The following is a 72089-nucleotide window of genomic DNA, read 5'->3' on the forward strand; positions in this document are numbered from 1 at the left end:
TCTGGAAAACCACATGGAAGGTTGTGAGAGGGTTCTGGATAGTGATGGGCATGAACCTCGCTTCACAAACCATGAATCAGGCCAAATTCATAATGAATTTAGGCTCATAGTTTAGGGCTGCCAACTCCCCCAGTAGGGCGGAAATCCCCCGCCCCGGAGGCCCCCGTTCCCAGATGCTGGGGAATCGGGGCCCGGGGGGATCCCCGCCCCGGCGTGCGCGTCACCGGAAGTGACGTCGCACGCTGGGGGTGGGGCCACGCCATTTGAGGGGAAAACAAAGAGTTTTCCCCTCAAATGGCAGCCTCCAGCCAGTCTCCAATCTTCCATTCTTGGGCAAGATGCTATAGGTTGCTTCTCATCTCCAGGGGTTCTTCGAAGAAACTGATTTTCTGGACCGATTTCAATCAGGATTTAGAACAGATTCTGCTTTGGTCACCTTGACTGATGACCTCTACCAAGAACTAGACAGGGGGGAGCATGAGCCTGCTAATTTTGCTGAATCAACAGCCTTCAATACCATCGACTATGGTATCTTACCAGGCTGCCTGTCAGCCCTGGGACTACTGGGCACTGTCATATGGTGATTTGAGTCGTAAATGGGAGGCTAGTCCCTGAAGTTGATGCTGGGGGATTCCTTCTGTGTCCCATGGCCGTTAGCCTGTGGAGTTCCACAGTGTTTGACCTGATCCCCCATGCTATTTCTTATCTACATGAAACCACTGGGAGAGATCATCAGGAGGTTAGGGTTGTGTTATGTTCACTATGCAGATATCCAGCTCTACCTTTCATTTCCACCTAATTCTGAGAAAGCTGTTGGTGTTGTAAACCAGTGCTTGGAGTCAGCAATGGGCCAGATGAGGGTGAACAAGATAAACCTTAATAGACAGAGGCTCCCTGGGTTAGTTGAATGGAAGACCCCCAGGGACTTGAGATCTCCCTTGTCTTGGATGGGTTTACACTCCACATGAAATGTCAGATTTGTAGCTTGGGTGTGCTGCTTGGCACCATGGTCACCTTAGAAAATAGGATGGCTACTGTGGTTTGGAGTGCTTTTGCCCAGCTATGGCTGATGTGCCAGCTAGGCCCATTCCTGGCTCAGTCTAATCTAGCCACAGGGATCCACACCTTAGTTGCATCTAGACTGGGTTGCTGCAATGTGCTATACTTGGGGCTACCCTTGAAAAGTGTTTGGAGGCTGCAGCTGGTGTAGATAGCAGTGGCTAGACTGCTGATCAGGGCCAGTCACAGGGATCATGAAACCCAAATCCTATAGCAATTTCACTGGCTTCTGATCTGCTCCCAAGCCCCCTTCATGGCTTGGGAACAAGGTATATGGAGACAAGGTCTTCTCCATACATTCCCCTCTGGGAACTAAAATCACAGGGAGAGACCCTCTTGACTGTCCCATCAACCAAAGAAGCTCGACTGGTGAGTACACGAAAGAGGGCTTTTTCTGTGACAGCCCCATGATTATGGAACAACCTCCCCAGGGTGGTGCACCTAGCCCCCTCACTCCTGCTCTTTAGGAGGTAGCTGAAGACAGTTTGATTCATAATGATGTTTGATTAGTTCGTCTGCCTACTAGAGGTTTTAAATTATTGATTCTAACTAATGATTTTAATGTATTTTAATGTGTTGTATTGTATTTTATTGGGATGTGGAATTATATAATATAACCTGGTTTTATCAGATCTTGGAAGCTAAGATGGGTTGTTACTTAGATGGGAGACCACTAAGGACACTTTGCAAAGGAAGGCAAAGGGAAACCACCACTATTTGATCACTTGCCTTGAAAACCCTATGGGGTCACCATAAGCCGGCGGCGACTTGATAGCACCTTACATACACATTGTATGTATTATTATTTACATTGTAAGCTGCCTTGGGTTCCTATAAGGTAGAAAGGTGTCTAATAAATGTTTTAAATAAATTAATAAACACCAGCGACAAAAATGGTAGAAAAATGGACAATGAAAATATATTCAAGTAGAAGCGAAGAAGCACTAATTTCCTACATCCCTACATTCCTTACACTGTAATGGATAGGCCCTACCTGGCAGCCAGAGGGGAATCCTGGGTCCTCATCAGGTTCTTCTGCCATGCGCGTGAAGTGTGTGCAGTGCAATGATATTACCTGGAAGTGATGTCATCATGTTGCTACCATCGGGGGTGACAATCTATTTTGGGGGCAAATCTCTATGGTTTGTAGCTGATTTTACCATAGAGTTTTGCCCAAAAACTAGAGCGTTGCCACATGATGTTGACCATGTGATGATGTCAATTTCAGGTAACGGCATCACATCACCTTTCGGGCCAGCTGAGGGCAGGATTTCCCCCCGCCAGCCAGATGGCCAGTAGTGGAGAAGTGCCCCAGAAAACTGGGGTTTCCCCCACCTATGCCAGGGGTCCGGCAACCCTATGTGCCTGTGTGCCATAAAACCTATTGCCAGGTACTGGAGATATTTTACCACTGACCATGACCCACACCCATCCTCAGCAGAGCTCAGGGCCAAACCACCCCTCTGTGTCCCTTATGGTTGCCAACTCTGGATTGGATAATTCCTGGAGATCTGGGGGGGTGCATTTGGGGAAGGGAGGGACTTCAGTAGGAGGTATTATACCCTAATATAGGTCTGTCCAGTCCACATTTGGACTGGTTTCCCCCCCCAGTTGCTTGCAGGCCAGATAAGTGCCCTGGACGGGCCAGTTCTGGCCTCCTGGTTGTATGTTTGACATGTCTGTCCTAGACTCTTCAGCCTTTTCTCATAGGTACTCCAACCCCCTAATCTTGGTTGCCTTCTATATTTTTTCCAGCTCTGCAATGTTGTTTTTGAGATACAGTGACTGGTAATATACACAGTATTCCAAATGAGGCCACACCATAGATCTGTACTGGGGCATTTATAATATTGGCTGCTTTATTTTCAATCCCTTTCCTAATAATCTACAGTGCAAAGCTTCCTTTTTCTCTGCTGCAGCACACTGGGTTGACACTTTAGTTGAGCTACCCACTTAAAGGTGTTTTTCCCTCTCTCCCTCTCTCTCCCTCTCCTCAGCCTGAGCAAAATAAGACTCATTCGTTTATACTTGAATTGGGGGGGGGGGGTGTTTGTTCCTCCTTGCCACATTGTTTCCCATTCACCCAGTTTGTGGAGATCCTCCTGGAGCTCTTCACAGCTATCATTGATTTTCACAATTCTGAATAATTTTGTGTCATGAGCAAACTAGAGTGGCGTAGTGGTTAAAGATCTGGGAGATGAAGGCCCCAATACTAATCCTTGTCGGATACAGCTGCTTATTTCCCTCTAGGAACTGTCCATTTATTTCTAGGCTTTGTTGTCTGCAGTGGTCATTTCGTAGAAAAAGAGGGGCAGGAGCTCATTAGCATAACTCATCAGCATAACTTATTTGCATATGCCCCACACCCTGACACACCGGAAGTGTGTCAGGAGGCAACACCCACCGCTCAGGCTCCACTGGACTGTTTTGGATTGCTAGCTAGTGTGTGGGGGGGGAACGTGCAGATCTGCCCTCGCAGTGGAGGGAGAGCTTGTACCTGAATAAAACTTGGTCTTAAAGGGGCCACTGGACTGTTTTGGACCGGGGGGGGGGTTGGGGGAGGAGCTCTGTAACTTACCTGGCTGCTTCTTGCTCTGACTGAGGGCTGCTGGGAGCAGGGGGTGGGGCTTGTTGCATGTGCCCGCCCCCTGGGCTCTTTACTGCCGGAGCTCCGCTCCTGTGCGCTCCTGCAGGAAATGACCCCTGGTTGTCTGTTATTTAACCTATTTTAGAAGAAGAAGAGGAGGAAGAGGAAGAGAAAGAGGAGGAGGAGGAGGGGAGATTGGATTTATACCCCACCCTTCACTTGGAGTCTCAGAGCGGCTTACAAACTCCTTTCCCTTCCCCTCCCCAGAACAGACACCCTGTGAGGTAGGTGGGGCTGACAGCGCTTTCAAGAACTGCCCTTTCAAGGACAGCTCTTGTCAGAACTATGGCTCGCCCAAGGTCATCCAGCAGCTGCAAGTGGAGGAGTGGAGAATCAAACCCAGTTCTCCCAGATTAGAGTCCGCACACTTAACCACTAGACATAACAGGACCCATCCTCTTATCCCATGACTGATAACCTTACTCCATAGTCTTTGCTAAGTATATAACCTCTACCAAGTCACCATGTACAGGATAGCCCACCCATGCCTGTCCAGGAATGGGAGGGAACCCTGTATAGGATAGCCCACCCACGCCTGTCCAGAAATGGGAGGGGACCCTGTACCTTTTACAGTACATTAAACAACAACCCACAGAGGTAGGCTACCCTCTCTGGATTCAGAACAATATGCCACCAAAACCTCTACAGTAGTCTATAATCCCCTCCAGCTCACAGCAGAGATTCAAATCTCTCAGCTGTCATCTGGGACTTAACACATTAGCAACTCTTCCCAGAGATGCACACTGAACGCTCTATGGTAGCTTGTGGTCAGTTAGGCACAGGAAATAGACTTGGAATCCCAGTTACAACATCAAAGACAGGTTATAAATAAGAATAAGTTTTTATTCAGTCCAGAGCATTGCAAGTAACCATAAAGATTTCAAAACAAGAAAGGCTAGGGCTGTTTGCCTTAACTACCAAGTTGAGGAATATCCAAACAGTCCAAGGGATTTTGAAGGCAAAATCCATCTTTGCTCAACCATGTGGTCCAATTCACAAAGCCAGTCCTTTGTCTCTTCAAAGGACAGCATTTCCAGGTGCAATAAACAAGCAGAGAGCAGGAACAGAACAGAGAGAGAGCAGAGAGAGGCTCTCTCATAGGGAATGACTAGTTATAGGCCAATTCCAGTCATAAATTAGCCCTGGCCAGGAGCCAATTGCGAGTGGGAATGGGGTGTGTCCATTGTTGGTTGCCATAGCTGCAACACAGGAATGGTTAGGAGTTTGGAGGCCCCTCCTGCAGTCAGGTGACCCCAAACTCCAGCTTCTCCATCGGCTACGTGACTTCTTGCATGTGGGCCTAGTGGGGTGCCTCACAGTCTAGCTTCTAGCATGGAAGTGTGAAGAATGTGGGTTTATGGCATGGCTATTGAGCCATGTGTCCCACCATTTGGCTGGTAACAGGAAATAAGGCACAGCCTGTTACCAGAAAGATATCCCAGGAGAAGGCATGGACTTTTAGAAATCAATATTTCTATACACACCATATCTACATGTTTGTTCACTATCTGTAAGAACTCCAAAAGGTTAGTGAGGCAGGGCTTCCCTTTGCAGAAACCATGCTGATTTTTCCTCAGCAGGCTTTGTTCCTCTTTGTACCGAATAATTTCATATTTGATTACAGTTTCTACTAATTTGCCTGAGACAGTAGGCTACCTGGCATGTAATTTACTGGTTCCCCTCTGGAGCCCTTTTAAAAAGTTGGTGTAATATTTGCTCCAGTCTACTGGAGTGACTGATTGTAGTAACAAATTACATATACCGGTTAATAGACTAACCATCTCACATTTATGTTCCCTAAGAATCTTCAGCTATATGCCATCAGGATCCCTAATAGGTCTAGAATTTCATCTCTTATCACCTCCAAGCTCAGTTGTCCTTTTCCCCCTACTATGGCTAATAAAGCCTAACTTTTTTTTAAATTTAGAAAACAGCATAATAGGTATGGTTAACTTTAAAAAAAAAACACCCTGCCACTCAGAGCTTTGTAAGACACATTAAAAAGTGTTGAGAGCTCTCATGTTCTCATAACTATTTTGTTGCATTTTGTCTGGTTCAGTAATGGTTTGTCTGGTAGTAATGGGTTGGCAGAGTCCTGAGGTGATAGAATGGACTATTCCACTTAAATCATGAAGGATTCCTCATGCTAAAAATGCCTAGCAAATAGAAAATTGGTTCCTCAGACAAAAAGAGGTAGTAGAATCATTTCCCCCATTGTGCTGGTTTTCTATTAACACACAGTTTTTAATTCAAAGGAGCATGCAGAACAGAAATCCACCAACTGCAGTCTCATATGGAGTTCATTCTACCAGTCTGGTTCTGCTCCTGCAGCATCAGAGGGAATACAATATTGTTCTGTTCTTGCACTCATCCATACAGACGTAATGAACTCTATACATACATGCTCTCCCTCCAGAGGTTAAGGTAAATGTAGAGAGGTTACAGGAGGGGTCAGTGGACATGATCCTATTTTCTTCCCTTCACATTTCTATCAAACATGTACAGACATGTGAATGGTGCTATTGTTAGCTTCCTTTGGAAGGGAGGGGGACTTGGAGACCTATCTTTCTATAATATCTGTTTGTTTACAAATCTACAAGATGAGCATGTAGAAAACATATAGCATAAAGTGCTAGTCCAAAGTAGTATCAACTCCCATATTCAACCATAGTGGCCTAAACTTCAAACTCTTAGGGCTGCTTCTCTCCATCTTCCTTCTTCCTTCCTTCTTTTCTAGTCTGGATAAACACAGTATCATGACTCTCTAGGACGGTATTTGGATTAAAAGCATTTAGATATGTGTTCTCTGTGTAAGTCATCCACATGAATCCACATGAATCCACATGAATCCACATGAATCCACATGAATCCAATAAGCCATCATTCAATGGCTTAGAACAATGTTTGAGTCCAGTGGCACCTTTAAGACCAACAAAATTTTATTCTGGGTATAAGCTTTTGTGTGCACGAACACTTCTTCAGATACCATGGCTAAGTTAAATTAATCTAGTATGGGTTTGTTGACCTTCTTGTTGCTGTGTTTTGCTAGTATAGACAGACAGACTGATAAGAGAAGCCATCTAATTTCCTGTTTCTGAGTATTTTAATGAAGGCCTGGTACTGTAATGATCATCCTTGGAGGGGAAACATGGAAGTGTCAGTGGTGCATTCCCAGCAGCTTCCTACAGGTTGGCTTCATCCATGCAAATGTCCTTATATCTACTTTCTTTTCCTGTATATTAAGGCTAAATCCTTTTCACCCCATTGGGTTGCGTATGAATGTATATTTTTATGTATTTGTCAGCCTGCATAGTAGGTTGTTAGATTATGAGTTATGTTTTGTAAATGTGTACACTTTGATTGTGCCTATATATGGAAATATATATTTTGATAACATTCTCATATGCCGTATGGCTGTCTGCTACATTGAGGTACCTGCTGCTTGTGGCGATGGATAGATAGACAGACAGACAGATATACACACACATAATTTCATCAATGTAATGTAAATGTACCCCTTTCTGTCTAAATGATACTTTTTTTGTTGTGTTCATGCATATATATGTACATGCAGACCTGTGTCTGTGTGCAGATACATGTACATGCAAGCAAAAGAACGGGTAACATATGGCATAAAAATCTGTGCTTAGTCGTTAGGCTAGTTCCCTCACACATGCTTCCTTCAACTGAACAATCCCTTTGTCTCCATGGAAACTGAATGAGAGGAGCATTGACGCTATATAACTGAAGCCTGCTGTGGTAACAAAAGGCAGCTCCCAGAGAAAAAGGAGGGCCAGAGGGCAATCTGGGCCAGAGCTCGCCAGAACTCAGGTTAGAATCTAGGTACATATAAGTGAAGAGAGATGAAAGTACCCCAAGCCACTGCATAATACTTTACAATCACCACTGAGTAGATGTAGCCTGTCCTCTCATATCAAGGATTTTAAGAAATGGCCCCCAGGTCAGAGTGTGTGGTTTTCAGACAGGCTCCTTTTTTTTTTTAGAAGTTCAGCACTGAAAAGCAGACAGCTCATACAGTCTGTTAAGGTGTACGTGAGTGCCAAGAGAGGCCATGTCAAAGGAGGAGTATTTTCACCACACAGTTTTTCAGGGAGTACCTTTGCAAGCTAGGAGATTCTTAAATCAGCTGTGGAAGCAAATGCAGGAGGCCTATGTTTGGAGAAGGCGAGAAGCTTCTCTGTTCCTAGGAAGAGAAGATGTGACCCTTAGTCTATTGGAATATTTTCTTAAGTGACATTATTTTAACATAAGAACGAAGTTTGAGTCCAGTGGCATTTTAAAGGTGCCACTAGACTCAAACATTGTTCTGCTGCTTCCGACCAACACGACTACTCACTTGAATTATTTTAACATGTAATTTTTTTAATGCATGCGATGTTGTTTAAGGTGGGATAAGAAGTAGAAGACTTAGGGTGAAACTGTATAGTGCATGTATGTATTTATGTGACACACACCCCGCCACCTCAGGAACTGTGCATAATGTAGTTGCTGGGGCTGTGATATGAAAGGGGAGAGGGTCTTTCTAACTCTTGCCCCTTGCACTATTTTCCATCACTGAACATTACTGTCCTGAAGCTGCTTTTATACACTATGGGAATCTCTGTACAATTTTTTCCCAAAAAGCACAGGGCTGCCAACTCTGGTTTGGGAAATTCCTGGAGATTGGGGGCGGGGAGTAGAGCCTAGGGGAGGTGGAATATGGGGGGAAGTGAGGGACCTCAGCAGGGTATAATACCATGAACTCCACCCCCCCAAAACAGCAATTTTCTCCAGGGGACCTGATCTCTGTAGTCTGGAAATGAGTCGTAATTCTGGGAGGTCTCCAGGACCCACCTGGAGATTGGCAACCCTAGGCTGCAGTGCCCCCCTCCAAAAATTGTCAGGGTCCTAGAGACTACACCACTCCTGTGCTCACCACACACAAATGTCTGCAGATCCTTCATTTGGTATTTCCACATGGTCCCAGCTGGGGTTTGAGCCTGCTGTAACCTCATATACTTCTGGAGGCCATTTTAGGGAAGTGGGTACCAGCTGTATGAATCAAGGACTCACCTTCAGGGAATCAGAGCAAGTAGGTGAATGGAGCCCACAGAAAAAAAAAAAAGGTGTTTGAGGAGGTTGCAAGTTGATACACGAGTTCTTTCTGATGTGTTTGATTTGGGTTCAAAACATGAAAATGATTTCAGGCTATATGCATACTTGTCAACCAAACCTAGAGCAAACTATGATTGTGATTCAGTGGGGTAAGTGCTGATCATGTACAGCCTATTCCCACTTCTGTCAGACTCTCTTCATCATCCTCCCTTCTTTCTGTAATTCTTACTCATTTTCCCTTGCATTTCTTTCTCCTTGTTTTCACACTTGCTTTTTAACTTACGGCGTCCACTTTCACTTTTTCCTCTATTAGCCAATAATTCCAGACTTGTTAATGACCCCAAGTGATCATGGAGATGGTGACCTGGAAATTGAGCATCCCGAAGACAGAGGGAATTGGACAGGCAAGCTGGATTTCCTTTTGTCCTGTATTGGATACTGTGTGGGACTGGGAAACGTCTGGAGGTTTCCATACCGAGCATATACAAATGGGGGAGGTAAGAATAGAAATATACTGTTTTCTCACTTGTCTGGGTTATGGCCATGTATGTGAAGACTTCGACTCCATACTGAAAGCTGACAAAAAGAAATGGGCAAATAGGGTATGTCTATCTTTTGCATTGGAGCATCATTAATATGGCGGGAAGAAGAATGGCAGGCATCATGTGTGCCCCGGGGGGGGGGGGGGATACTATTTCGAGTTGTACCACTTTCAGCAAACACACAAAATTACTGTCTGTTTGCCTGCCTCAGTTTTGTCTTGGAGCTCCAAAATGGTGAGTACATTCCCTCAGGATCAATGTGGATTTGCCCAAGAGAAATACCAATTGACATTCTTTCTCCAAATTGTATAGCTGTGGCAGACAGTGACACACACCTCATCCAAACTTTATGCACCTCTAAAACAATCAAATGGGAAGGAGAATGGAGTTTAGGAAGACTCTAGGGATAGACATGATGTTGAAGTGGTATCTAAACTATTTCCAGGATATGAGCCTGACTTCATAGCACTTCATTTCTCCAGCATTCTATTTTGGAAGCTCACAACAGAAACTGTCAATTATAAATTGCACACTTGAAAATGCAGCTTAAAAGTTTTGCTTTGGTTTTTCCTCCCCAGCTAAATTCAGGATGAAAAAAGCCCCCCTCCCCATGCTGTGCGTCATATTCTTGGGCCCACTCTTTTTTAACCCACTCTGCCAGCACACCCACCTGCTACCTGCATACTCTTCACAGGTTCTGCTCATCTCACACATTTCCCCAAAGGTGTCAACAAAACAAGGAGTGGGGATTTTTCTGTGCTAATTTTTGAAATGACAAGATAAATTGTCGGTTCCACACAGGCTTGTTTGGTGAAGAACACAAAATGGAAAAGAGAGGTCCCATTTCCCAATGACTTTACCAGCAATCTGTATGAGTTATTTACTCTTGAGCAGACTCTGGCATGATGCTAGATACTTCTGCCAAATGCCTTGTGAGTTCTGGAAAGCAGTGCTTGATGCATCAGTAGGAGGCATGCATCCTTCTGAGTCAGTGTATAATGCAGCTTGCATGATTACAGGATGTAAAAGGGCACTTCACTCCTGGAGATGCTGTCTTCTCCAATAGGACCCAAAAAAGGGATTTCAGGGTTTCATCATTCAGTGCACATCTTTGGGAATGCTTTTAAGTACTCAGTTAGGTATCAGCCCAGGGTACTGACAGAATTAAGAGAAACGATTCCACTTTGCTTCACTGAATTTTCTCATCATTTTATAAATCTGTTTTGACAGCTCTCTTTAAAAAAAAATTACATGTGTTGTTGGTGTTCTCTGGCAAGGTGGCTGACAGTGCAATTCTAAGCACAGTTACATCTGTCTAAACCCATTAACTTCAGCTGACCTAGAAAGGTATAACTCTGCTCGGGATTGCACTGTCAGTTTCACTGAAACAGAAATTGAACCTTTCATGATAACAGAAAATCTTGAGAAGTGCTTCGCATCTCCCAGAAAGGCACAGTTGTGAATGTGGGGAATGCAGGTCCCCTTTTGAGCATTTTGGTTACTAAGACAAGTTACGATGCTAATTTGGGACTGATGGTGTTCTTGGCTGAATCATAAGCTTTCCAGCTGATCTTCTCCAGTTATGCATTCAGTTTTCACACTGAGATCTTTATGTATATGTCAAGTACACAGCTGCTGCCAGAATAAGACCCTGTACTTGTTCTAGGTCTTAGGGCCTAATTATATGATAATACTTTCCCCAGGTCTTTGACTGGGTCTGATCAACAGATGTGGTCTGGGAATGAAATGCTTCCTAGGTGGGCCTGAATCAGATTGGGACCACGGCATGTGGAGAGAGGGAGAACTTTCACCTGTATAGGGTTCCCAACATTGGCTAGGCAAATGCTTAGAGATTTTTTTGGAGTGGGGGAGAGCTTGGAAACAGTAAAAATTGAGGAGGTTGTGATGTCACTTCTGAATGACCCTCCAGCAATTTCCCCTAATCCATATGACCAAAGCCATAGAGACTAGGAGAAATTCCCACTATAGAGGCCATTTTTTCCAACTGCTTTTCAAGTTCTCAAGGGTAGGAGATTGCTGGGCCTGGTTGTTTGGGAAGGCTATCCTTGCATCATTTCCCCAACGTGAAACAGCCCTGGTGTGCTGTGAGGGCTGCCAAGGCCATTCTAGGGGTGGGGATTACCTGCCCCTAGCTCCCCCTTCTGGTGGCAGGAAAATAATGCAAAAATGAAGGTGATACCAGTTCTGGGGAAAACCCTGAAAGTGATGTCAGTTGTCTCTAAGAGCCAGAAAGTTTCTATTGATTCTTAGAGAGATACAATGTCATTGCTGGGTTTTCCATGGAAGTGACATCACGTTGTCAGCCCAATGGCCTTTTTTGTATTATTTTCTCCTACTTCTGCTCTGAGAGGCAGCAGGAAATGGGAGCAGGGAATTCAGGTGGGGTAAATGGTATAGGGAGGGAGGCTGAAGCTTCTTCTCCCCATTTGCCATGGTCCTAAGTTGAATATGGCCTTTGTGTGCCTGTTAGGGTGGAGCCTGGAGGTATCCTGGCATTATAAATGATCTCTGAACTACAGATACAAGTTCAACTAGAGGAAATGGCAGCTTTGTAGGGCAGAATCTATGGCATCACATCGATGCTGAACTGCCTCTCCTTCCCAAACTCTGTCCTCTTGGGCATTGGCCTTTAAATCTTCAGGAATTTCCCAAGTCAGACCTGGTAACCCTATGGGAAGCATAGAACTCCCAGTCTACTCTGCTGATCCAACCCAGGAATATTATATATTACCCAATAAGGGTAATAACAACAGTTCCCACATTACAAGAGTATAAGAACATGGAGGTTGATGTGAGGTGGCTTGATGCTATTGTGGTAGATTTGACAAGATTTGACACAAAACGTGTGCATGGCAGTGTTCCCTCTAAGCTGAGTTAGTGTGAGCTAGCTCACAGTTTTTTAGCCTCCGGCTCACAGTATTTGTCTTAGCTCAAGAAGGAGGCCTCCAGAGCAAACTAATTTATGCAGTAGCCAAATCACTCGCTCACAACTTTAATGCCAGTAGCTCACAAAGTAGAATTTTTGCTCACAAGACTCCATAGCTTAGGGGGAACATTGGTGCATGATATGCTTAAAACCGCTGGCTAAGCAAGAGGCGAAGCAGCACACCTTCTGCCACTCTTCCTTTTTGAATTTTTTGTCTGCACTCTCCCCACCCCAATTTCTGCTCATTATAAGACAGGATGAGATCCCATGACAGGAATGGGGAAGGAATGTTTAAGAGACGCTATCCTGCTTCATCTTTTGCTGTGTTGGCAGTTTTAAAGATACAGCGCAAATCTCCACATTGCAACCTGTCAGCCTTAGTGATAAAGTTAATGAAGATTAGGCAAGTTAGGTATTGACTATAGTGGCCATTCACTGTGTTAATTTGCTAGCTGTGCCCCCAGATTTCCCAATAATGCCCAATAATGCCCACTATTTGTGTATTTAGAAAATGTGTGTGCCAGGGATGCACTCAACCACTTTGCTTTGGGTAATGTTATTTTTTTTACAGGAGCATTCCTTGTTCCTTATTTCATCATGCTGGCAATATGTGGGATTCCCATCTTCTTCATGGAGCTGTCACTGGGCCAGTTCTCAAGCCTGGGGCCTCTTGCTGTTTGGAAGATAAGTCCACTGTTTAAAGGTGTGTAATGCAGGGCTCATCCTCCTCTGACAACTCCAGTGCCATTAGAAGACCAAAGAGCCTTGTGGTATTTTAAATCTTAACAAATTGATTGCAGCATAAATTTTCATAGTGCATGGGCTTTTAAATTAATTGTCAACAAAATTCTCTTAAAATATTGCCTAATAAAAGAGTTAAAAGAAAAGAGTTCAGAGAAAAAAGTGACTGATGGCCAATCTAGACATGGCAGCATCCACAGGTCTGACCTGCCACCATTTTAAAGCCTAGTGATACGATTTTATAATGCTGTGAGGGCCTGATCCTAATTCGCCTGACAGCATGGCAGGATGAAGCACTCTTGCCCTCCCACCAAGCCCCGTGCCCAAATGGCCACACGACACCCCAACAGCTGCTTTGACACTTGAAAAGACATGTGAGTGGTGGAAATCAGAGCTCCCCACTCCAGCAAGCTGCAGGCCTGATCAGGATTGCTCCTTGTGGCATTTTTAAATCACCTCATTAGGCTTTAAAATGGCATTGTTGCCCACAGGTCAGACTTGTGAATGCCATCATGTTTAGTTGGGCCTGAGGGACCACACATTGAATAGATTGGCCATCAGTAACATGTTTGTGTGTGTTCTTCTCCAGAGGTCAGCTATCTAGCTATGGCTGCATCTTATTTGCTGGCAGTGAAATGTTTATCATGAACGGAGCAACAGACTAGTGGACTAGCTCCCCTGCGTGATGTCTAACATTGTCATTCCCTTGATCTCTCTTTATGATTTCTGCTCCTTTTTAGGTATTGGCATGGCTACAATCCTGATTGTCTCTTTGGTGGCCATTTACTATAACATGATCATTGCCTATGTTCTCTTCTACCTCTTTGCCTCACTGACAAAAAACTTGCCCTGGCAGTACTGCGGAAACTGGTGGAACACAGACCTATGCCTGGACCACCACATCATGCAGAAAGGGAATGGTGCTGTCCCGTTCAACATCTCTAACACTGTCAGCCCGAGCGAGGAATATTGGAGGTAAGAAGGCTAGGCAATATACATGTTTAAAAACGTTTCCTCTCACTTTCATCTCAAGGTACTTTCAGCAAGACACCCAAAATGACACAGACAGAACAGGGCAAGAACAGTTGCATAGTTTGTAGTAAACGGGGGGGACAGAATAAAGCAATTATAGATGAAAAACAATCAATCTATGATGACATTAATGTTGCCCATAATAGACTTAATACATAGCTGCAGACAAGATGGGAGAACAGGTGGCTTCATGGAACAATGACTGCTGGTTCTGTAGTACAATAGTACACGCAATGAAACATTCTATGGACTGAATGTTCGATGGCAGATGCTTAAGTCTTCTGGTCATATTTAGCAAATTACTATATGTATAGGTTGTTTTTCTCTCTTCCCTGTTCATCCTAATTATGAGAATTATGGATTAGCAGAGTAAGGATGAATAGGTTTATAAACACAGTTAACACTTTAAAATGCAAAGTCATATGAGTAGAGAATGGGGCATTGTTATCAGCATACTGAAGTGAGAACAATATCTATTTTCTTCAAAATATATCCTATGGGGAGGTCACAAAATTAAAAACTGTTGGTGTGTTTTCAGAGTTACTTTGGGCTGAAAATTTAAAGCCTGCTTTTCACAAAATGGGTGTACTACATCTGGTTTTTTGGCATACATTGGTTTGCACCAGCAAATGTGATGGGCCTGCTTGTGTCTGTTGCAATGCATGCAGTTGGAAGCCACAATTTCTAATTTTTCCCCTGTAGTGAACTTTTTTTTTTTGCCATCAAGTCACAGCCAACTTATGGTGACCCTGTAGGATTTTCAAGGCAAGAGACATTCAGATGTGGTTTGCCATTGCCTGCCTCTATGTAGCGACCCTGGTATCCCTTGATGGTCTCCCATCCGAATACTAGCCAAAGTCGATCCTCCTTAGCTTCTGAGATCTGAAGAGATCAGGCTAGCCTGGGCTAGCCAAGTCAGGAGTGGTGAACATACACATGCCAAAAATAGATATATCTTTATTATATGGGTAAGGAAATGTATGTTCTGTGAAGCAGCCATTAGAGCTGCTATACATGTTACAAACTCCCTACAGGAAAAGTATTTCTGGCAAAAAAAATATCAGCCATACATGTAGATTCACACATGTGATCATCAGACATGCACCTATTACACTGCAGGCACACATCCTGGGGAACAATAGCTGGCAACTGCTTCCTAAAATGTGTGCGCAGTATGTACACACAGTGAAAATTATTCTTTCCTTGAAACAGAGAACTGCAAAATGTGACAACCTGTGCACAGTACTGATGCTTTGTGGTAGAACAGCTCTCAACATTCAATGTCATCCATAATGACTTGGGAAGGAAAGTCTGGCCTCATTTGTATTGACAGTAAGTGAATTAATGGCTTTTCTTTTTTTCTTTCTTTTTTTGGCCCCAGTCGTTATGTCCTGCATATCCAAGAGAGCTCAGGGATTGGGGATCCTGGGAGAATTCGTTGGAATCTGTGCCTATGCCTCCTCCTTGCCTGGGTCATTGTGTACCTGTGTATCCTAAAGGGAGTCAAATCCTCTGGCAAGGTAGGTACCAATTAATGCCCAGTGTATGGGAAGCTGCATGAATTTAATTTGGTAACCATGAGCTAGACCAGGGGTGTCAAACATATGGCTCACCGGCCAAAACCGGCCCATCCAGGGCTCTTATCCGGCCCCCGAGCAACTGGCCATTACCTTTACAGGCAGATGACAGAGGCTGTGCATTATGTCCCAGTGCTAATGAGTAATGGGCAGTGGAAGTGGGAGGGTGGGCATCAGGGAGATACTGTAAGGAAATACTGTAAGAGTATCGATGTTTTAAGCATGTTTGCTTTTTGAGTAATATTGTTAATTGGGTTTGCCAGTGTCCTTTATAAAGTTTGTATCTCCGGTACCTGGCATTACATTTTATGGCACACAGGGCCTGGCCTGACACAGAGACATTTGTGTCAGATCCAGCCCTCATAACAAACGAGTTCAATACTTCTGAGCTAGACTCACTTGTCCTCTGTTAAATAATATAACTAGGATAAGAACAATGTTGTAAATACAAACACAAATTCCATTTTTAAATCCCAGGACAAGACAGAAATGCTAAGACCATCCTGTATATTGTTTATTCACTTCTCCCAACAGGGGCTCAAGTGAGCTTACATTGTTCCCCTCTCATCCATTTTATCCTCAGGAGATTTGAAGCTGGGTCCTCCAGATCCTAGTCAAACACTCCAGCCAGCCACTATAAGACACTGGCTCTGACCCTTTCCAAACTGCTTTTGTGTTCCATTTTAGTAACTGGTTGCTAGTGGGTTTTCCCTGTCATTTCAGACAGACTCATTTTAGTAACCAGCTGCTAGTGGAATTTATTTACCTGTTCATACAAACTCACTTGGGTTAGCAAAGTGTTGTTGAGCTGCTTTTGAGGGAAACTGCTCTATTCTGTTTTCTACTCCTTCATTGCACTTCTGAATTGCTGTGCTGTTTAAAATGTCCATAGCACTTCCTATAGTGCTGCTTCCCCTCGCCATTTTTTGCCAGATGATCTTCCTCAGACTTTTTAAAAATGTTCTAAGGTGAGCGCCATAGTGCTAAACCAATATAGCATTTCAGTGCTATAGCAGTTTAGCGCTATAACACTCTCCATAGAATGTTTTTTAAAAGTCTGAGGAAGATCATGCTGCATAAAAGGGGGGGGGGAAGTGGCACTGTTTGAAATAACCATGGCACTTCAGAGATAGCTCATTAATAGAAGGAAATTTGCTGTATGAAACCCCAATCCCTGTATCAGTTTACTCAAAATTGGGCCAGCAAACAGAGCCAGTTTGGTATAGTGATTAGGAGTACAGACTCTAATCTGGGAGAACCAGGCTTGATTCTCCACTTCTCCACATGCAGCTGTTGGTGTGACCTTGGGTCAGTCATAAGTTCTTTCAAAGCTGTTCTCTCATGAGCAGTTCTCAAAAGAGCTTTCTCAATCTCACCTATCTCACAGGCAATGCTCCCTCTAAGCTATGGAGTCTTGTGAGCAAAAATTCTACTTTCACTCAGATGTGCACACATGAACTTGGCCCTATGCTCCATTATGCTTCCTGGATACATGACAATGACCAATGTAGCTATGCTCTGCATAGTCCATATCACCATTCAGGTCAACATGAGCTAATTATTTCAGTGCCATAGAAGATGCCCTGGAACAGGAGAGTTTTAGGTTGTTCTACAGATAGTATATTGTCATGAAGAAAGGAGCTCATTGCTGCAAATTCATGCAAGTGCCCCTTCTCCTCTTGCAGGTTGTGTATTTCACTGCCACGTTTCCTTACCTCATCTTGATCATGCTCCTGATTCGTGGTGTAACACTGGAAGGAGCCTGGTTAGGAATTAAGTTCTATCTCACACCCCAGTTCCATTACCTGCTGTCTTCCAAGGTGAGATCTCTGTTGTGTAATTTCACTCAGGAGCGGAGCTTAATTACACGGCTCTGCCCTTTTGCCTGCCACATACCAAGGACCACCTTATTCAAAGCAGAAGTGCACAGCAGGGTCTGGCAGATACAGGAGAAAAAGAACGTCATTTTACAAGAAGGCTTGTAGCTCACGGAGGTCAATGAGGTTTAACTGGCGCTCACTGGGGTTCTTACCAGCAGAGCTGCACTCTCAAAAATGCAGATGGAGTCTCCAAATTTGTTTAAGAAAAGCAAGGAGGTGTTTTGTAGGTGATAGTTCTAACATATACAACATTGAGATTAGAACTACACATTATATTAAATGCAAGACTGCTGCCATAAGCAGCATCCACATGTCTAATCCCCCTTCTCTTCTATAATACTTAGCTTAAACTGTTCCAGATTAGTAAAGCCTGTTACTAAAAATATAATTATTAAGCATGTTAAAGAACAAAGCCTGACTTCTGAAAAGGGAAGTCATGCCTCGCCAGACTTTTGGAGGTCTTTGAGCATGTTAACAAGTATGTGGATAAGGATGATAAGGCAGACAATGTATACCTGGACTTCTCAAAGGCTTTTGACAAGATACCTCATCGAAGACTCCTGAGTAAGCTTAGCAGTCATGTAATAAGAGGATGTGGCTCCTTATGGATTAAAAACTGGTTAAATGGCAAGAAGTAGGGGGTAAGAATAAATTGACAGTTCTCGGAATGAAGGAAAGTAAGTGGTGAGGTCCCACAAGGACTGGCATTGAGGACAGTGCTATTTAATTTATTCATAAATGATTTGGAATTGGGGATGAGCAGCATAGCAGCCAAGTTTGTGCATTATACCATACTATTCAGCCTGGTGAAAACAAGGCAGATTGTGCAGAGGTACAGGAGGATCTTTCTAAATTTGGTTATGGGGCAATGAAGCTCATTGTAAGTATAAGGTGATGCACACTGGGGGGAAAATCCTAACATTAAATATACGGTGATGGTTCTGAACTGGCTGAGAATGAAGGTGAAAGAGATTGTTGGGTTGTGGTGAAAAGTTCAATGAAAATGTCAACTCAGTGTGTGGCAGCGGTGAAAAAGGCAAGCACCATGCTGGAACTAAAAGGGCCAATATTGTAATGCATATGTGTAGATCTAGGGTGCAGGTTCATTTGAAATACTCCATGCATTTCTGTTCACTGTATCTCAAAAAGAATATTGCAGAGTTGAAAAATTACAGAAGAGGGCAATCAAGATGATTATGGGGTTGGAGAGTCTGGGACTTTTTGTCTAGAAAAAATACAGTTAAGGTGGGATAAGAGAGGTTTATAAAATCATGCATGGGATGGAGAAGGTGGAGAGAGCAAGCTTCCCCCACCCTTTGCCATAATGCCCAAACTTATGGACAGCCAATTAAGCTGATGGGCAATAAGTTCCAGGTGGATGAAAGGGAATACTTCTTTACTCAATCAGTAACTGAACTGTGAAATTCACTGCCACTGGACATATTATTATTACTATTATTATGTGAATTGTCACAGTCATATATTTGACTGGTAGATGGTGTACTGTAATTTAAGGTCTAGCCAAATTCTTGGTAATTGCAGAGGTATCTTTGCAGGATTCTTCCTGTTCCAAGCAGCACTGTCTTCTGGAGCTCAGCTGGCGTTATTTGCTCAGTGCCCAGAATGTCCAGGTGCTTCTTGAGACTTCTAGGCACTGCCCCAATGACAACTGGCATGATGGTAACCTTCTTCTCCCAAAGGCACTCTAATGCTATTCATAGGTCTTGGTGTTTCATGATCTTCTCCTGTTCTTTCATTTCTATCCTGCTGTCTCCTGGGATTGCTACGTCAATGATCCAAACCATATTTCTCATTTTTCTACAATTGTGTCATGGGCTGGGCTGGGTCAGGAGTCAGGAATGGTCAGGGGGTCATAGCCAGAAGAGACAAAACAGGAGCCAAGTTGAGAGTCAAAGAGAATAGCAAGCAGGAGGTCAGGAATCCAGGAATCCAAGCAGGAGTGAGGTTGGAAGACAGGAACTGGAGGTGGGTGCAAGGTTGGCATGGTTGCAACTTGTTGCTTCCACAGAAAGCCCAACCCTGAGCAGGAGCTATATGGGCCTCCGGCACCACCCTTTGCTCAGTGCCCACCTCCCCCGCAAGCGTGCATCTTGGTGGTGGGCTGCTAAGTCCCTGTGGAGCTGCTCCCCCAGCCGAGCCACCCGCAGAGGTGAATCAGGTGGGCTTTCTGCTTGCACCTGCAACTCGTCAGCTGCTGCTGGACCAGATGAGGGGTTTGCTGGCTTGGGCACCAGTGGCGGCAAGCTGTCAACTCCTGAGGAGTCTGAGGGGCTGGCTTCCACCTCTGGTGAAGCCAGCGACTCCGGCTGCGCTGCCAACTTGGGCAGGGGCCCGGCGCTGCCGTTGTTGCCCATGACAAATTGTGATATCAGGGGTGTTATGTTTCAGGTGTTTGTCTGTTTGTAATCAAAAATCCCAAAGAATCTTTGTTTCATCATTCTCCATGATGTTGTCTGATTTGTGCTCCCATGAATTTCTGGCTGATGATAAGCCATACTTCTTGCAAGATTCCAGGGCAACATAGCTGCAACCCTATCATGATGTTCTTTATAGTCAGGCTGAGCAATTTTACTGCAGGCATTGATCATGTGGTCAACTGTTTCATCTTTTGTCTTGCAAAGTCAACATTTGCTGTCATCACTGCTCTTCTAAATCTTGGCTTTCATACTATTCATTTTGAGTGCCTGCCCTTGTGCAGTTAGAATGAGTCCTTCCGCTTATTTCTTCAAGTGCCCATTTTGGAGCCACTTCAGGTGTTTTTGTTATCAACTTTGTTCTCTATGTCTTTCAAATATTGCCAATGCAAGTATGATTATGATTATTTACAAAATTTACATCCTGCCTCTCCACCCTTACAAGGGCTGCCAAAGTGGCTAGCAATTTAAAAGATGCATAATATAGTTATATTATAAAACAATTATAATTAAGAAATAAAAACATACATCATTAAAACCACTTTAAAAGTGTTACAACAGAGTTAAAATACCTACGAAACAGTTAAAATACATACAAAACTGTTTTCTACTGCCCCCAGCAGAATATTGTTGGATCCCCAAGCATCGAGAATAAATCCACGTTTTCAAGAAAAGCAAAATTTATTTCAAAGCGTTGAAGACATACTCAAACACGTTCTTTGTTAGAACTGGGGATACACAGTTAGGGCGAGCATAATAAAGGAAATTCAAACAGATACATATCCAATGAATAATATTCCCGCTGGCGGGCTAATGAAACGGTTGCGCGCCCAGTCCATGGGAACCAGGCAGAACATCAGACAAAACACAGGTGCAGTTCTCATGAGATAGCAATAGGCAAGCATTACAGCATCTTCTCCCCCACACATCCACCAGTAGTTATCTTATGCATTCCAGCACAGAAGCAGGATAGTATAAACAAGCCGGGTGCAACAGGGTAAGGATATGTACACAGAGGTCACAGAAAACAGAATGGCAGCTTGCTGACAAATATGTAGCTAGCAGATTGCTTTAGAGTACGGAAATGAGCCCTTTAAGACATGGCACCAAGGGAAATATAGTTTAAAACTCTTTAGGTCATATGATCTAAAATAGTTTATTGTAGGGTTGCCAGCCTCCAGGTCCAGGTGGGAACCCCCAGGCCTCACCCCCAAGAGCAATCACCCACCCAGCCACCCCTCTCCCCCCTCCCTTCCTGCCTGGTTTAAAGGGCTTCATCTGATCGGTGGGGACCACGTAGCCCGCTGACCAGCTGGAGGGCCCTTTAAATCTAGCAGGATAGAGGGAGGGGCCGGTCGCAGGCTGCATGCATGGATCACAAAAAGACTCTTTAAAGAGTCTTTTTGTGAGTGGGGTGGGGGCCATGGCATGCAGCCTACCCCCAGAACACCCCCCATCCCCCCACCAGAGCAGTGAGGGGACCTGGCAAACTTACTCTATTGGCTCACGTTTAGAAGCATGAAAAGGGTTTATTATAGGCTAGAAATAAGGCCCATTGCCGGAATAAATACAATGAGCTCTAGAAAGAGGTTCTGGGTGAGTGTTCCAGCCTTGGGCACTCAACGTTAATTTGCTGTGGCAACCTCAGCAGGATATAATGACACAGAGTCCACTGTTTTCTCCAGGGGAACTGATCTCTGCCATCTGAACTCCAGACAACAAATCTCTCTTTCCCCCCCTGGAGAAAATAACTGCTTTGGAGGGTGGACTCAATGGCATTATGTTCAGCTGAGGCCCCTCTCCTCCCCAAACTCTGGCTTCCGTAGACTCAACCATAGATTCTCCAGGAATTTCCCAACTTGGAGCTGGTAACCAATGCTCCCTCTAAGCTGTGGAGTCTTGTGAGCAAAAATTCTACTTTGTGAGTTATCAGCATTAAAGTTGTGAGCAAGCAATTTGGTCACTGTATAAATTATTTTGCTCTGGAGTCATCCTTCCTGAACTAAGACAAAAATCTGTGACCTGGAGGCTAAAAAAGTGTGAGCTAGCTCACCTTAACTCAGCTTAGAGGGAACACTGCTGACAACCCTAGTCTAGACTGGCCCCAATGAGTTCCCCACAAAGGCCAAAGTAGACCTGGAATGAACCTCCTGCCTTTGCCTTTTTACTGACAGAACCAAGCTTGGTTGCCTAGCAACAGCCACTGAGGGGAAAGTTAGCCCCACAACAGAAGGAGAAGATAATGGTTTGATGACCGCTGGCCCATTTCAGTAGCCAGCCAGCCAGCCATGGAGGAGCCAAGCAGGAGAAGCGACTTTGTCAGGAGAGACAACCCTCTTGGCAGTTTATTCTGACAGGAACAGTGGCCAGGCTCGCAGTGAGCAGGAGAGAGGAGTAGACCCAGCACCCACCACCCAGCCAATGGTATGCAAGTACTCTTGAGAGACGGTTGATGGCCCAATGGCCAATGGAGCGCACAGCACAGCCAATGGGAGAGCTGGAAAGTTCTAATATGCCACGGCTTTTATATACATCAGATGTTAAAGAGCATAGGGGACAAGATGGAACCTTGTGGGACCCTATAGGCCAAAGGCCAAGGGGCTGAACAGCAGTCCCCCAGCACCACCTTCTAAAACCTATCATCCAGGTTAGAGGGCCACAAGCATGTAGTAATGGTCACAAGCATAGACCACTTTAAAAGGGGGTTAGACAGATTCATGGAGGATAATTCCAACTATGTCTACTAGCCATGGGGTATAAAGAGAACCTTTATATATAAAGAGACAACTAACTCTGAATACCAGTGCTGGAAGATAGCATCATGGAAAGACCTTAACCTCTATAGTTTGTTGGCCTGCCAAACTGTTTGACTCATTTGTGAAACAGGATGCTGGACCACTGGCCTGATCAAGCAGGTCTCTTCTGTGTTCTTATCTTCTGATGTTCAACTTATCATGTTCTGAGACATCATGGCATTGTGTTTTTCCTCCCTTCATCCTAGTGGCAGATGGGATGGTGGGCATGGGTAGATTGTCCTAGTCATTGTAGAACAGGGAACTAAACTGCTAGTAAAAATGTCAATTGCATGCTTAATGGAACATGTGTGCTGGATTGCACAACATGGGAACAAACATAAATGTTTCCACAGCTGGAAAAAGTCCAAGTCATGGACAAAATAGGGATGTGCAAATTGATTTTTTTTCCAGTTTTATTTCCAAAGGAATGTTAGTTTTCATTAAATAAATTTATTATTTCAATTTGTTTCCATTATTACATTCATTTTCCTTTGGTGTCAACAGGAAACATGTCTGGCTTTACCTTCTTTGTTTTGTGTCCAATTTGGATGATGTTTGTAGGGGCTGTACTACTCATTCAAGGGATCGTTTCCAATTTTAAGAACTATGGGAGAAAATGTCCCAGTTTCATAGGCAATTAAACGCAAAACACATTTATGCTTGTCACCTCTTCCTTTTCCTTACAGTTTGGATGAAATTCTTAGAGGGTGCATGTCTTTCAGAAGTGATAATCTCTGCCAAATTTCAAACAGATGGGAGAAATGTTCCCTTTTATGGGCAATTAGAAGCAGTATACCAGGAAATGAATGAAATAAATGACATTTGCACATTCATTGTTATTTCCATACATTTTCATTACATAAGTGAATCTACAGAATTAATTAGGTTCATTTTGTCCTTAGTGTAGAAATGAATGCACAGCGCTAAAAGAAAGCCCAGACTTGCAGTGCCATCCTAAGCAAGGTTACACCCATGTAAGACCATTGATGTTCTTAGGACGTGTAGCTCTGCTTGGGATTGCAGAGTTAGCAAGGAACTGTTCTATTCCCCCCACACACACCTAAGTTAGTGGACACTGGGAGAAGAAGATTGTGAAGAAGAAGATTGTAAAGACTATACAGAAGATGAAGAAGTGGATTTATACCCCACCCTTCACTTGGAATCCCCTTCGCTTCCCGCTCCCCACAGCAGACACCCTGTGAGGTAGGTGGAGCTGAGAGAGCTCTGAGAGAATTGCTCTTCAGAGAACAGCTCTGAGAGAACTTATGACTGACCCAAGGTCACCCAGCTGACTTCATGTGGAGAAGTGGGTAATCAAACCTGGTTCTCCCAGATTAGAGTTCCCCGCTCTTAATCACTACACCATAGCTGGCTCTGTTATTATTGTTATTATTGGCTGGTAGAGTGTCAATGGACCATTCCTAAGGGATTCAGTTTTACCCTTTTTCACATTGGGCACTTTCAGAGTGAACCAGAATCACTTAATTTCAGGAGAGGGAATTTAAAGAGAATAACCAGTGTGATGCTTTGGCAATGTTCTCCTTTCTAATCAAAAGTTAGGAACAGAGCATTGTCTGCAAGGGAAGCCACCGTTAGGAGCTAGGAGCTGCCATTGGTGCTGCTAACCTGGATCCTGAAGAAATCCAGTCTGATTATTATGAAGAGCTCTTTGAGTTTGGTCTGTTGTTAGCCCAGCTATGATGGACAAAAAGAGTATTTTGTAAGCAGGAGCAGCCTAACCATGTGACATCAGGAGCTTGGAGATCTCGCCATCTGACAATGATAATTCAAGTTTATTTAATGAGAAGACAGATATATCATGTTTTTGCTGTATAACTGATAAAAAAAGTTGAAGAGCAGCAGAGATGATTGTATGGTAAACCAAATAGCCTTGTGAGCTGTGATGAAGACATGGTGGGCAATTATGAGGGTTCATTTGATGAGACTGTAATGGACATGGAAAGGGGTTTTCTTGGAAGACACCAGTCACATTCATCACTGAGAAGAAAATAATTGGATAATGCATTTTGACAAGCAGAGAAATTTTGTCACATCTCCTAAGAACGGAAGTGAACAGGGCTGTGAAAGACCAGGTAGGACATGCCATAGACAGGTTTTCTTCTCTTAAGATCTCAGACCTTATTTTATCTTCCACCAAGTCCTGATTTTCCTTTCCCCCCCTTTATTTTCCTGCTGCTTTTTATCACCCTATTTATTTTATTTATTTACGTTATTTATAATCTTCCTTTCTCACTGAGACTCATTGCCCTTTACCCAATGTAAATCAATGCAATCAAAAGGATGATACATCCACCAAGCAATACTATAGGCCTAGGAATTGCAGAAATTTGAAATGGATCTGTCATCTGAACACAGCATAAATATTAAACACAGCAATTTAAACAATACAGACCATAGTATTACATCAGTAGAAACACAGTGCATTTTTCTGGCCCAGTCTGTTATGATGTAGCCCCATTTTCTTTATAAAAATGCCCTCTTGAACAATTCTGTTCTACAAGGTTTTCAAAATGCCAGGAAGGTGGAAGCCTTTCTGACCTCCTCAGGCAGGCCATTTCACAGGGTGGGGGCCATTAAAGGCAAGGCGTGTGCATGGGCAGTTGTTGTATCTTGCCCATCTGCAAGATGGCACCTGTCGAAGGCTCTGCTCAAAGATATGCAAAGTTGTAATGGTGGGGTATAGGTGGAGAGGCAGTCATGTAGATATTAGGGTCTAAGGCCATGGAGAGCTTTGTACATGATATCTAATACTTGAATTGAGTTTGGTAACTGATAGGCAGTCAATTGAGTGATTGCAGAACTCGTGTAATAATGCATGCTCTGCCTAGCTCTTGATAATAACCAAGCTGTAGCTTTCTGCACCCAATGGATTATCCCAGTTAATTTTGAGAGGAGACCTATGTAAAGCACATTACAATAGCCTAGCCTTGAAGTTACAATAGCATGGATCCAGCTGGCCTGGTCAACCAAGTCAAGGTAGGGGGCCATCTAAGTTGGAAAAAGCACTTTTGGGTGGCTGCATCAACTTGCTTCTCCAGTAGGAATGCTGGATGTATAACTCCTAGGCTCTTAACTGAGTGAGCAAGGGTCAGTGAGCCCCATCAAAACTGGGAAGCACTGCAATAGCAAGAATTTCCATAGTGCAAAATTGGAAGGATAAGAAAAGCCCAACAATCTCACTATGGCAAAATAAGTTATGGGAACATTTTGTTTATAGTCGTATTACAGCCAACTCTATGAGAACTAATTCTGAGAATTATCACAAGACATTTCAAGCGGTATGGTTCCCTGTAGTGAAATACTTAGCAGAGGGTGGCATAGTTCCCAACAACTCATATTACCAGAATCTGCTGTGCATTTAACTAACTAGAGTCTCCATCCTGATTGTACTCATCAAAACACTTTCCTTCTGCGATAAGTTCGAATAATAATACTTTGTTACACATATGTTATACTGACTGTAATTGTAATCATTGAACCACTTTGTTATTGGAATGTTATTATTTAATAAAATTTAAACTTAAAAAACTGGGAAGCACAACATTCTTCAAGACCTCAGGCTTCCCAACCAGCATTCTGTCTTGTCTGGATTCAGTTGCAATTTGTTCATTTTCAGCCATTTAACCATAGCTGGCAGGCAGTAGCTCAAGACCTCTACTGTATTGCCAGGGGATTTGGATACACTATTTGGATTTGGATTTAGATACAGAGCTAGGTGTCATCAGCGTATTGATGACTTCCAGTTCCAAAGCTATGAATTATTTCTTCTAAAGGCTTGTACACAGAGGTTGAATAACATGGAGGATAAGATTGTGCTCCATAGACAACTCCCTACAGGATAGGGTTGCCAAATTGTTTTTGGACGGGAGCGGGGGGCTCCCGGCTGGCGTCCGGGGTGTGTGCGCGCACGCGCACACCGCGTGTGCGTCACCCGGATGTGACGTCGCACGCTGGGGGGAGGGGCCACGGCCATTTGAGGGGAAAACATAGAGTTTTCCCCTCAAATGGCTGTGGCCCCCCCCCCCCCGGCGCCGGCCCCAACCAGCGGGGGATTCCCCGCCCCCTGGCCCCATTTGGCAACCCTACAACAGGACAACTCCCACACAAAAGATAACTGGTCTCCAACAGCAACCCTTAGAGTCTTATCCATGAGGAACTATTTAAACCTTACTTCTGCGTCCAAACACCTCAACAGGATGGCATGATCTACTGTATCAAATTCAGTAGGAGCAACAAAGAATCATGGCCTTTGTCTACATTCAGACAGGGGTAATCAGCTAAAGCCACTGGGGCCATCTCTGCTTCTTTCTTTATTGCTTTGCTTCTTTATTTGTCTTCTTCATTCTCTTTATAAATGTGATTTTATTTCCCTTTTCCTCCTTGGTTTTCCTTTTGAGGGATTTTTTTGGAGGTTCTCCTGCTGGTGGGATTCTATCTAAGAACTATGGAAGATTAAAAGGTACCGGTAGCTATACAAACTGCTTTAGAATAAGATAGAAGTACACAGGGGCCCTGGTCACATGGGAGGTTTTGGCCCCCAAGAGGGATGGATCGGGGGCACAGCAAATGGGCGCGATCACACCGCAACATCTGGGAAGTGGCGCACACCTGTCCCCGATCCGTCCCTTCAGGCCGAAAACACGCATTAAAAAAACCCCTAGGAAATAGTAACACCAACCTGAAACACCGCAGCAAGTGCAGCCATGGGATTGCCGGCGCACCCGTCTTCAGGAGAATTCGAGGCTCCCGGCCGAACTGCGCATGCGCACACATGCGCAGCCAGCTGCCTCATCCTCCCTCCCGTGGCTCCCCCCCGGCATCTGATCATGCCGGGGAGTAACTGTGCGGCGGCTCAGGGGATCTGTCTGATCCCGCCGCCGCATGTCTCTTTTGGTGCGGTTCTAAAAAGCTGCACTTTGGCCGCGTCAATTTCCCCCATGTGACCGGGGCCAGGGTAAATTTGTCATAGTTTGCAACTAGATGGGCAGCACTGGAGGTGATTGGGAAGTTAGGTGCTTGCATGTCTTGTGGCTATGTAATCATTTCTTTTATTTACTTAATGACTTCATTTATCTATGTTTTTTAGTTGCATTGCCTAAAATGCACTATAAGTTTTTCTAGTTTCCCAAAGCACATGTTTTATGTACTTTTGTATCCTGTATTATGTTTTATTTGAAGAATTTATTGCTTTGGTATTATTTTACTTGCTGTTTTATGCACTGGGCCTAACAAATAATTTCCATTAATTTCAGTCCAATTATTGAGTCTCTCCGTGTTGCTTAGTAGTCAGGGATCATTCAGTGGTGCAAATTAGGGATCCAGATTTTCATCTGTGACAGCAGGAGCACAGTCTGGCATATGTGAACTAGAGAAGGTGCTTTGGGGCTTTTGGAGTTCTGGCCCTGCTGATGGATCTTCTGATGGCACCTGGGTTTTGGCCAGTGTGTGACACAGGGTACTGGACTGGATGAGACATTGGCCTGATCCAACATGGCTTCTCTTATGCTATTATGTTCTTAAGGCTACCTGTTACTTCCATCTTCACAGCAGAATCTTGAATTTCCCGAATGTCAGCAGACTTTCTTTCTACCTTTTTCTCAACTTCATTTCAGGTGTGGATTGAAGCAGCTTTGCAGATCTTCTACTCTCTTGGGGTGGGATTTGGGGGACTGCTTACCTTTGCTTCATATAACACCTTCCACCAGAATATTTACAGGTACATGTTTTCAGTATAACATTTTATGGATGTGGAACCCAGAGAGATGGTTACTGATCTGTGTTTTCGGTGATATTCCTTTTCCCCCAGAACAGAAGCTGCATAGTGCAGCAAAATGTAACAATATTTATTTTAAACAAGAGTTATGTATGTGTAGGAGGAGGAAGAAACAGACAAAGTGAAACTGTGAATAGGCAAATAAAAACGCAAATTTTGTAAAATGAATAAGAAGAGAAGAAGAAGAAGAAGAGATTGGATTTATACCCCGCCCTTCACTACCCAAGGGAGTCTCAGAGCGGCTTACAAACTCCTTTCCCTTCCCCTCCCCACAACAGACACCCTGTGAGGTACTTGGGGCTGAGAGGACTCTGACACAAACTACTCTTTCAAGAACAGCTGTGCCAGAGCTTGTGACTGACCCAAAATCACATCAGCAGGTGCAAGTGGAGGAGTGGGAATCAAACCTGGTTCTCCCAGATTAGAGTCCACACACTTAACCACTACACCAAACTGGAAGAGGAAAGACTAGAACAGAGACAATTATATATTCAGTAAAGAGGGACTTCTCTGGGTACATTCTTGCTTCCTCTAGCTCCACTTTCTCATGGCAATGTCTGTTGAGTAACAAATGGCCTTGGTGAGAAGACTGAATTTTGCCTAAATAACTAATAGTACCTATCAAATGCCAGTAACCAACATGTTAATGCTGAGCATGTTTCCTTTAAATGTAGAAATACTAGGAGTAAGGAATCTTAGCATTCGCCCCCCCAACTCAGAAAAACCTCTCACATATGCACACACCAGTTGAGTTGAAATCTGGCATTATTTTCACACTGATGGCTTCTCTCTATTCATGAATTCCCAGAAAATCATTCATCATGGGGCTTAGATCCAGCTAGTACATAGATGCCACATGAGATCTGTTTCCAATTCTCTTCATTCACCAAATTCACATTCCTGGTTCCTCTGTGGGCAGAAACTCTGTTAGGCATGAGCACGAATCAGGAAAATGGTGGTTCATAGTGGTTCATTTGATTACACGAACCATAAACTTTCATGAAATTTTCCCATTTCCTGAACCACTTCATGGTTCATTTGGTTCATGGGTTCAGGACAGGCAGTCTTCAGCACACTCTCCACTACCTGCCCTCCAAGTTTGGTAAGGATTGGATTTGGGATGTCTGAGTTATAACCCCCCAAAGCAGGTATTTATTTATTTATTTATTTATTTATTAGACTTTTACCCCGCCCTCCCGCCGAAACGGCTCCCCCATGAAAGTTCAGCTGTAGCCTCCTCTTAAATCAGCCATGCAGCAAGCAAGTCTTCCTAACTCCTCTCTCTTCCTGCTGCAAAGTGAAGGCAGCTGAGTCAGGGTGTGGTATATATATGTACAATCTGATCCCATAGAGCAGAATGGGAGCTCCATGGTTGGTTCCCAGAGCTATGAACAACTGCTATGGGTGTTTCTAGGGCTCTCCACAAGTCCATCCCCAGTGTTGCCTAAGGATAGATTGAATTGGTACCAGGCTGTCTGGAGAATGAACTGCTCTAATGAAACAAATGAACTTCCACAGGAAAAAAGACAATTCATTTTTGGATCCAGGAACAATGCAACCAAATGAACTCATTTGAAACGAACCACGAACTGGCCTGGTTCATGCTCAAACTGCAGTTTGTTTCTCGGTTCATGCCCATCCCTACTGTTGATATCTCTATCTAAGTCCAGCATAGCAGTCCAAGTTTAATTAGGGCAGGAATATTCACAAACAGTATAGATAGCTATCATGAAAACTATATAGACCATTTTGGTTCTGGACAGTCATTCTTTATTTCTGTATGCCTTTCTAGATGTTCTGTGGTACGTCAGAGTCTCATTGCCTTTTCACCATGCTGGAGATTAACAAATTCAGGTCCTGCATGTTTTATTCTACAGGGATACATTCATAGTCACCTTGGGCAATGCTATCACCAGTATCTTGGCTGGCTTTGCCATCTTCTCAGTTTTGGGCTATATGTCCCAAGAACTTGGTGTCCCTGTTGACAAAGTGGCCAAAGCAGGTAAGGCCTCCAAACACCTTCCTTCCCTCCTTTGTGTAACTGTATGTGCCATGTGTGTATTGCTTCACTCCTTCTTTATATTTCAGGCAGGTAATGTGCCTCTGTCCATCATCAGACCCACTACTGTATCTAGGGTTGCCAGTCCTGGATTTGGACAATACCTGGAGACTTTGGGGGTGGATCCAAGAGAGGGTGGGGTTCGGGGAGGAGAGGAACCTCAGCATGGCACAATGCCATAGAGTCCACCCTTCAAAGTAGCCATTTTCTCCGGGGGAGTTGATCTGTCAGCTGGAGATCAGTTGTAAAAGCGGGAGATCTCCAGGCCCCACCTGGAGGCTGGCAACCCTCTGTATCCTCCCTCCAATTATGCCTAAACCATTCTGTTCTGAAAGGATCTTTCTTCTTCTGAGCTTGCTCTTTTTCTAAACTGCTCCCAAGCTTCTGGTCCAATCTTGCATTGCCTCTCCTTGGCTGCAGCTGTTTACTCCCACTCCTCTTGATCTCCTTATTCTTTGCCTGTTTTCTAGGTCCAGGTTTGGCATTTGTGGTGTACCCACAGGCCATGACAATGCTTCCTCTTTCTCCTTTCTGGTCTTTCCTTTTTTTCTTCATGCTGTTAACTCTGGGCCTGGACAGCCAGGTAAGGATGTCATTTACTTTGAGGGATCACTTGAAATGTGTTACATCAAACCGGAGTGGCCAGCTCTGGGTTTTAATTCCTGGAGATTTGGGGAGGGTAGCATTTGGAGAGAGGAGGGGCATCAGTGTGGTATAATGCTACAGAGCCCACCCTCCAAAGCAACCATTTTAGTTTCCAAATCTATTGTAATTCTGGGATATCTCCCAGTCTCGCCCCGAGGTTCCCAACCCTACTTCAAATGAATGCCCCCTGTAACTTCTGTTATTATTTGCATGCAGTTTGCCTTTCTAGAGACCATTGTTACTGCCGTGACAGATGAATTCCCATATTATCTGCGACCAAAGAAGGCTTTTTTCTCAGCCATCATATGTGTTGTGATGTTCCTCATGGGACTCATTCTGACAACAGAGGTAAGCGGGAGGGCGTCATGGCAAAAAAGACCCAGAACAAACTGTTCCGGGTTTTCCCAGTCACACTGCACCGACTGATGCAGGAGCATACCGGGGAGGAGGCGCAAGGGAGCGTTCACACTGTTGGCCCGGAGGCGCGGCTGTAAGCGGCATAAGCGCATCCCTACCAGATCGCGGCTTTTCACGTTCACACTTCCAGGAAGTGGGATGGAGACAGGATAATAGCGCTTTCCAGGGTTTGATACCACTTTCACCTGGTATCTTTTAAACTCAGGAGGGAAACGTTACAAGACGGGTTGAGTATGGCTGGGGAACACCTGATAGATGTGCCTATGTGAACGGCCCCTTTAATCAGTTTGTGAAATGTTTCTGGCTCATGCCTATATTGGGGCAAACTGCCAGTCTGAACTTGGCCATTGTCTCTTCTCTCCAGGGTGGGATGTATTGGCTAGTTCTGCTGGATGACTACAGTGCTGGTTTTGGACTCATGGTTGTAGTCATTACTACCTGCTTGGCAGTTACGCGTGTCTATGGTAAGGCAAAAGATGTGGATTGTTGTATGTTGTGGTGCTGTGTCATTCTTAAAAGTGAGATGGAGGACCCAAAGAAGTACAGACTTACAGTGTCCATGATGTATTAAACTTTCTCAAGATGCACATGGGATTGGTTGAAACAGTATATTTTATTGCACCATCCATGTTTTTGTGCTATTCAAAGTGTTTCGGGGCTTTGTGTTTGTTCTACATCAGGTCAAAGTATCTGGAGAAAAAGTAAAGTTAGAAGGATTGTGTCTTTATGTTAAATGGATTGTGTCCCCTAGGTACAGTAAAAAGATGTTTTACACAGCCTTTGTATGCACTTAAACCCACCTCAGTTAATTTGCCATTGGCATGCTGAACTAATCCTCAATGAGGCAATAAATCTCTTCCTTAACTCTACCACTTTGGAGTGCAGGTGGGGGTTCACATGATGTACAGTTCTTCCTAAGGGGGAAAAAAAATTCTACACGTACTTTTAAAGATTGTTTAATCTGATAAACATATGTGCACTGTTTTTAAAAAAAAATGTAAAGGAAGACAGCCCACTTGAACTATCCGAAAGAGGCGAGACAGACTCAGCTCAGTGAATACAACTGTGTCGCAACTCATGCTTTGTTGGTGAGGTGGGATGGGGGTCACTAACACCTATATGCACCCTAAGAAACAAAAGCTTGTATTGAGCAGCTGATGTGCTGACCTATTTCTTACACATTGTTCTTTTTTCTGTAGGCATAAAGAGGTTTTGCCGGGATATTCACATGATGTTGGGCTTCAAACCTGGGATATATTTTAGAGGTTGCTGGTTGTTCCTGTCCCCAATAACAATGATGGTAGGTGTACATGTTTTTCTAAGTCGTTTTTCGGGTTCCACGTGTCTTTTTCCCATCTGATTCCTACAGTCTCATCTTACTTCCTGTAGGACGAAGGCTAAATCTGTAGGGCACAATCCCCTAGAGCTGACTGATCACAGTAGTATTAAACACAAAACAGAAAAGGGTGAAAGGGAAATGGTGCACATGTGCAAATGTGTTTTCTGCTCTTCTTTCAGGCTCTACTAGTTTACAGCATAATCAAGTACCAGCCCTCAGTGTACGGAACCTACCAGTTCCCATACTGGGCCGAGGTCCTAGGCATCTTGATGGGGGTCTTCTCCTGCCTGATGATTCCCCTGGGGATGGTTTTTGCTGTGCTTCAAGAGGAAGGGACACTCTGGCAGGTAAGCAGCAGAGATTCAGCAGACTACTGTCGAAGATGTCATTCTGTCCTGTATCCTTCCTCTCACCCTTTCTGCATTTTAGCAGCTTCTGTACTGATCCTCCAAATGTGATTTTCTACCTTTAGGACATTTTTCTTTGCTTTCTCCTGGGACAAAGATAAGACAAATGAATTCTTGTTGGTTTCTGCAACATATGTGATCACTTTCTTGTACTTTAAGTGACAGTAATGTTTGCTGGGGGTATACTAATGTTGCCGGAAAGACACGTACATCAAGTATGAAAGAGAGATCCGCATCTCCCAGTACACAGTGACATATGCTAAGAACATGCAGCTGATCAAATCATAGCTCCCCACAAGTGTTCCTTCTTGAAGACATGTATTTCCCTTTCATTATTCATGTGTTTACTGCGGCTAGCACCAGCTGCTTCTACGTGGAAATTTTGCTTTGGTTTGGCATCCAATCTGAACTAGATTGGGGGGGGGGGAGCATCCACAATGTGATCCCCTAATTATCTACTTTCCAGGGTTTCCCCTACTGTACTGCAAAGGTTCCCAGGCCTGGTGTGATAATATCTTTTTGGAAAGATTGCAGCTGAAGTGTCTTTTGCACACCATGTGGGCAGGGAGGTATACATTTTGGCAGGTCCAGTGCCATTTTCCTTGCCTCAGCCATCTGTTGTCACCCCCTCCCCCAACATCAGACATTTTTGTGCTTTATGGTTTTTGTAAAAATGGGAAATTGCTAGATTGCTACAATGAAATAACATTATAATGCCCTGGTTACATCTAGGTTAGATTACTGCAACACACTGTATGTGGGGCTGCGGATGAAAACTTCAGTTGGTGCAGAATGCTGCAGCCAGGATGTTGGCTGGAGTGGGTCAGAGGGACCATATCACTCCAGTCTTGGCCCACCTATATTGGCTTCCAATTTGTTTCTGGGTACAGTTCAAGGCGCTGATCTTGACCTTCAAAGCCATGTATAGTTGGTACCAACGTATCTGAAGGTGTGCCTAATCCTTTATGAACCTGCCCAACCTGTCATCTTTGGAGGCTGTTGTGTAGTGGGTTAGACGCATGTAGAAACCACAGAGATGGATGTAGTAATCAGCATGGTTTACTGGTACACAACTAGAACACAGAATACCGGCCGGGTGGCCAACTATATACAGTACCTGGGAAACCCTCTAGATCAGGGGTCATTTGGGGGGGGGGACGCGGGGGGACGCCATCCCCCCGGGAGAGGTGCGGGAGGGCGGGGCCTGGAGCTCCCTGCTGGTGCCCGCTGGAGGTCGCCGCCGGCTGTGGGGAGGACACACTTCCGGTGATGTCAGGGGGTGTGACATATGCTAATGAGTTATGCTAATGAGTCCCCCTAGCTCTTTTTCTACAAAATGACCCCTGCTCTAGATCCTATTGGTGGGTTTAAACCTCCCACCAAAGTCCCTATTGGTTCCCCAAGGAAAGTCCAGGAGCCTAGTCCCTATTGTTCCTAGGGCCTTCTTGGTCTTTGCACCAAAGCTCTTTATAATTACCCAGGGAGATTCATCTGTCCCCTTCTGTTACCATCTTCCACCAGCGGGTGAAGATTTGTTTGTTTCATTTGGCATTCCTTCAATGATTCCTCCTTCCTAACCAATGTTTTATGTTTTGTATGCATTTTAACTGTTTAATGGGCATTTTAACTCTATTTTAAATTCTTTTAAAAGTTATTTTAATGGGGTATGTTTGAGGGGAGGTATATTTTATCAGGTATGCTTTAGATAGCCACCCAGGTGACCCTGGTAGGGCAGAAAGGTGGGATATAAATAAATAAATAAATACAATTATAATGTTCTATTAATGATCTTTTAGATCCTCTGAATCCTAGCTTTCTTTTTTCAAGTAAGGGTTTTTTGGGGTGGTTTAAACTTGGGAATTCAGAGGAACTAGTATATAACAATTTAGCAACTATCAATTTTTAAAAAGCCCACTCCCCCTTTAGTGGCACGGGGGAGGGTGGGGATGGTGACTGTGGGACTGAAGCAAAAAAAATACAGGGACAACTGCCATGTAGATATCCCATTACTGTTGAGAATATTTCTGCATTGGCAACAATAATGAGGCTACAGGGAGAACTGCTGTTGTGTGGAAGCAGGCCTTCTACAGCCAAGACACACAAAAAACATTGGTTCTAGTGGTTCAGATGTTCCTTAGAGATATAAAACAAAGAAAAATGCATGTTTGATATTTTTGTTATTATTTTCTTATTTTTCTAAGGGGAGTTTTGAAAATGATAGCTTTCAGAGGGTGCAATCTGCACACAAGCTTAGGGGGAACCTGGCCTTAATAATAATTAAGTGCCATCCAGTCTCAATCGACTTCTGGTGCCCCTTCAAAGGGTCCTTAAGGCAAGAGATGAGCAGAGATGTCTTCCCATTGCCTGTCTGCATAGCAATCCTGGACTACTTTGGTAATCTCCCAGTACTAACCAGGGCCAACCCTCCTTAGTAGCCAGGTTCTGACAAGCTCAGCCTAGTTTGGGCTTTTTTCAGGGCTTTAAATTACAGTCTGTTAAACAATGCTTCCTATCAGAGGAGAAAAATTCTAATCATGCTCAGAGGCATTGTGCTTCAAGTGCCAGTTTTTAAGCTGTTGGTTCTCATGATGAAGGAAAATTTCTGTTCAGTGTCATCTTTTTCCTTCTTAGGGGCACAAGGGAAGCCCTCTGGATAGTTAAAAGGCACAGTAACAGATGCGGTGAGAATTTTGAAAATAGAAATTGGCAGCCCTAATTGGTCTTTTGGGTTCACCTGGCATAACTAAAACCTGGATTAAGAAAGATTCATTTCCAGTTCTTCTTGGGACCCTTTGATCACAGTCTGTCTGATGTGTTGGCCCCAACCTTAGTAGTCACTGCCATTTCTGTTGGCCATTTGGGAGTAGGAGCCTTGCCTGCGGATTTCATAACCACAGAGATAACTGTAGAAAGTAAAAAGACTTTTTTTGCAACCCATTAATTATTCACCACCACAACCCAATCTTTGTGATCCTGATTTGGCAGATGCACACCCTTCAAAGCAAAGCCTTCTTTTATGTTAATATAAGTCACTGGCGTCTAGAGTGTTAATGCACATTTCAATCTGTTTTCAAGCAACAGAAAGTGGCCTCTAGTGGTGTATATGTGCATTGCAAGACTTGAAATCTTTAGATCTAGAATCAAAACAATGATTTGAGGAAAACAGCAAAGTCCAGCACTCATTTGCATGATGGGGGGGGGGGGACACAGAAAGTACAAATGATATTGCTCCTTATATTTAAATGGATGCAGACTGTATATGGGTTTTGATTTCAAGTTGGAGAGAAAATGCTGTCGTAACAGAAAGGCCACTTTTCTGAGGTTTCTACATGAGCCAGAATTGAAGAACGGGCACATTTGTTTTAGCAAAAACAATAGCTGATCACACGGCTGAGGCCACAGGAAGCAGGTTTTTGGAAAGCAACATAACATAAAAACTGGAGTAATGAGGTTACTGTAGATCACCAGTGGTTTCATTAATATTGAATTACCAGAAAATTTTAGTTGGTGCTCCCTCTCTTGGGGCTTGATGTGAGTGAAATAGCCAACATGCTCTGTTTTTATATTGACTGGAATCCTTGATGAATCCAGGCCTCTTCCTTGTGAGCCGTTTTCTAAGGCAGAAAGCAATAACCAGTGGATTCAGCTTAGTGGATATATGACTGTGCAACTGGAAATATTTATTTGGGGTTTTCAGCTGCTGAAGTGCCACTTGATTTCCCCTCCCCTTCAAGCTGTCTATAATGTTTGCTCATTCCCTTGCAGAGAATACATCAGGCTAGCAGGTCAACCATGGACTGGGGTCCTTCTCTGGAGGAAAATAGAACTGGCATGTATGTGGCCACCTTGGCAGGCAGCCAGTCTCCTAAACCTCTGATGGTCCATATGCGAAAATATGGGGGAATAACCAGCTATGAGAACACAGCCATGGAAGTGGATAAAGAGATTGAAGAGGATGAAGAGGAGTCCATGATGTGAATTCTGAGGTAGAAGGTCAAGAGAACATGGGGAGCAGACCCATGACCTTTCATACAGAGTTGCACTTCGACATTTCAGGTCACTCAACAGTCTCTTTCCAGATGTGCTAAAATGCTGCTGAGCATTCAGCATCTCACAGCCGTGAACTCTGCTGGGAATCCTAGTATTGTTGAGGTTACTGTTCAATGTGGCAAGAAAATGTCCAATGAATCTCTGTGTTAATGCTCCAGTGTCTTGTAGACATTACTTGGACCCATCCATGTTGCCCATTTCTTCCCACATCTCTGTTGGTTTCCCCCAGATAAAAGCCCACCAAACAAAAGTGAGCCTCCTCCAGTATGGCTCTAATGTATCACCCTCTTTAGCATTTGACATTTATATATGTACTAGGAAAAAGGCCCGTTGTGGAAATAAATACAACGACCTTTAGAAAGAGGCTCTGGGTGGGTGCCCTGGCCTTGGACACTCAGTGTCAATTTGCTGTGGTGACCTCCGCAGGGTATAATGACACTGAGTCCACCATTTTCTCCAGAGGAACTGATCTCTGCTACCTAAAGAACAGTTATAATTTTGAGTGATCTCCAGCCCTCACCTGGAGATTGGCAATGATTGTTCCCCAGAAGGGAATAGTTGGTTTGGAGGGTGGAGTCTATGGCTTTGTACCTGTCCGAGGTCCCACGCCTCCTGAAACCTCACCCTCTCCAGGCTCCATCCCTCATATCTCCAGGAATTTCCCACCTGGAGTTGGCAACCCTATCTCCTTCCCAGCCAATCATCAACCTTTATTTCCCCCTCACTCTTCAGCTTTCCACCCCCCACACACCTGCAGCCCCTCCCGTGCTCTGAAGCCCTGACTGCTATGTCACATTGGCTGTCATATGGGGGCCACCTCAGCAGCATATAAGGATACAGAGCCCACCATTTTCTCCAGGGGAACTGATCTCTGCCATCTGGAAAGTAGTTGTCATTCTGAGTGATCTCCAGCCCTCACCTGGAGATTGGACACTTTTTACCTCAGAACAGCAAAACTGTTTAGAATGTTAGAGGCAAAAGCCAATCAAGTCGCATATGCAAACGACCTCTGTGTTCTGAGGCAGAAGCCAATGAGGCTGCATATGCAAATAACCTCTGTGTTCTGACTGGCTATGGGGGGGAGAGGATTAGCAAAATATTTAGAATGTTGGAGGCAGGACTCAGGCAAAGCAGCCGGTGGATAGGGAGACCCTCTGAATGACAGATCAGAGAGCGAACTGATTTTGGAGCGTGTGGAATGTTCTAGAGAAGTGCCACCACCATTTGGCTTTTATTTATAAGGGAGATTTGTTAAAAGTTTCAGTCTTCAAAGTTTGCCATCTGTAGGCAGATTTCCTTTTCCAAAAGGACCATTTTCCTCAGATCTGTATCTTTTGAAGCCAAGTTCATACTTTGTACACTGCCAGCATTAATGTTAGGAAGCTTGCTGTTTGGAAATTAGCCCATGAGGTTTATTGTTTCTGGGAATATCGGAATCCAAGTGTGTCATAGCTATGGTTCCCAACATCCAGGTAGAGCCGGGAGGTCTCCAGAATTACAAGTGATCTCCAGAGGACAGAGATCTGTTCCCCTAGAGAAAATGGTTACTTTGGATGTTGCACTCCATGGCATTATTACTGGGAGGTTTGGTTAATATATAGCAGCGTTTTGCCCAGTCATAGAAGCACAATACTGAGTGCAGTAAATAAATCCCTCAAGAAGTGTATTGCAAAAAAGGTAAACTTACATTTATTCAAGTAGATCAGTTCACATTCAGGTTGCAGTCAAAAGGAGAGAAAGAAGCGTAATCTAAAGAGTATTTTCCCTATCACAAATAGCCAGCTTGTCCGGCATCATGTGTGTGGGAGTATGAGGACATTGTATCTACAGGAGAGACCTGCAGAGACAGGTGTCTCCATGGTAGGCCATGTAGAGGGAATGAGAGGACAAAGTGAGCAAGAAAGGAAGGGTCAGAGGGCAGCTCCCAGGTTAAGACAAAGAGAAGGATCTCATTCAAGGAAATAAAACCTATACACACTTAAAGTCCAGGGATGCTGAGTTGCTCACTCCGACAATTATACTCTGCTGAGGTCCGCCTCCTCCACTCACCAAACGCCCCACCCTCCTCAGGCTCCAGATCTCCAGGAATTTCCCAACCCAGAGTTGGCAACCCTAGTCATACCATAAATCTAAATTTGCTTCTTTCATCCAAGAAAAAGTAAAATCATTTTTGACCCATGGATCAATGCAGGTAGGCCAGAGGAATGGAGTGGTAAGCCAAATTCATGACAAGTAACATATCCGAGTTAGGAATACTTTAAAATATAGCAGGAAAATGTACAATTGTTTGTCTTCATTTGAAAATTCACTGCAAAAATACATGAACCGTTAGTTACCAGTTATTTATGGACATGCTTCACCCTCACATCTAAGGTCTCACCTCTATCATGCAAGTATGGAATGGGTTGCACAAATTTTCATGGACACTGGCAATTCGTGCTATCCTTTGTCCTCTCCATTTTGAGGGGAACAATCCTATGAACCAAACTAAGACTTGTATGGCCATATGCATAAAATTCTGGCATCACTTTAAATGCACTGAGGAGGAAAAGAATGGACAAATGAAGAATGCATGGCTGGGTTAGTTCAGTGGTCCCCAACCTTCTTGAGCCTGTGGGCCATTTTGGAATGTTGAGATTATTGAGTGGGCGCCATAAAAAAAAAACTGCCATGGAGCCAACCTCAAAATATTGGGAGGTTCCAAGACAAGCATCCTCTTATGATGGAGACAGCTGTTTCTCGGTTTGCATTTTCTGCAAACACAAAGGTGATGCCTGCTTGGCTGTTCTGAAGCATCTCTTTTCCAGTTAGGTGGAGGAAAGGCAGTACTGGCTCTTTACTTTGCATGGAAGATGCGTAGGGGAAGTGGGTGTAAAGAAATGCATCACCACAGCACCTATGGGCACCAAATTGAGGAACACTGGATTACTATGAACTGGCCTATACTGCAACATGTTCTTCAGTTTTCCTATTGCAGAAACGTATGGACAGGTAATTTCGCATGGTAGGACCAAATAGGCTTGTGCTTAAAGCATGTTCTGATGTGAATGTAAAACTGTCACTGACTAAAAGGTGCATTTATGATCCAGTCCTAAGCAGAGTTACACTGTGCCAAATCCACTGAAATCAGTGGGCTGAGAAGGGTGTAACTTTGCTTAGGATTACAGACTGTTTCCTTTCCACATTCTACACTGCATCAATACCACTCAGTTGGAGTACAAATAGCATGAGAGAGAATCAAATGGTTTCAAGGTCTCGGGTGCATAAGCAGGCTACATAGCAAGCACCAAAGAGACCGAGCTAACATTCTGGTTATTTTAGCCTTGCTGGCACTTCACATAAAGGGAGAGAGCTCATAATAACTGGATGAGTTCTCTTTTCCACCAAACAGTAAATCCACAGCTGATCAGAACAGGGGTATTTTTAGTAAGTAGCCTTGGTGTTTTTTTTTTTTTAAAAAAAGAGAGTAGAAAAAGCAGCTATTTAATGAAACTATACAAATTACACTATATTTTTATCTTGATGGACAAAAAAAATCCCATTCTTTAAGAATCTGTAGAAGCTACCATGCTGGATTTTAGAAGTCTGGTTTCACTGAGAGAATGAATGATTTCCTGTGGCTGCATTTAAAGAAAATGGGCAGAGGACTTTAGTTTGAGGCCATTATCTGTACACGGCTTTGCTGTTTATCAGCCAAGCTGAAACATACTGGTGTGTGCGTGTATGTGCATGTCAAATTATGCCCATCAAACAGGTAGATGGGATTCTTTCTCGACTTTATTATGATGAAAAGGGCAGCTAAAGAGATTTTTTTTCTCCTCACAATGCTTGATTTTCTTAAGATATAACCATCTCTGTTTGCCCTTGAACTAAAGGGCCCTAGTCAGTGGCTTACCCACTTTGAAGAGTCTTCTGTGTGGCTGCCCCTTTGGGATGCCAGCCTCCAGGTGGGACCTGAGGATCCCCTGGAATTACAGCTCATCTTCAGACTACAGAAATCAGTTCCTCTGGAGAAATTGGATGCTTTGGAGGTAGACTGGCACTGTACCCCACTGAGGTTCCTGTCCTTCCTAGGCACCATCCCCAAATCTCCTGGAGTTTCTCAACCTGGATCTGTCAGCCCTACACACACACACCCCAATCCCTCACTGGTGGCCAGAGAGGACCTTGCAACCCTCCTGCCTCAGGAAGTACAGTTCAAGTAGGTCAGAGGGGAAAAAGCAGTACATTGACTGTTCTCTGGAAGGCCAGATAATGAAACTGAAGCTGAAATACTTTGGCCACCAAATGAGAAGGGAGCACTCCCTGGAGAAGACCCTGATGCTGGGAAAGATTGAAGGTAAAAGAAGACGGGGACAGCAAAGGATGAGATGGTTAGACAGTGTCATAGATGCAACGAACATGAAATTGAGCCAACTTCAGAGGACGGCGGAAGACAGGAAGGCCTGGCGTGATCTGGTCCATGGGGTCGCAAGGAGTCGGACTCGACTGTGCGACTGAACAACAACAACAAAACTGAGCTATATTTTAAGATTTTGCTTTAAAACATTTGGCAGAAAAGAGGGAAAGAAATCTCTTGGCTCCAGCCTGGCGCATAAATATGCTGTCTATGAGCTGCCTCCAGACATTTTTCTAGGGCAAGCACAAATTTCCCATGTGGGCTCTTCTTCTTGACTCTGCCACAAAACATGTACATCTAGCAGAGTTCCAAGCCCTAATGAAAGTCACCAGAGAATTGACACTTCCCATCAAAGCCCTTTTAGAGACTGAAGAGTTTTGATTTACTTAAAAAGTAAAGTAAATGGAAAAAATAGTTTTGTCTAGTCTAATCCGGAATTCCTCTAATTTGGTAAGATAATGACTTATTCTCTGTATGTGTGTGGCAGTCTGTGTGTCAGAATCTAGTACTGAATATGGAGGGTGCAGGGCACCCCCCTTTTAAGAAGCTCAGCTGCACCTATCTATGTTTATAATGTATTCCAGCCTATGATATGTTTTCTTGAATATGTGTGTGCGTGTGCACGCATGTGTTATGTTTGATATTAAAATAAGGCAAATCCAGTCCTCTAAGTGTTATGTTTTGATGCAACACTGGTCTTAAAACTGAAAAGCAATAACCTTGCTTTCTCCTTTAAACCCTTTAACATTAGGACTCATCCAGATTTCATGCACTGCACTTAAAACACTCAAAACACCTTTTGGCCATTGTTCATGTGAAACACCTTTTGAAATTCACGTATGCATTTTTAAATTTGATCGATGGCCATGCAGAAAGGTGGATTTACAAACTCATTTCAACACGCCTGCATTTTCCTGTTCATGTGTGAACAGATGTGTTCCATTCTGAAGCACATTTTTAGTCCTACCACGTCACCTTTCATGGTTTTTCAGAGTTAGGCACATTCTGTTATGTTTTTTTGTCATATTTTACCTTCTCCTCCCTTAAAGGAAGACTGCACTCAGACATCACAGCAAATCATCAGGGCTCTTTTTGGGCAGGAAAAAAAAAAGGAATGCACAGGAACGGAGTTCCGGCTGGCTCCTGAGTTGGCCACGCCCAGCAGGAGCTCATTAGCATAATAGGCCACGCCTAATAGCAGGAACTCATTAGGATTGGCTACATTAGAGGTGTGTGACCTAACATGCAAAGGAGTTCCTGCTACCAAAAAAGCCCTGGGTTTTGACAACAAACAAGGTAAACAGAATAAGAAGCAAAAGGTGGGTGTGGCTGGATAACCACACTTCTGGTAACATGGGGGTGCGGCCTAATGTGCTAATGAGCGGTGCTGTCAGGGGTGTGGCCTAATATGCTAATAAATTTTGCTGTTGGGTGTGGCCTATTATGCTAATGAGTTCCTGCTGGGCTTTTTCTACAAAAAGAGCCCTGCAAATCATGATTTATGAATTGGGTTTCGATAAAATCACAGTTAGTTGTAACAAGTCTGTAGCTGGTTTGACCACAGTTTGTTCTAATCATGTTTTGTTTTGATTGTCTGTATTAACAAAACATGACTTGTTCAGTGGCAGCCTCTTGGTCACGGTCTATCATGATGGTTGAATGCAGCCAAAGTATATGATTTTTCACTATTAGCAGGAATAGTTTGTCACCCAGTTCCTCCTGATTGACCTTGAGTGTGAACATCTGCAATATCTCATTGCCTTTACAGCCTTCATCTCCCAAAAAGATCAGGAGAAAGCCTTTCACCAGCCTGATTGGATTGTTTTCTCATTAAAAGGGGCATGTGTGCACATCAGCAATGGTGCACATCAGTCAAATATAAGGGGAAACATACAGTTACTGATTCTAACCCAAAACTTATCTATTCAATAAACAAGCTTGCCATCATGGCACAAACGAGAAGAGTTTTTGTTAATAGGGTAATTTAGGTTTTATGTATGTTCATGCCCTCTTAGAAACCAATTAAAAAGAAGTATTATGTGCACTGATAGACATGTTTTGTTAGGCTCATCAGAGCTCCTGCTACAACTAAAACCATAGAGTTTCAGTGGAATCCTAGAGTGTTGCCCCAAAGCCAGGATGTTCGTTCACCAAAAGTGATATTACACTGTTGGAGCCACAGCAGTTTGAATCCCCCCATCCCCAGGCCTCCTGCAGGTTGCCACCCCTTGGCTGGCAAACCTGTTATGTCAACATGTTTAAGGGTGCCTATCTGGATATATTAACAATGCTCAAAGAACTATGTTGTATGTAGCTTTCAAATGTGCTGTTTTGCTGTTGAGCTTTATCTATAGCACATGTAGCCTAGCTTGCCTTGGGAGTGCTGTGAAGCAAAGTCAGTTGCTGTTTTCTATCAGCATCAGAGAGACCTATTTTACATGTTTCAGGGCAACATAAACATAATTACGTACTGAAGCTGTCTCATATGCAACTCCAATAATTACAAAGAAACACATGTGGAATGGTAATTGTAGTTTAAGTGGGCTTTTGCTTTTGAGAACATGGAAGTCTCATTAATCTGGACAAAAATACATCAAGTAGCATAGGATAATAATCTGATAAACAAAGCTAAGGGTCTGATTCCTCAGATTATCCGAATAGATGGTTGAAGCATAATAAGGATTAATACGTCTTTATTGGTTAACACCAGAGGTCATTTCGGGGGGGAACGTGGGGGAACGCAGTTCCCCCGGGTGAGGTGTGGGGGGCAGGGCACATGATGAAGCCCCACCCCCTGCTTCCAGCCGCCCCGCTTCCGGCCCTCATTCAGCCAGGAGGAGGCAGGAGAAGAGGGAGGGTAAGTTGCTTCCTCCCTGCCTCTCCCCACCCCTGCCTGCGGGGCTTCCTTGCACTCCCGCCGGCCTTGCAGGTCCACCGCCGGGCCCCTCATGGGGCTCGGCAGTGGAGCTGCAAGGCCGGCACCGGCCGCTGGGACCTTTGGGGTGTGTGGCCTTATGACACATTTCCGGTGATGTCAGGGGGTGTGGCATATGCTAATGAGTTATGCTAATGAGTTCCCCTAGCTCTTTTTCTACAAAATGACCCCTGGTTAACACATCCTGAAGTGCGAAGAGGTAATTCTCCTTAAGGGGACAAAGCAGGATAATGGGATTTATCCAGAACAAATTAGGCCTGAATTAAAACAACAACTGTAATCTTGAGAGAATAGCTATGGACAGACTCATTTTGATACATTCTTTGAGAAATTCACAGAATTGAGTGAATTATTATAGTGATTGCTGTATATGCCCACTGCCCAACAAAGTCTACAGTAAACTGTACCCATTCTCTTCCTATCCCATTCCTTTGTCCTGGCGCATATACATTTACTTGGTTGTTCCACAGTTGGTTACTATACCTTTTATGACTGGAAGCTGAATGTGTGAACTGAAGCCATTGGAAAGCACTGTGTCTGAGGTGATGTAAGGAAAAATAAAAGCTTTGGCTATATTGTTATGTCTGTGAAGGCTCATTATATATGCAAGGCATCACAGGATGTTGCAAGGGGTGTGTGTGTTTATGAACTAGTTCTTAGGACTACCTTATGAGAGTTAACACGCTTGAAAATGATTATTCTCACTTATCCTAAAAACACCAGCAGTAACCTGCTGCAGAAAAGCCCGGCTGCTCTGTTCTTAGTGGTACATATTAGCTAATTGGTTACAAATTCAAGAATTAGATGCTAAGAAATGTTTTTTATAAGAAAGAGAAAATATGTAATTTATGTATTGAAACATTCATATCCTGTACCCTCATGAAGGAATCCAAACAATGCAGAATAAACCTATTCATTTATATTATTTTAATAGCTGTGTTTTAAATAAATAAAGACACAGTATTGCAAACAGGGCAATGCCAAAGTTTCCTTTTGATAAAATAAGGAGGGGAGGGGAGAAGGCCACATTTTCTCATCAGGTCATTGAATTGTAGCCACTGTCCCCCGCCCCATCTTTCCCCGGGGGAGGGATCAGAGCCTAAGAAGCTTTGAAATGCTAGTTGTGGGACACATGTCAATTTGAATGTTGATGGTATGGGGCTTTTATAAATACTTTGTCGAATATTTCTTCCCCATGTCTTTCTCCTCCCACTTCAAGGCAGGTGTTCTGAGGGGGTAACCAGAGTTTTATGTGTTAATCATCTGAGGATGGAGATTCACAACCTAAATTTATTCAAACTACTACTCTCTTTCAGTTCTCAGGGATGTAAATGCATGTCTCTCAGTTCCCTCTCAGGAAGCTGAACACATGGTTCAGACACACAGAAAAATCTGATAAAGTCTGTCAACCATGTAGGCTATTATTCGAACAGATTACAGGGCTGGAAATCAAACCTTTTGTAGAAGGGATGGGGCATGATCTTCAGAATGGTGTCATCATAAGAGAAAAATATGCCTGCTTGTTAAAAGTCCAGGATTTGATTTTCTGAATTTAAGAGAAAGAAGATGTAAATTTTCTGTGTTGGTCTTCTCTTGTACATGGATATAAATATGGATTGGTTCATGCCCATGTTCCCTAAAGCTTAGTCATAATACCTGTTTTCTATGCCAGAACATGGAATAAATGGGGAAAAGAGTACATTAAAGTGTCCTTGAATAGGTTCAGAGTGCATTTTTTCACTACTTACTATAGACAAACCCAGCATGTCAGAGACTGGGGGGGGGTTTTTTCCAGATCAGGGGGAGGTATTTTATTTATTTTTATTTAACATTCGGCTTCTATACCGCTCAGACCCAGAGGTCTCAGAGCGGTTTACAGTTGTGCTGCAAGCGCAGATTTTTGCTCCTAATTCTATGGCCACATTTTTCGAGGGGTGGGGCTGCCTACCAGCACCCGGTTGGGTTCGCTGTTCTCGGCTCTCCTCGGCGGTCCACTGGGTCAGCGTGCATCTGCGGTCAGTCCTTCCCGGCGTTGATCTTCTGGCGCACGGCCCGCGGTAACCCCGGCTCAGCTCTGTCCGTATCCGGCTCCGCTGCTCACGCTGCCATGCGCTTCTCCGTCACTCAGCCTCCACCGTCGACGGACGCCGAGTGCTGGGTGCCATTGTTTCCATCGGCCACCAGGGATCGCCGCATCACGCCGCCACACCGCTGTCGCCGTCGCTGCTGCCGCTGCCGCCATTGCTAGCACCATCCAGACAGATAAGCCCCAGTATCTCTTTTTCTAGAAATCAAATACTGAAAACCTCTTCTTCTTACAACCCTATTTTCAAGCATCGTATTTTGCCTCATACAAATACAGCAAACTGCATTCTGTGCCTAAACACAGCAAAAACTAGTTCAGTTCCCTATTGGTGTCTCAAGGTGTTGATGGCCAGATACAATCTTTCAACATTGTGAATCTCAGTGAAAATGGTGGTTTGGTTTGTTCCTTTGTTTGCCCTGCCTGAAAAAGTTCAGAATGTTTGCCTTATCAGTAATTTGACTCTCTTTTTTGCCCAAGATTCAAGCTACATGAGTGTGTGCATGTGTGTTTATACATATTTCCGATTCCATAATAGAAATGTTTTTTCCAAATGTCAAAGTTTACCGTGGGGAAGAAATTCCATTTGTCAGATTGCTTTATGGGACAACAATGTTGACAGTATCTAATTGACTACAGCTGTAGGTTCATAATGTCAGCTGATTCCCACCCTCTCCTGCCTTCCTTGACTCTGAGTTTTTAAAAAAGTTAAATGCCATGCTAAGCTTCAGAGGGACAATGTAGGACACAAAGAAGTTAATGCTATATAAAGCCTTCTCATCTCTTTGGAGCCTCTTTCTGACATGGAGCTTATCCAATGACTATAAATGTAAAGAAACCTTTCCAGCATTCAGTGGCTCTTCTCCCTCCCACTTTAATGTACTTAGATGCAATGACAGTGGGTGGTAGTGAGACACGCATCTATCTCACATTGCTAAAACCTGATTTTCCATTTATGGCTTGTTTCTTCTGTTACATGGCTTATAAAACAGGAAATGGCTATTGGCCTACTGTGCTGCTCACTGTGGGAGAGGGGGAGGTTACAGTAGCACATGTCCATAATGTCTGGTACTGAACTGAAATCACTCGGCCACAACTGTCTGTGAACACAGACAGGAATGCTATCTATCTCTCTGTGGTAAAAGCACTGTGTAGTCAGCATGGCAAGAGTCAACAACGCTATCTGTGCATGCACATAGTCCAGACTTTGGCTCCTAGGGCCCCCCAGGGGCCTTCTGCCGATGCAGTGACTCTGGAAGGCTTCACTGCTGACACTGTGGCTCCAGGGGGCCCTGCCACCAACAGCTCGGCTCCTGAGGTGGAGGGGCTGCTCCTGTGGCTCTTGGAGCAAGGGCAGTCCTGGGAAATGCCCCGGTGGCCAAAAAGGATGTCAAGTTAGGGTGAGGAGAGAGGAGAAAGTGCAATGAGGGGAGACTGACAGAGAGGGGGAGGGGGTAAGAAATAGATTGGGGGGAATTGTCAAAGAAGGAAAGGGGTGAGAAAGAGAGGGTGATGATTGACAGAGAAAGGGAGGTGGAGAAGGAGAGAGGGCAGTGGTGTGCTAGTAAATGTTTCCCAACCAGCTCTCTGGGTGTGAGGAGCGTGTGTGTGTGTGTGTGTGTGTGTGTGTGTAACTATATTATAAATTTTACTGATGTAAAGGATATATAGCACACAACTTCAAAATAATAATAAAACAATTACTCTTTATTGTAAATTCCATATAGCCAATTAATTCTCACAGAATGCTTTCGTTGATTTTTGCTGAACGGTTGTATCCGTAGCCAACCCATGGTTGCATTTCAACAATGATTTGGCAAATGAAGTTGCTTCTCAGTCCGATAACTCTTTTCCCAATAAATTTATTGTCACTGAATCTGACATGTGGTCTACTGTGAAATTTTTTCTCACCCTCATACAAATTATATTCGTTAAACTGAAAACCCTTTCCGCTTCAGCACTACTGATGGCAATAGCGCATCCCCCCCCTCCAGTCTTCCTGGTCTCCGAGGTGCTACCGGACTTCAGTCCAGCTGTTCTACGGCAGACTAACATGGCTACCTTCTGAAAGCTCTAAGTGGCTCAGTGGCTGTTGCTAGGCAACAACGTACTGCCCGTCTTCAAGACTTTATTCCTGTGAGTAAAGGAGAGGGGGAGAGGGCAGGGCCCTTTCCAGGTCTATCTTGGTCTTTGAAGGAGGACTTGTCAGAGTCAGGTCTGACAACAACCACTGGGAGACTTGATACCACACCACTTACATGGCTCAGGTGGCGCTAGCTGCTTGCTACTGTTCAACAGCAGCCACCCTATAAAAACCAGTATGGTGTAGTGGTTAGAATTTCAGACTAGGATGTGGAAGTTTGACTCGCCACTTTGCCATGAAAGCTCTGTGGATGACATTGGACCAGTTACACATTCTCAGTCTTACCTACCTCTTAGGGCTGTTGTGAGGATAAAATGGAGAGGAGAATGATGTAAGCTACTTTGGGTCCCTATTGTAGAGAACAATGGAGTATAAATGTAGATAAATAATAGGTACAGGAAAATGGGGGGGGGCAGATAAAATGTAAGGGGGTTGGTGGGTATAGGGTTGCCAAGGCACCAGCAGGGGATGGAGCAGTAGGGTAGCCAGATCCAGGTTGGGAAACGCCGGGAGATTTGGGGATAGAGCCTGGGGAGAACAGGGATCTCTGTGCCATAGAGTCCACCCTCCAAATAATCCATTTTATCCAGGGGAACTATCTCTTTAGTATAGAGATGAACTTTAATTCTGGGCAATCCCTAGGTCCCACCTGGAAGCTACCATATCTAGGTGGGTGGACAGGAGAGAATGAAGAAGGGAATGGTGAGGCTATAGGGGTTGCCAGGAGGAGGGAAGGAGGAAACAGTGTGGGGAAGGAGATCCAGAGGAAAATGAGATGCCCCTGAAAGTTCTCCACTGTGCAACTGGGCTTGGCCCAGCAGCCAGCAGTGTTCAACCAGGCTATAGTTTTTCAAGTACAGGCTGCCAAGGCAAGGGAAGGAGAGACAGCTGAAGACAGGGAACAGATAAAAGCAGGCCAGCTAGTCAAGTGGGAAGGAGAGAAGGAAGCAGGAAAAGGGGAGAGGCTCTGAGGCCTTTCATTAAAGGAAAAGAGGAAATAGTGGGATGTGGGAAAATAAGGTCCCTTCAAGTCCTTGTGGGTCTCCTTCTTTGTTTGTGTGTGTGTGTTAGGGTTGCCAGTCCCTGGAGAATCTGGAAGTGATATCACGTCTATCTTGCAATTGCTGCAAATTCTTTGGAGGAAACTCTCTCTCTCTCTCTCTGTACACATACATGTTTAGGTTTGATTGCTATCTCCATCTATAATTTCTCTAGTAATGATGTTTGCAATGTAGTCAAATCATGCAGGCATCAAGAAAAATTATGTACCTAGGATCATCTTAATCCTCCTCCAAGACCAGTAACCCTCCGGGTAGCATTCACACAAGACATTTCCTACCTGTCTGTAAATCATATGTCAGCTTTTGCTAAGCAGACAAATTATGGCAGAGTGTTTGGTAATTATTATGTAGAATGCCCATATCATCTGCCTTTTAATCCCTGGATGCATTCTGTCAATGATACAAAAACAAGTAACTCTAGTACGCTATTCTGCTCATTGATGATACTAACTTTTTGTGTGGCTGCACAGAGAGATAGATTAGCTCTTGTTTCGGTGTATTTTGGCACGGGAAGCTAATGTGTTAAACCACAATATAAATAAGTCAGAAATTATACGCTCTTCTATTTGCATCTATCATCATAATCATCATCATTATTTACATGGTATTTTACTGAGTAATATAAACCAAAATGAAAAGTCCCTGACTTGTGGAGTTTACCAACTGAATTAGTAGTTCCTTGTACTTACTTCCTTATTCTCCTAGATGTGCCTTAGAAATCACATGTGAAGCCACCTGGATACTAGTCTTTGATTACATGGTCCTGCTTTGATACTGTATTACATGATTTCATTGAAAGACCTGAAATCATCCTAGACTGTCTAAGTGGTGGTGCGGTATTAACATCATGCACAAGCAGCATGTTGCTTTTTAAGGCCCCAAAGCCAATGAGCAATAATTGATGAGGAACTACTAGCAAGATCACCTGGTATGTGTGAGTACAAAGAGCTCAGTCACTCTTGTGTTTCTGTTGTTGTAGCCAAGTTCCAGTTTATACAGCTTGAGTTCTGCATGTGATATGTGCTAATGAGCAAGCATGTGAATAAAGGTTAGTGTGGATTTGGACCTACATAAAAAGCACCATGTAATCACAGCTGCAGGTTTCTCCTCCCAGCAGTTGTGAACACAAAGACTACTGCCAGGTTACCATGCACAGCCTGAGTCATATATATGATTTTTTTTTTTGCAGCTTGTTCAATAACTTTGGCACTCTGTTGCTTCCCGTCACCTGGAGTCTGAGCCAATAACTGGTAATCACAAAAGACGTTTGAGATAATAAGGCCACTCCTACTTCCATTCTAATTAATAGAACAGGTGTATTTGCTGTAATAAGTCTAAAAGACTTATTGTGTATAGCTTCCTGATCCCGCATTGTACTATGTACCCATGTTTCTGCCCTGAATAATAGTTATGGATGATTCTTCGCTTTGGAAATTTCACTCAAGAAACAAACTATTGATAGTGTTTGTGTGTGTGTGTGTGTATTTATATATAGTTTTAACCTCTGAGCCACTGTACCACCTTCAATTTAGTAGCAAGCATTCTAATGTGCATTCTTTCAAGACCTGTATCCCCAACATCTTCTACCTGGCCAATTTCTTGGGCAAGTAGGGGACAGATGTTCAAGTTATAGTGTGACGACCAAATAGGCCTCCAATTTAAGAGATTCCTAGAGATTTAGGGGCGTTGCCTCAGGATGGCAGAGTCTGGAGAGGAAAGGGAGTTTGGGGGAATGTGATACAGAAGATTATGCCCTTTCAAGCTGCTATTTCCTCCAGGGGATGATCCCTGTAGTCTGGAGATCACTTGTAATACTGGCAGAACTCAAGGCCCCACCTGGAGGTTGGTAACCATATACAACAAACACTATTTTCTATCAGTGGCTGCGCCTTCCCCCCCTCCCCAGAAAGTACTGAGCCCCTCCAGAAGATGGATTCAGAGTATTGTGGTGTAAGAAGACAAGATCAAATAAAACCCACATTTCCTTTCTACTGGAGACCTGGGTATGTTTATGCCCTTCATATAAAAATTAACTGAGAAGGAGCTGGCAAAGTCCTTTGCTTTCCAGACTGCTTCCTTGTTTGGAGAATCAGGTTGGTCAGTAGCACCCTGTCTCTGCAAGTTGGTGCTTAGGCCTCTGCTTCATGCCAGAAAGAAGACATTGCAAACGCCCTTCAGGAGGCACCCCGACCTTCCATTCCCTACAGGTTTCTGGACCAACCATGCCTCCAGCAGAGCAGAGTGAGATTTTTGAAAGGCTTTGCAAACTGCTAAGTACCAAGTTAATCATTAGAACAGGGTCCATAAACGTGGGGTTTATGGAAAGTTTAGTTTATGGTGGGGGATGGGAAGAGGGGGCTGCAATAAAGATTTATGACCACAATGAATGACTTGCTCTAACCTTGACACTGTTTACCCAAGGAGAGGCTGTTTTATTGCCCAGACTGCCTCTGATTGGATGAGGACTGAGGAACGCAGGAACACCCGGACTGCAAGAGGAAGAAAAGCCATTGGTTTGTGTAAAGTAACTGTGCATTTACTGATTGGCTCTAAAGGAGGATGTTGAGGGCAGTGTGGAAGAGCCTTGATAATTCACTGATTCCCCCCTGCTGTGTTTTAATGTTGGCCTGTGCTTTAAGCCTATGAGGACAGATAAAAGTGGCTGGTTTCATTAGTTACACAGCCAGGGAAATGTGAACAAAGCCAGACGCTTCCACATCATATAAAACATACCCCCCTCCCATGCCCATGCTTTCTCTTGACTCTTGCATCTTTCTGTAGCATCACCTCAAACACAGAACCTCTGACAAGAAGCACCCTGTTAACGTAACCTGTCACCTTGAAACACATCTGGATAAGAATATGAATTTGTTGTATGGGGTATGGATGCATTTTTGTGGATACAGAACCCATCTTTTGGAATGGTGCTACTGTTGATTCTATCCTGTGTTTACTTGCTTAGGTGATGGGGGCATCAGCAAGTTCCCCGAGGCTTGCTGGTCCCTGTACCTGGGAGCCAGGGTGCGGAAACATTACAAACCATAGTTTCCAAGCCATGCTGGCACCGCATGGCACCACTGTGAGATTATAAGAGTGTGTCAACATGTTTGATCTCAGCCAAATCTTTATGACAGTGTGCAGTGAGTGCATAGCACAGTAGGAATCTGTTTGCACTTTCACATTCCTCACTGCAGCTGCCAGGTAGGCCGACTGAATGGAGAAAGAGTAATGTAATCCCATGAGGAACCAGCAGTTATTCTACTAATGGTGGCTGCAGGAAAAAAATGCAAACAAACTGCAGCCACTGAAATGGCTGCTGGTCTCAGCACGTATGGAGTAACTCCTACTACCCTTTCTTCTTGTGCACAGAGTGAACCAGACTGCAAGGATCTGGGCCTTCTTGTGCATTGTTGACAAGGTGGAGTCCTACAGCAGGGCCCAGAGATACCTCCCAAGGAAGCTTTCCTTAACCTCAAGCCCAGTGCAAGAATCCTTTGGACTGTGTTTGTGATGATGCACTGCATTAACCCATCCTACAGTTTCTTTCATTTCATTCATTTATTTATTTTAATTTGTACCCTGCCCTCCCCACAAAAGCAGGCTCAGGGCGGCTTACACTGGTTAATACATAAATAACAGTTAAAATCCACATAAAATCATCTAAAAACAGCTCAATTATAAATCGTTCATAAAGGGCTGGTGATGTTTAATTTACTGGCGATGACAATCTTTCTATAGAGATGATTTGTGTTTTGGGGGTCAGTAGGAAAGTTGAATAACACCTTTATCTCCTGGTGCTGTAATTTTGCCAGCTGCAGCAAACATTGCCCTGGAACTAGGGTTGCCAACTCCCGGGGGGGGGGGGCTGGCGTGATCTCCCAGAATTACAGCTGGTCTCCAGGCAACAGAGATCAGTTCCCCTGGAGAAAATGGCAGCTTTGGAGGATGGGCTCTATGGGGATTTGGCCAACTGCCCTTTTCACTGGCTGTGGGGTTTCCCTTTCTGGTCCTGCCAAAAGCCCCCTCCCCTTCTTCCTGGGTTGCTTGCCTTGGGGGGGGGGGTCACCTCTCTCCTCTGCCACCAAGGCACCCAACTTACCCATCACTTTCTGGGGGTTTTGCCAACTGCCCTTTTCACTGGTATTGGGGTTTCCCTTTCTGCTCCTGCCAAAAGCACCCCCCTTTCTTCCTGGGTTGGTTGAGTCAGTGTCTTGGGGGGTCCCCTCTCTCCCCAAGGTTGCCTAGTGAGTTGTACAGAGTTGCTGGAAGATTTAGATGTGTTTTGGCAACTGGGGATTTGAATCTGGGTCTTCAAAGGACTAGTCCAACATTCCAGCCACAACAGCACATTGACTTTCTCACTGAATCATCTCTCAGCCCTGGCTGTCACGTAGCCTATTTTATATATGTATGAACATCACCCAGCACCAGATTCTTATGTATTACCTTCTGCATTTCTCATTTAGACCTTATCCTGCCTTCTGAGATTGTGTAAGAATCCAGGTATTAGGAGGTGGAAGCTTTCCTCACGATAGAATAGTCTAGATAGAGGGAGCAAGTTGAGGCTGACATTAGTCAACGACCATGAGAAGGGCTTTTCCTCCTGTGAGGCTCCACTGACATTGAATTCTCATGGGAATAAAGCAGAGCTGTCCTGGCTTGAACTGACACTTCCGCTTGATTCATAGAAGAGAAGTCTATAAACCTTTTACAAAGCTCAGAGCCTGTGTCAAATAAATACATCAGACTTTGGATGTCTTACTCTGGGGAGAGGGTGGAAAAGCAACTAACAGATAATGCCAGTTCCTGCATCTCACACCCACTTATATCCAGTTTATTGGATGTTGTTTGGCATTATTCCATGTGAACTACTGACAAGTAATGCAATTAATGTACCATCTGATTAACACGCAATTTAAAGCAACCCTCGTAAGCATGGGGAGCACAGCTCTCCCACACACACACATACAGCTTTAATTTAAATGGGAAACACTCTGTGGTAGTATGGAAAAGAAACTGTCTCCTATCTTCTCTCCTTATATATAATTGTGAAGTGGAGTGGCACTTTCCATCTCTCCCATTGGCTATGAAATGCACTCCCTCAGCCATTGGCCCATCAGTTGCCACTCAAGAGTACTCGCGTGCCATTGGTCGGGTGCTGGGTCTGCTCCTTTTCCCCACCCACTCCCCCTTCAGCCACTGTGCCCTGTCAGAATTACTGGCAAACAGCTTTCTCTCTTGATGAAGACACTTCTCCTGCTTGCCTCCTGTGTGGGACTAACTTATCCCTCAGTGGCTATTGTGAGGAACTCATTGGGGCCAGTCCTGACTAGGGTTGCCAGCTCCAGGTTGGGAAATTTCTGGCTATTTTGTGTCTAAGGAAGCCAGTGTAAGGAAGCCAAAGTTTGGAAAGGGGAGAGGAGAGGCCTCAGCTGAATAGAATCCCATAGAGGCCACCATCCAAAGCAGTTATTTTCTTCGGGGAGGGGGAGAGATCTGTTGTCTGGTTGTGATACCCAGCGATCTTCAAGCTCCATTTGGAGGTTGACTACCCTAGGCATAGCAGTTAGCACTTCAGAGCAGGATCTGCCAAACCCAAGTTCTTGCTGTGGAAGCTGTGATTTCAGGCCACTTACAGTCTGGCAGTTATCTGTGTTTGTAAGATGGCTACTGTCTGTCATTTGTTTAAAATGTTCCCCCATAAGGTTTAATTGAGCTGTAGTTCCAGAGAGGGGCCTGCAGGGGTATCACTCACTGGGTTGAATGGGGCTTCCTCATCTGCTGGCCTACAGTTCCCAGCTGCCCAAAGGCCAAAAAGTGTGGGGAAACAGGGACTGTCCCAAGGGGTGGGGCGGTATCAATATAGACTCCAGCCCATCCAGGGAGGAGGCAGTCTTCGTCCTACATGAGGTTAGGAAAGGCTCCTGCTGCCTGTGCTGACACAGCAAAGGTGGACCATCCATGGATCTGAGCCTCAAGAGCTGAGAGAATAAATAAAAAGGTCATCATGCCAGTTGTCTTCTGCCTTGCAACTGTTCTTTTACCAGCTGCTAGTTTAGGCACTCATGGATCCTTCTTAACCTCCTTGGAACCTAGAATGTAGTAGGGCATTTGGAATTTTGAGACAGAGTGGTGAGCACTATGCCCAAACATGGGTTCCAGAAGAGGCAGAGCCAAATCCCAAATGGCTTCTGCAGGAGGCAGAGCCAAATGGAATGTAACCATACACTGGCTAAGGAAAGGCCAGGTACTGCTTACCAGTTCTCCTGATCCTCCAGTGGAAAACCCTTTCATTTGAATGATGGCAGTCAATAAGAAGCTCTGCCTTACAGGGGTCCAACCCAGTTTGGTGTAGTAGTTAAGTGCGTGGACTCTAATCTGAGAGAACCGGGTTTGATTCCCCACTCCTCCACTTGCAGCTGCTGGATGACCTTGGGCAAGCCATAGTTCTGACAAGAGCTGTCCTTGAAATGGCAGTTCTTGAAAGAGCTCTCTCAGCCCCACCTCACAGGGTGTCTGTTGTGGGGAGGGGAAGGGAAAGGAGTTTTTAAGCCGCTCTAAGACTCCAAGTGAAGGGTGGGGTATAAATCTAATCTCCTCCTCCTCCTCCTCCTCCTCTTCTTCTGAAAAGCTCAGTTGGTGCCAAGGGAAATACTAGCAGGCACCATGGTGCCCACAAGCACCATGTTGGGGAACCTTGATGTAGGAACTGTTGCTATCAAGCCTCCGTATGGGTTCATGTTTCTCTCTCCCTATTCTGAGGGCAGGATCAATGTTCCCTCCATTTTGTTTTCCTTACTGAGTGGAGCAGTTCACCTCCTGAGTGAATATGACTGCCATCATCTTAACATGGGCAATGGGCAGGGAACACTGGGCAGGACCTGTTTTGCAGGGCACGCTGGTCCAAGAAAGAAGATCTCTTGCCATTTCCAGTATGATGGGCGCAGTTAGTAGGCATAGCCCAGTTACTGGAGAAAATAGCCTTTCTAGAGAGAAGCTGGGCCTAATTTTAGTATTACGCAAGCAGACCATCAGGACCTTCCAAGTGATTCATCAGTGCATCCTTGGCTGCAAAAGGGTTCTGCATAGCTAGCATTAGAGCTCATTTTATTTATTTCCACAACAGGCCTTATTCCTAGTTCATACATATATATATACATATGCTTTGCTTCATACTGTTGAGGAATTGTGGGCACAGCAAAGGTGGACCATCCATGGATCTGAGCCTCAAGAGCTGAGAGAATAAATAAAAAGGTCATCATGCCAGTTGTCTTCTGCCTTGCAACTGTTCTTTTACCAGCTGCTAGTTTAGGCACTCATGGATCCTTCTTAACCTCCTTGGAACCTAGAATGTAGTAGGGCATTTGGAATTTTGAGACAGAGTGGTGAGCACTATGCCCAAACATGGGTTCCAGAAGAGGCAGAGCCAAATCCCAAATGGCTTCTGCAGGAGGCAGAGCCAAATGGAATGTAACCATACACTGGCTAAGGAAAGGCCAGGTACTGCTTACCAGTTCTCCTGATCCTCCAGTGGAAAACCCTTTCATTTGAATGATGGCAGTCAATAAGAAGCTCTGCCTTACAGGGGTCCAACCCAGTTTGGTGTAGTAGTTAAGTGCGTCCTGGTATGTGCTCTAACCAGCAAAGGAGAAGCAGCTCACTAAATATTGGACACTCTACCGAATCACTTTTAATAAAATCAAACTATTGCTACATATATAGTGTTAAACACACAGTAAAATCAAATTATCATAGAAATTAGACCATTACTCCCTTTGTCAGTTCCACACTGCCAAAGAAAGAATTATCCCTTCACTAGCATTTTCCACAAACAAGTCAGACAGCCCCAATGCTGCTATTAGCACTGCCTGCTGAAAACCCCATTCCGAGGTAGCCAAGTCTACCTCAGAACATATTTTCTCCCCTCTGTGCCTTACATAGAAACTAGGAAGAAGGCCCGTTGCAGCTGTAAATGCAACGGCCACTAGATTGGCCTTGCGGCCGCGGTCCTCATCTCTCCCACCCACCACTGGTGGCCCCCGCCTGCAAGGAACCCGGCTCTGAGAGGGAAGGGGAGGAGTGTAAGCCACCTCTCCTCCCATGGGCTTGCTCAGCTTGGCCACGGGGAGGGCAAGGAACTCGGCTCTGAGAGGGAAGGAGGAGAGGGTTTAAGCCGCTTCTCCTCCCATGGGCCTGCTCAGCTTCCCCATGGCCGTGGGGAGGGTAAGGAAGCCGGCTCTGAGAAGTAATGGGAAGGGGTGTAAACCGCCTCTCCTCCCACAGGCTCACTTGGCTTTCCCGTGGGCATCTCCCCACTCCCCGGGTTCAGTGGGGGGGCACTGACGGGCCAGAGAGGCTGGGGGCAGCGCAGAGAACAGTGGTGGTGTTCGAACCCACCCAGCCAGCAGGGCCTGCGGCCTCCCTGGGCCAGGGTATGGCAGCCCAGGAAAACGCGGTGCGGCTGTCTGCCCCCGTCACCAATTTCCGTGGGGGCACGCCGGGAGGCAAGGGACAGTGGGGGCACAGGGAATGGTGCCAGAGGGAGAAATCCCCCCCCCCAAGCAGGGCCCGCAGCTCCCCTGGTCCAGGCCGCGGCGGGGCAGGGAAGCGGCGCGCGGCTTCCTGCAGCCCCCGCCTGCTCATAGGCTAGCTAGGGACGTGAATGGAGGTTGAGGGTGGAAAGGTGGGTTGGGGTGGCTGGAGGCATCTGTGCAGCCAGGCATGGCAGCGAGTGAGTGGGGGCCTGAGTAGGCTTGGGGGGAAAGGTGAGTGAGCGAAGGGCTGGCTGTCCAATTCGCCCGGCTTCATCCGTCTCCCTACCGGCCACTCGTCACCCGTTCCAGCCGTGCGGGCCAAGGCGGCTAGGCTCATTTGTCCCCCCAGCCAATGGCACGCCAGTAGCCTTGAGCGGCAGTTGGCAGCCCAATGGCTCACGACCCCATAGGCCAGGGGCCACCCCAAATCAGCTTTATAATATATAGAGATATTCCCAGGACCATGATCTTCTTTTATCCTCCAGCCAATCATTCTGAACTGTTCACCTTACCCCCCCTACTTTCCAAATCCAAATAGCAAAGAATGGTTCCCACACACACACTGAGGTCTCTTACTTCCAAGGATGCTCAAGATTACAATGAAAAGGAAAACTATTTAACTCATTGAATTTGCTGATGATACCAAATTGGGAGGAGTAGCAAACACCCAAGAAGATAGAGTAAAAATTCAACAAGACCTGAATACTCTGGATAAGTGGGCAGTTGCAAACAAGATGCAATTCAACAAAGATAAATGCACAGTATTATATCTGGGCCATACTGGATGTAATACTGGATGGGGGATACGTTTCTGGGGAGTAGTGTATGCGAAAGAGATCTTGGGGTAAGGGTGGATTGTAAACTAAATATGAGCAGTCAGTGTGATGCGGTGGCAAAAAAGGCAAATTCAGTCTTAGGTTCTATTAAAAGGGCCATAGCATCGAAATCGCAGGCGGTCATAGCCCCTCTGTATACTGCCTTGGTCAGGCCGCACCTGGAGTACTGTGTGCAGTTCTGGAGGCCTCACTTCAAAAGGGATGTGGACAAAAATGAGAGGGTACAGAGGAGAGCAACAGGGATGATCAGGGGTCTGGAGACTGAGCCCTGTGAGGGAAGGCTAAGGGCCTTGGGAATGTTTAGTTTGGAGAAGAGGAGGGGGGGACATGATTGCTCTCTTTAAATATTTGAAAGGCTGTCATTTGGAGGAGGGCAAGGAGCTGTTCCAGTTGGCAGCAGAGGATAGGACCTGAAGCAAAGGGCTTAAATTACATGCAGAAAGGTATCCGCTGGATATTGGGAAAAACTTTTTCACGGTCAGAGTGGTTAAAAGGTGGAATCAGCTGCCTAGGGAGGTGGTTAGCTCCCCTTCTCTGACAGCTTTCAAGAAGAGGCTGGACGAATATTTGTCAGAGATGCTTTAGGCTGGTCCTGCATTGGGAAGGGGGTTGGACTAGATGGTGTGTATGGCCCCTTCCAACTCTATGATTCTATCTATGAAATGGTGACGATTTACTAGGGTTGCCAGGCATGACTTGGCAACTGGTGCGAAGTATAGGAGACAGGAATGTATAGGTAGGTGGGGGTGATCAATATCCCTGATGCAAGGACATCATCATGTTGGAGGGGCACTCTAGCATTCACCCACAATTCTGCCATTTAACCGTAGAGGTTAGGGGGAATGCTAGAGCATATCCTGACATGATGATGTCACTTCCAGGTCATTCTGGAAGTGGCATCATCACATCAGGGATGCCAATCCCGCAGCTCCATTTTGCCAGCCAGTTTCCTGCCACTCCCCTGCTGAGTGGCGGTGGGCAGTGGTGGTGGGAGGGGAATGTTATGAGCAGAATATGGCATCCATGTGTCTTTTAAAAAGCCATTCACTAGGGCAGTAATGTTCTAATAAAGGAAGGGATTATTTCACCTTAGGCAAATATGTCCACCCCAAGCTCCATGTAGTATTAGAACAAGTTTTTATAATTCAGAAAAACACCAGTATCAGAATAAACTTCAAAGGGCTCCTGGGGAACTGCATCTTTGAAAAACCTTGTATGTATATTTTTGAAAACAAACACCTTGCATATCTAGAACCTGTATATCTGCTTTCTAGTTCTCCATAGGCAGCTTATGACATGGTGAGCATTTAAACATGTACCCATCGCCTTGAATACAGGAGTAGCTCCAAAAGAACTGAAAAGTTTGTATGATCTTGCCAGCAGAGTCCTGTATGAATGCACATGTCTACATCATGATCTTTTTTGGCCTTTCCCTGACATCTTGTGGTCAAAGATGGTATTGCATGTGAGGCCTTTGTTACTGGAACTTTTTCACATTTTGTGGGCACAATGTGTGGCATTTTAAGGGCACCCACCCACAGTTTCAAACCAGAAAAATATCTACTTCTGCTTCATTGACTATGCTAAAGCTTTTGACTGTGTGGATCACAACAAACTATGGCAGGTCCTTAAAGAGATAGGAGTACCAGACCACCTCACATGTCTCTTGAGAAACCTGTATAAGGGCCAAGAAGCAACAGTTAGAACCGGATATGGAACAACTGATTGGTTCAGCATAGGGAAAGGAGTACGACAGGGATGTATATTGTCACCTTGCTTATTTAATCTATATGCAGAGTACATCATGCGAAATGCTGGCCTGGATGAATCACAAGCGGGAATTAAGATTGCTGGGGGAAAGATCAACAACCTCAGAAATGCAGATGATACCACTCTAATGACAGAAAGTGAAGAGGACCTAAAGAGCCTCTTGCTCAGAGTAAAAGTGGAGAACGCAAAAGTGGGCTTGAAGCTCAACATAAAAAAAACTGAGATCATGGCATCCGGCCCCATGACTCCTTGGCAAATAGAAGGGGAAGTCGTGGAAGTAGTGACAGACTTCACGTTCCTGGGATTCCAGATCATCGCAGACTGTGACTGCGGCCATGAAATTAAAAGACGCCTGCTCCTTGGGAGGAAAGCGATGGCGAACCTAAACAGCATGATAAAAAGTAGAGACATCACCATGCCAACAAAATGCATGGTCAAAGCAATGGTATTCCCAGTAGTACTGTATGGCTGCGAGAGTTGGACTATAAGGAAGGCCGAGCGCCAAAGAATAGATTCTTTTGAACTATGGTGCTGGAGAAGACTCAAGAGTCCCTTGGACTGCAAGAAGATCAAATCAGTCAATCCTAAAAGAAATCAACCCTGACTGTTCCCTGGAAGGCCAGATAATGAAACTGAAGCTCAAATACTTTGACCACCAAATGAGAAGGGAGCACTCACTGGAGAAGACCCTGATGCTGGGAAAGATTGAAGGTCAAAGAAGACGGGGACGGCAAAGCATGAGATGGTTAGACAGTGTCATAGATGCAACGAACATGAAATTGAGCCAACTTCAGAGGACGGAGGAAGACAGGAGGGCCTGGCGGGCGCTGGTCCATGGGGTCGCGAAGAGTCAGACTCGACTGTGCGACTGAACAACACAGTTTCAATTACCCCATCTCCAACCAAATTCCTACGAAGCTGGGAATGGGGTGGTTTAATGCACCATCTCCCTGCTACTTCTGTTGATACTGCCACCACTATTACTGTTCCTGTCACCATCACAACTAGGGAATGTAAGTAGCATGAAGGCAGTGGGCATGTTACTTAGATTCTTGAGTGGTAGATGGAATGCACACAGGAGCTGAATAGCATTTGGACCCCATTACAGTTCTTACTATGTTGTTCTCAGCACAAAGATGTGCATTGGGCTTGGAACTGAACTCAGCTCGGGACTTGGAATAAGTTGAATTTATTTCAGTTTTTCATAAAACCACTTTGATCGCTGTGCCCATTTCTGAATTGAGCCAGGGGAAGTTCACTCATCACTACAACTATCATGGTTAGTTGGCTCTTCTCTTTTAGCATTTGTAAATGGTCTCTATATTATTTTAACCTTGGTAGTTTATACATTGACAGACATTATGGAGAGCAGTTGTATTTCTGAGTGATCTCCGACCTTCACCTGTAGACTGGAAAAACTAATTCCCCAGGAGGAAATTGCTGGTTTGGAGGGTGAAGTCTATGGCATTGTACCTGTCTGAGGTCCCACCCCTCCTCAAACCAAACCCCGTCCAGGCTCCATCTTTCAAATCTCCAGGAATTTCCCAACCTGGAGTTGGCAACCCTATCTCCTTCCCAGCCAAGCATCAACCTACCTTTATCTGCCCCTCTGACTTCAGCTTTCCATCTTCCCCCCCCACCTGCAGCCTCTACCCTGCTCTGAAGCCCTGACTGCTACGTCACATTGGCTGTCATAGGGGGGCCATCTGAGCACAGTATAATGATACAGAGTCCACCATTTTCTCCAGGGAAACTGATCTCTGCCATCTGGAGAGCAGTTATAATTCTGAGTGATCTCCAGCTCTCACTTGGAGATTGGCAACAATAGTTCCCCAGGAGGAAAAGTACAGTCTTTCTCCACAGTGGGGACCAAAGCAGCTTACATCATTCTCCTCTCCCCCCTTTGACTTGCACAACAACCTTGTGAAGTAGGTTAGGCTGTGGTATAACCTGGTATCACAACTGAACTCCAGACAACAGATCTCTCCCCCTGGAGAAAACAACTGCTTTGGAGGGTGGACTCTTTGATATTCTGTTCAGCTAAGACCGCTCCCCTCCCTAAACTCTGGCTTCCATAGACTCCACCACAGAATCTCCAGGAATTTCCCAACCTGGAACTGGCAACCCTAGTCAGGACTGGCCCCAATGAGTTTTCTCCCAAAGGCCAAAATAGGCATGGAAAGGGCCTGCCCCCCCCACCTTTTACTGACAGAACCAAGCTTGGTTGCCTAGCAACAGGCACTGAGGGGAAAGAAGGATTGCCAGCTCCAGGTTGGGAAATTCCTGGAGATTTGGGAGGTGGATCCTGTGGAGGGCAGCATTTGGGGAGGGGAAGGACTCATCAGGATATGTCATTGGGTTTGCTCTCCAAAGCAGCCATTTTCTCCAGGGGAACTGATCTCTGTCATCTGGAGAGCAATTGTAACAGCAGGAGATATCCAGGTCCCACCTGGAGATTGGCAACCCTTGGAGAAAGTCAGCTGCACAGCAAGAGGTTAAAGAGAATGGTTTGATGGCTGCTGACCCACTTCAATAGCCAGCCAGCCATGGAGGAGCCAAGCAGGAGAGAGAGCTGTTTTGGCAGTTTATTCTGACAGGAAAGTGGCCAAGCTGGCAGTGGGTGGGAAAGAGGAGTGGACCCAGCACCCAGCCAATGGCATGTGAGTACTCTTGAGTGGTGGTTGATGGGCCAATGGCTGATGGAGCACACAGCACAGCCAATGGGAGAGCTGGACAGTGCCAACGCATTAGGGCTTTTATATATATCAGATTCTCTGAGACAATAGGTAAGAAGTCTTCTTGTTTTTCTTATTATTATAGTTGCTGTTATAGTTATTAATATTATATCATCCTTCTTTCAAGGGGTTCAGGGCAATGTACTGCTGTGTCCTCATACATTTTTCTCTCACAACAAACCTATAAGGTAGATTCAGCTGAGCAGAGTGGGGATTTGAAACTGGGTCTCCTAGATCCTAGGAGATCCTTCAGATACTCCAACATGATAACATGATATTCTGATCCATTAGTTACATTCCTCAGACAGCCTTTGTGTGGTCGTATTGTAACAAAGACAGTCCATTTGACAATAGTTAGGTTACAGGCAGGGCTATTTTGGTGCAGGAACGCACAGGAACGGAGTTCCGGCTGGCTCCTGAGTTGGCCACGCCCAGCAGGAACTCATTAGCATAATAGGCCACAGCCAACAGCAGGAACTCATTAGGACTGGCTACATTAGGGGTGTGTGGCCTACCATGCAAAGGGGATCCTGCTACAAAAAAGCCCTGGGTCTTGACAACAACAAGGTAAACAGAATTAGAAGCAAAAGGTGGGTGTGGCTGGATGACCACACTTCTGGTAACATGGGGTGTGTGGCCTAATATGTTAATGAGCTGTATTGTCATGGGTGTGGCCTAATATGCTAATGAGTTTCTGATGTTGGGTGTGGTCTATTATCCTAATGAGTTCCTGCTGGGCTTTTTCTACAAAAAGAGCCCTGGTTACAGGTATTCTCAGTGGTAGGTCCATTCCACTGGAATGACCTCCCAGAGTGTGTGTGGAGGGCGCCTCCACTTGCTCCATTCAGGAAGGTGTATAAGAGTGGGGAAATGTCTATGTAATATCATAGCATCACCCTGTGCTGTTTTTTCTACTCTCTGATAACTCCAAATGTTCCCAACCCCCAAGTGCTCCCAGCAGGCAATCATACTTTCAGTTTTTTACATTGCTCTGGCAGCCCTGTAGAGGTCACACTAGACAGCCAGCCTTACCTGGATCTGATTGCCCTGAAAACTGCAGAGAGGCCACAGGGAAGCTATCAGCCACCACCTGACCCAATATTTATTTGCATATCAGGCATTGGTGGGAGGTGACTGGCTCCCAGAGGCAAGCCAGGAGGCAAGACATGGGCCAGACCTCAGGCCCTACCTGTTTTGAGGCCATAGGTTCAAGCCCATCCTGGGTGCAGGGGCACTAGAGGGTCTTAATGGGCCATGAGAAAGCAGCCAAAGCAGAACTGGGTAGTATGCCAGATCAGAACCAGGCTATGAAGGTCAGGTGGAAGGAGACAACCAAGGGGTTGGGCAGGAAAAGGGGGGGAAGAATGCAAGACCAGAAAACAAGAAGAGGTAGTGGTGGTTGTGGCGACAGCAATGGTGGCAGTAGCAGCAGCAGCAGCTGAAACAGAGGATTGATGCCATGGGACTCCCCCTTACAGGGTACCTTCATTCTGGATCCCTGTACACTTGCACATCTTAGCATGGGCCTAGCAATGAAAAATGGAGTCTGGATCAAACTGACTAAAATGACAGTGAGTAACACTGAGGGCTCGTAACTCTGCCATTAATCCTATGAAAACCTTATCTGGTGGGAGTCAACTGAAGGGCATTTTCCCCAAGGACCTAAGGGGTACCCAGCCGTGAAAGGTGGCCATCCTTGGAAGGTGGCCATCCTTGGAAGGAGCTCCAGGACGGTAGAGCTACATGGCCGGCCAGTTCGCATTCCATGACGGGGCATTCACGTTGTAGGTGCCCTATCTGTCTGCAGGCGAAGCAAGGGCCTCTAATAGCTTGTAGAGGTCCATCCCTTCCCCGCATGTCATCTCTGAGGGATGTTGTTGAAAGGGTGTTTCCAAAACACGGCCCTGGCTGGCTGGGTGGGCTCAGCCATCACGTGGGTTAGGGACATTGCCTCATGACCCCGGGGTCCCTGTACCACCAGGCGAAGGGCAGACCCTCTCTGGGACCTTCCGCCCCACTTCGGCTGACAAGTAGTTCTCGACTAGGGTTATCAAATCATTAGTATCCTTGGGTTTATTACGAAGGGCCCAGAGGCATATGTCCTCCGGCAAAACCTGGAGTATCTGCTCCAGGACAACCTTTTGTACTATTGTCCCCCCCCCCCGCTGACTTGGGTCCAAGCCACCTTTCTGCGGCCTCAGTCAGTTCGGCTACTAAGAGTCGGGGTCGGTCTTCCACCTTCCACTTACGACCTCTAAACTTTTGGCGTAAGGTTTCCTCAGTGATTTCGTATTTGTCCAGAATGGCCTGCTTAAGCACCTTATAATCAGCCACCTGTTCTTTCGTTCTTTCCGGAGGACCGCCTGTGCACCACCAGTCAAGTAAGGACCCAAAAAGAATGACCATTGTGAGGAAGGCCATTGAGCCATCTCCACGGTTCTCTCAAAGGTCTCTAAGAAGACCTCGACATCGTCTTCGGATGTCAACTTACTTAGCAGCAGGGTAGGCGAGCGAGGGAGGCCTGCTGTGGTGAGGGGGGCTTGCCCCCAAGTTTTACAAAGGGTGTTTTACTAGAGTGGCCTGCGACTCCTGTTGTCACTGTACCCAGTCATGCATCATCCTATCCTGCCTCTCTGCCATCCATTGTGAAAACTGAGCAAAGTCAAACGCGGCCACCGACAAGTTCGCCACTGGGTCCGTCATGTCTGGCACTGCTATGGCGGGGGCGCGTCTCTCGGGAACTTTCCACCCTGGCGGGCACAGTAAGTATAAGCATCGGCTCAAAATCCCTGTATGGGCCACCACTGTCCGGTCTTGTGCCGTCTCGGCACAATAAGGGAAAGGGGAGGGCACGCACCTGTACTCCAAGAGAATGAAAGTCAATTGTCCTCTTTCAAGCTGCCTCAGATCTGGGGACAGTCATGAGTTGCCTCACTCCTGACTCCACTCTCCCTGTCCGTAGCCACAGGTTTGGAAGTTCGTGCTAGTCCTTCTCCCTCTCCTCACACGCGCACTTCTTCCACAGCACCTGGGCCCGGCTTTATCCCCCCCGGCTGTGTTGAGGGCAATCTGCCTTTATTCTCTTCTGGTGTGTACCTTTCACTACAATGTCCCCCAAGCAACCCGACAGACCCCTCCTCCTCCTGGATACTCCTTTCCCCTGCCTTGGAGGGAAGGTAAGCCCCATGGGGGACCCGTCCCTGTCGGGGTTTCTCATCCTGACTCGGGACCCTCCTCGTGGGTGACTCTCCCTTCTTATCACTGCGGGGCACGCTTCCACCAAGTGACCCAATGCCCCTTTCTTGCACCTCGGGAGCAGGAAGGAGGGGGGAGGGGGCTACCACCTCCTGACACCTACCAATACAACCTTGAGACTCCTTACAAATACACTGGTGACTGCTGCTGATCATCTACCTTTTGGGCATCATTACACAGGTTATGGTTTGGATGCAGTAATTATACTAGAAATGTAGAAATGGGGTATTTCACGGCATTCATTTGAAAAAGGAACCAGATTCCAGGAATCAAGGTGCATTATTATTTATCAAGCTAATATTTGCCATGATAGTTGCAGCAAACTAAATTAGTAAGTGTACACATATCAAATACCTTAGCTGTTAAGATGTGTGTTGGGGTTATTTCCCCATATCTCACTGAAAGATGACCCCGAGCAGTTTGATATTTTTATAGCTTATGTCAACAGCTTGCCATGAACATTCACTTTTAAATTCTTGAATTGCTTCCCCCCCCTAAAAATTAATATGAATGAACACTATGACTTCTTCTTATATTATGATCCTTTTCAAAAGAGCTTTTTCCTGCTCTCAATTTTTGTAAAAAGTGAGGTTCTATGAAGAAAATACCAAGGCAATTTTTAAGATGTTTTCACAAGTGCTTCAAAAATTGGCTTTTAGCCTGTGACTCAAATGAAAGGGTCACTGTCATAAGAAAAAATGACTGTGGAAATGATGTGTTTTGGATTAAAAAGGAGGCCCTTTTCTAACTACCTTTGTATTCGGTTTTAGTAACTGGTTGCTAATAGATATTTTTTCTGTCATTTCAGAGAGACCTATTTTAGTAACTGGCTGCTAGCGGAATTTATTTACCTGTTCATACAAACCTGCTTGCATTGAGTTAGCAAAGCATGGGTGAGCCACTTTTGAGGGAAACATTTTTCCATTTTCAACCTCTTCATTGCACTTCTGAATTGCTGTGGTGTGCTGTTTAAAATGTCCATAGCACTTCCTGCAATGCCACTTCCCCCCACCCTTTTCCACCACACAATCTTCCTCTGACTTTTTAAAATATTCTAATGCGAGTGCTATAGCACTAAACCACTACAGCACTTCAGTGCTATAGTGGCACCATTGAGATGCATTGACTCCCATCTGGAGGGGGGGTTGCTCTCAGAAGGTGGTTCTGGGGAATTTCTGTGGCCTGTGGTCACTGGCCTGTAAGGTGCTGCGGTTTCTATTGGGATTCTCTGTTTTGGTATAGCCAGGAACCACTGTTAATTTGGCAGAGTGCACAAAGGCTTACCATGCAGTGAAGCTTCTGTCCAGTCTCTGTGTGTGCTGAGATAAAACAAAGTTATGCAGAGACTCCTTTATATTTGAATACTAACATGAGTTCCTTTATTTATAGAACCCCATTCTAGATAGAAAAGTACAGAGGATACTAACCTATTCTAGCTAACGATGATGGATGGACATCCTGCATCCATTATGCTAAAATGGAGAGAGCTGGCACTGTGTGCAAGAGAAGGTGTCAGAACGGAAGTGAAGGAAGTCATTCCCTAAGAATAGCATTCTACTTCAAAGGGATCGGATGCTCTGTGTGTCCTCATCTCTCTGTTTTTCCAACTCTATTGTAGCCCTCTCTGAAGGCTGATTCAAAGAGATGGCACACAGTCCTTGACTTCCAACTGATCCACCCTGCTATTTAATGTCTATATGAAGCCACTGGGAGAGGTCATCAGGAGGTAGCTGCTGTGGCATCACCAATATGCTCCACCTTTCTTTTCTAATTCCAAAAATGCTCCTGATGTTCTGAACCAGTATTTGTAATGGGCTGGATTAGGGTGAACAAGCTGAAATGTGTACAGTGCCATAGAGTTCATCCTCCAAAGCGTCCATTTTCTCTGTAGTCTGAAGATAAGCTGCAGTTCTGGGGGATCCCCAGGTCCTACCTGGAGGCTGCCCTCCCTAGCCCAGAAGCCTGCTTACATTCCACCTACGACATACGCCGGAAGCACCAGCAAAAAATGACAGCCAGACAGACTATAGGAGTAATTTAGTAAGAACCAGTGTTTTCCACACTCAGGAATTTGTAGCTATTTTATTGCACTTGAAACACCAAGAATAAAACTGACAATCCCCCACTCTCCCACCCCACCCCAAAAATATAGCATAAAAGTTCAGCAGTGATCATTTTGTTCACAGCCACAGCTTCAAAAAACTGGAACAAAGAATCCAACACGGTCACGCCGCTTTACAGTTCCGAATCACTTACAAAAGATACTGAAGGATTTTGGAATATTCCAGCCACATCAAGTTAACAAACACAAGAGGGACGCTCTCAGGAGTTTTGTTTACATTACAAAGCTGCTTTTTTCTGTTTTCTCCCCCCCCTTTTTTTGCATTCATATGAAATAAATATTCCCATAGAGTTTTCATTTATACATATATATATTTATATATATTTATATATATATTTATAGATTCATTTTAAACCACTTAACTTTTTTTTCCTACTTGTCCCCAAAAATATTACAAAAGCCCTAAAATTGTGCAACAGTTAGAAAAAAATATCAATCCCAAAATTCTGCCTTCTCACACAGATTTCACCTTACCAGAAACAAACAAAAAAAGAAGACAAAAGATGGCTAGTTTGCAGTCATGCAAGAACTGAGGAGAAGGAAGTAAACCCGTCTTAAGAAAAGGGATAACATGTTGGATGATTGGAAGAGAAAAGCCAGACTGATGTGAGGCTTTACTTGAGGCACCATCTCTCTGGAAATGCATTTGAATAGTCTTTTTGTCGCACCCAATGTAGTGGCACTGGCAGCTGATGTGGTGGTGGTGATGATAGTAGTAGTAGTAGTAGTGGTAGTAGAAGGGGGAGGAGGAGGGTTGATTTTTACACCCTGCTTTTCTCTACCCAAAGGAGTCTCTAAGCAGCTTAGAACTATCTTCCCTTCTTCTCCCCACAACAGTCACCTTGCGAGGTAGGTGGGGCTGAGAGAGTTCTGAGAGAACTGTGCCTGGTCCAAGGTCACCCAGCAGGCTTCATGTGGAGAAGTAGGGAAACAAACACAGTTCTCTAGATTAGAGTCCATTGCTCTTAACTACTATACCATGCTGGCTCTCACAGTAGGAAAAAACCGAGAAGGATTGTTCTGTTTTGGAATGGGTGTAGCTCCTGCCTCCCTCTTCAGATGGGAACGGATTTTTGGGAGTCTAAGTAACTCGAATGAATCTATAATCCAGCAAAAAAGCAGGCTTCTTTTGCTGTTGTAAATTAATTCTAGAATCACATGCTTAGAAGAGAAAGTCCAAGCTCTTTCCACCCACCCACCCCCAAGCTCACTGCACATAAACTATCCCTGATAAGGGATATTCCCAGACTCATGTTGAAAATCTCCACAGAGATGGGGATTATCTAGTGCCCTTTGTGAAGAAAATGTGTGCAGATGAAGCACAGATTAATGGTTCTAGATTGCTTTGAGAAACAAGTCAGGATCTGTCTGGAGTCCAGAACAAAATTCCTTTATTGTTGTCTGCTACATTTGATTTTTTTTAAGCAGTATGTCCTTACTTGTCCCTTTCTTGTCTCCAATTGTCCCTTTATTGCTCATCACAGGAGTACCATACAGAAATAATTTCATTGCTCAAGGTAAGTGACTAGATTTTTTAAAAAGTTAAATATGTACAAATATAACTGCACACTGCTATACACACTAACAGCTTTGACTCCATGTGTAAAGGGGAGGTGGGGGCCCTGAAATAGTTCTGTGGGATTTTGAACAAACTAAGGCCATGCTGGGTCTGAAAGAACCTCTCTTCCCCTTCATCAAAAAAAATGACATATGAAACCAGTCAAGTTTCAGTGGTGGAAAATGCACAAAACCAGGATTTTTGAAAAAAAGAAAAGAAACTATGACAACACAGGAGGGGCAGGACGCTGTTGAGGATGAAGAACACTGTGAATTCTTTCGGAAAACTTAAGCAAAGGACAGTGTGATAGGGAATGCTAACATCACTTTGCACGCAGAGAAAAAGAATCCTGTACAAAAAAAAAAAAAAAACCCACACAAACCAAGACAAACAAAAGGGAAGGATAGGTGGAACAGATTGTAAGATAAAGTGTGATCTGTGTAAGCCATTTGCAGCATTCCCCAGTACAAACCATGCAAAAGCTAGCCAGTCTGAGCACACATGCAGAATCTTTAAATGGAATTTCTTCTTGGGTCATCTGACTAGTTTTCCAAAGGCACATTGTCACCAAACATTTGACTCGGCTGATATTACAGTCCTGGAGATCAGTGGCTAAAGCACATTTTAAAAGAGCATTTCTTGGAGATTACTTCAACTATTGTGCTCCGTAACACAAATGCAGAATTGTCACCCTGAAGTTTGTTACTGAATACGGACCACATATGGTCACACAAACCCATTTATGGCAGTTCCATGTAACAATGCTATCTGAATAAGTTGTCACAAGTAGAAGCTGCAACTGTTTTTTGCAACCACTTAGCCCATGTTTAGCAGACTTGCAGCAGAGGGGGAAATGGCAGCTGTTTCTGGTGAATGAGCCAAGTGATGTGCTGTTGGCTGAAGCATGGAGCAGCCATGAGCATGCTTATGTATGTGTGTTGGGAGAGGAGGAAAGGAGTTGCCATGAGGCAAGCAGTTATGCATATCATCTCTACAGAAACTATAAACTATATTCGGGTTCACTGTGAAGAGTTCTGAGGCCAAACTTTTTCTGCTTATGATTCAAGAGTATACAACAATGATGGTCCAATGCAACAGAGTTATTCTGGAGCTCCCTTTCTACAAGTTGCCTTAGATGATGTGATCTTGTGAACACATATGCCCCTATACATTAGGG

The 72089-nt window shown here is 44.8% G+C and overlaps 1 protein-coding gene across 1 annotated transcript; it reads left to right on the top strand.

Annotated features, from left to right (window-relative positions):
* Window positions 1-7778: 7778 nt before the first annotated feature.
* On the top strand, window positions 7779-37409 carry SLC6A7 (solute carrier family 6 (neurotransmitter transporter), member 7). The gene is made up of 14 exons (XM_015426571.1): window positions 7779-7898; window positions 9135-9318; window positions 12882-13013; window positions 13792-14026; window positions 15465-15603; window positions 17346-17480; window positions 28404-28507; window positions 30442-30566; window positions 31094-31206; window positions 31485-31616; window positions 32050-32149; window positions 32885-32985; window positions 33204-33371; window positions 37197-37409. The coding sequence occupies exons 1-14, from the start codon at window positions 7779-7781 to the stop codon at window positions 37407-37409; spliced, it is 2001 nt and encodes a 666-aa protein (XP_015282057.1).
* Window positions 37410-72089: the final 34680 nt, after the last annotated feature.

The sequence above is a fragment of the Gekko japonicus genome, unplaced genomic scaffold (assembly GCF_001447785.1).
Source record: "Gekko japonicus isolate JY-2015 unplaced genomic scaffold, Gekko_japonicus_V1.1 scaffold1447, whole genome shotgun sequence".
Classification (NCBI taxonomy): domain Eukaryota; kingdom Metazoa; phylum Chordata; class Lepidosauria; order Squamata; family Gekkonidae; genus Gekko; species Gekko japonicus.

Bases quoted from the DNA above. Each gene is read 5' to 3' on its own strand.
- SLC6A7 (XM_015426571.1), top strand. From the start codon at position 7,779: ATGTCAAAGGAGGAGTATTTTCACCACACAGTTTTTCAGGGAGTACCT. The intron at 31,617-32,049 runs GTAAGCGGGAGG...TCTTCTCTCCAG, and splicing joins GACTCATTCTGACAACAGAG to GGTGGGATGTATTGGCTAGT. The intron at 32,986-33,203 runs GTAGGTGTACAT...CTCTTCTTTCAG, and splicing joins TGTCCCCAATAACAATGATG to GCTCTACTAGTTTACAGCAT.